Genomic DNA, 72,089 nt, shown 5'->3' on the forward strand with positions numbered 1-72,089 from the left:
TGGGGAATAGATACTAAGAAAGATGATCTAGTTGCTCTAGAGGGATAGGCTATACTGCTATCTACAGCTATGTAAATCTGAAGTATGAGATCTGAACTATTATTCTACACTATTAAGTACATTAGGTGCGACTATCTAGTAAGAACAAGATCAAAGGATTATTCTAATCTATATCTAAGTTTGTGAGAAAGCCTGATCAAATCATTAAATCTACATTATAGAACTCATATAGATTAACTAGCTAGGAGGTAGCTGCTAGGGTTTCCGATGAGCCTAAGAGTGCATGTGTGTCATCTTCCCTAGTTCATTAAATCTGAAATTTTAATCTAATTAACAAGTATTAATTGTTCTAATTAAGTCATTATTCATCTTAAAGAAAATTACCTTTAATTATTATCTACACAAATTAAACTAGTATAACCTAGTCACTAAGATTTCCTTTATAGCCTAAAACATGGCTATCTAAATTTATCTACATCTAAAACTACTCTTAAACTAGCTAAAGGGTTGAATCTAGGTCTATGACAAATAACAATCTAAATAAATTAATTAAATTACAAAAAATGAAACTGACATAGTTGGATAGATACTAAATTTAGATGAATATTGGTGAAAAAATCGTTGAAAACAAAGTTGAAACGAAGGAGAAAAGAGCTTCGGAATATTTGTCCGAAGGTTAATTAGGAAAAAGGAAAGGGGAAATATTTCCAGAATTTTCCTTGAAAAGAATTTTTGGATAATTATTTTGAAAATTCAGAAATTACAATGTACTTTGGATCGGATCAAAACTTAGCAACGAATGTGTTTGGTGTTGAGCACGCCATCCAACTTCTCGTGATCGAATCTAATGCCTCCTTGCGCATTTTGTCTGATCTACGTCCTGTTTTCCTGCTTATTCGTGTATGGAAAGAATCGATCACGTTCGCGTATAAAAATAATGATCATGTTCGTGTATGAGAATAATGATCCTATTCATATATGGAAATAATGGCCATGTTCACATATGGAAATAATGATCCTGTTCACATATGAAAATAATGATCATGTTGCATATGCAAATAATCAATCATGTTCATGTATGGAAATAATCGATCACATTAATCACAAAATGCTGATAGTGGTAGCATGCCCCTCGCCCATGTATCTGCGTATGGAAATAATCGATCTTGTTCGCGTATGGAAATAATTAATCATATTCACATATGAAAATAATAATCATGGTCGTGTGTGATCGTGTATGAAAATAATGATCATGTGTAATGATCATTTTCATGTGATCACGTAATCAATTTCATTTGAATTCACTCCATTATACATACTATCTCTTCCCAATCTTGTGATTGTCCATGAATCTATTCGTTTAAATCGATTCCCCATCGTGTGCTCACATAATCAATTTCATTTGGATTCACATAATTATTTCTTGCATGATAGCTGATGGCATCCATGGCAGCTCAGCAGCATCATTCTCCAAAATTATTGAGGCTAGCTAGAGCTCTGACCTCTCGTTGGAGCTCCTTGAGTCCATTAGGAAGCATCTCGCCTCCAACCATGATGTGGTGTCGTTTCGATCCATGCATTCCATATAGCAAGCCATTGTGCCGTTTAAGAGCTTTGCACCTCTCCTACTACTCTCATTTAGTCCTGGGTCAGAGAGCGTCACCTTTTACACTGTGTTGAAGGGAGGGCATTCTCCTTGCTACTCCCGAACACGTGCGACAAGGTGCCATGCAGTGCATTGTGTTGGTGGCTAGCACTGATGGACGAGGAGGCGTCCGTGATGTTGTTGAACCCCCTTCATCGGCATCCATGTCGCAACCCCGCTAGCCGATGACTACATTGCAGCAACGTCCTCCTTGACAAGCATGTCTAAGGGCGATGATCGGTGGGTGATGCACTGCTAGGAGAACGGCTATGGGCACGTGGATGCTACGGTTACCATCAATCTACACGAGATGAGAGACATGTTCTTCCATGAGATCGTGCTCTCCGCATTGCCCGACGCTAGCCACAAGTGCGTGGCCATGGCCGTGCTCGTGAACTCCACAGACATCACGTTCTGTCGGGTAAGGGTCGATAGTGATTGGACTCTGCTCGACACCAACCTAGAGTGCTCCATGGACCCCATCATCCACTACCAAGAGAGGTTCTTAGCAATCAACTGCATCGAAGAGATCTCCATCTGCAGTAGCATCGGCGTCGGCGCAACACCTATGGTGACGTCGATGCCATCATTTGCTACACCTACAAATGTATGCCACCAGCACAGTGAGCATCTACCTAGAGGCGAACAGTGAGCTGCACCTTGTCCATGTCGTGCTGGGCATGTGACATAGGACACTATGCTTTGCCTACTACAGTGTGGTCTACAAGTACAATCTCTTCAATAAGATGCTGGTGTGGCCTAAGGTGAAGGATGTCGGCGACTTGACATTATTAGTGTCAAGACATTCCATGAATAGCTTTAGTGGAGGAAGTGTCTCCATGTACAAGTGCAATAACATCTACTTCTTTGAGCCTTTATATGGTGATCAAAATTAATGGGACTAGAGTTTGGAGATCGCCGACATTGTCACCAGCACATCAAAAGTGGAAGCTTTCCTCCAAGAGATGTACTCAGAGGCTCTATGTTAGATTCAACCTAATCTTTGAAAGGGAGGTACATGACTGTTTATTTCAAGGTTTTTATATTCATACAAACAATGGAGGTGTTTGGTTCATACCATCAAGGAGAGACAAAAGAGGTTAGACACACTATATTTGGTTATGAATTAGCTCACGAACTGTTTTGCGATAATATCGTAACCAACATAGCTCACATGTTATAATGATAAATATGACTAATTCTATCTTTTATATCATTTTTTGACACGCTTTTTCATTGCCTACACGGTTCAATGGTTATAAACACTAATACAACCAATATCTCCTTTATTTTAATTTTTGGCGCACAATTCAATTGCCCACACTACTACGGTTTGGTCATCACGGTACAGTGAATAAACATTAGTAAAATTGTGACGGACACGATTCTAACGAATGTTGCTAGCCATTCTATATTTGTGTTTCCTAAAGTTTTCTGAGCCTTATGAACATCCGCACACCTATATTGGCAAAAAAAAAACATGCCACTGCTATTAGCATTTGATGATTAATACGATGGATTATTTCCCTATGCGACATAACCATTCATGTGTGAACCGTATATATAATTTTTTTTATATCTACAATTTCTTATATGATTTTTAGGCAAAATTGCATAGATGTAAAAAAATTATACATGTGTATCACACATGCATAGATGCTAATCTATAAAAACAGTCAATTTTACTGTGTAGGTCTATGATGGACCATGTTCACATAATAGTGCGTGGCTCGGCTCAGGTTCGTCTGAAGGCTCACGACTCTGGTCGTGTATGCCAGCGTGGAAGGATAAGGGGCAGTCGGTTCTGATCGTCTTGGGCCGGATCGAGAGAGGGCGAGGGACAGAGGGATGAGAGAGAGGAGGAAGATGGCGGCGGGAGGGGGCGAAGGAGAGCACCGACGGCCGGAGAACGGGGCGATGGGCCATATCAGGCGGCGGCTCGGCCAGGGAAGAAGCTCGGCGACATGGCCCAGGTATGTGGGGTTCGGAGCTAGGGTTAGGGGCTCGGTTGGAGAGGGAGAAGGAAGGAAGGGCGGAAGAGGAGGCGCTCACCGGTGGGGGAAGGCGCGGCAGTCGGCGCTAGGGAAGGTGACTGGGGCGGCGGCTGCCAGATTTGGTGAAGCAAGGGGAGGAAGAAGAGGAGGAGGTGGTGGTGAGAGAGAGAGGGCTGCTGGCTTTTATAGGCGGAGGAGGAGCGCGGCGAGGACACTGGCGGTATGGGCGCGGCATGGAGCTGATGGTGGCGACGGTGTGACCGCAGTGCACGGCGAGGACGCTGGGGGCGCTTGTGCGATGCAACGGGTACTGTACAGGCATTCGCGGCGGTACTGTGCGCGAGCAGGGCGACGCGACGGAGAGCGACGGAGAGGGCAGCGAGACGTGGGAGAGAGAAAGGGGAACAGTTGGGGAGAGAGGAGAATTTTTTTTCTTGTCTTTTTTTGTTTCGTGAATTCATGGTGTGACACAGTTAGACAGGTTGTCTAGCTAGGTTTGTTGCTTGCTTTTCTTACTTTTGCTTTCCAATACTATGCTCTTCTTCAAAATTACGTGTCAATGCTTTCTCTTTTCACTACTTTTTATGGAATTACTTTTCCTGGTTTTACACACACAAACCAAACTTGATGTCATACATGGAACAAGCCTGCTCATGGTAACACACCTTAGGAAACTGCAAATACAGAACCCTTACCTGGAAGTAACATAATCCTTGGGATACTCTTACCATAATATTAATACAATGTCGTGGAGGAGAGTCATGTACATGTTTGCTCTTTGTCCAATATTAAACTGAGATGTTCTTCAATTCACTTTAATGACAATGATCCTCTACCTGAGATTGCACGATATATGCGTCAAAAGAGTCTTAAATGCTAGGGAAAAATACCTACATACCACTATTTCACAACCAGTTTGTTTTAGCACTACTTAGTTACTGCAAGCTGCTCCGTCTAGCACTACACCGTCAGATCGTAAACTAACGGCCTAAATCAGTCTTGATGATCTCCCACCGTTAAAGCCGTTAGGCCTGCCTCATCCTCTTCTTCCCCCCAAAGGTCGCCACAGCACCCTCCTCTGACTGTGAAGGCGACCAACCCGTGGCCTTCCGTTCAATTTCGCTGCACTACCTCTAGCGCGGAGCCCCTGCACAAGGTCCTGCACGTGGCTCCCGTCCCATTAGCACCACAAGAGCTGCGGAGGTGGTCGGGCATCGAGGCGGGACATTTGCTGCGTTCTGGGACTTCCTCTCCAGCACCCAGATCTGGCCGTGCTGACTGACCCCATCCGCACCTCGAGGCTCCGTTGTTGCATAGCTCCGCTGCAGAGTCGCGCCTCCGTGCCACGTACACACAAGGCCCGGGTGTGTGGGACATCTTTGTGCAACCCCACCCAGCCTGGGATGGTCCATGTCCGAGAGGTACTGGAGCATGACCAGTGGGTCTATGTTGGATGGGTTGTTTGTTTCGTTCCATTGAAGCATGCCCCGCTGCATTTCTTTCCCGTCGATAAGATCTCCAATCGTTTCCTGTCATGATCCATAATTTTTTCACGAAGAAATTTTCATCCTTTTTAGCGCTTCAACGATTTTCCTTTATGGTTCCTGTTACAAAGGAATTCTCAAAGTCATTCCATTCAGGACGAGATTCTATCGTTTTTCCCTTCACGAATCCCTTTGAAGGGAAACTGTTGAAAATGAGATAAAATAAAGAGAATGGGAACGAGAAAAAAAATCGGGAAAGGAACGAAATGAAAATAATATGGTTGAAGATGGTCTAAGGAAGATCATTGCTTGCTTTGGATTGGATGGTTTTTATCGGTGTCGGTTCTTAACTTCTAAGTGGTTGATCACACGCAAGAGTTTAAGAACCTGCACTGATACGTCAACAGTACCGGTTACTGTTAAACCGGTACTGATGTACCGGTTCCAACAACGAACCAGTACTGATAGTGTTTGTCAGTGCTGGTTTCATATACCAACTAGCACTGATGGGTCACTACAATATAAAGTTCCACTTTCTTCCACAAGCGTGACCTGCGCGATCAGAGCTGCCGCAAGCCCACCAGAACAATGCCGATCTTGCAATGATTCTTTCATTATTGATGAGAATAATAAATTAAAATAATTGAAAAAGTAATCAAGGATCTAGCAAGATGCTATATTGAAGAATCCAAAATTAGACAAATTTTGGATAGTCAAAGGTTTTGCATAAAAAAAAAGGTTTTGGGTATATTCCTAAGAAGGGTAATAAAGCATTCATACATCCAAACCACTTTTACGAAGGATAGCGGTTATTGCATAAAATGTAAGAAAGCTAGGCATGTTGAAAACAATTACAAAAATATCAAGGATAATTTATATGCATATTTTGTTTCATACTATGTTTTTAAGAGATGTTCAAATGGTAGTGTTAAAGTTAAATTTGTTAGCACTTCTATAATTAATGCAAAAAAGAATATCATTTGAGTGTCTAAAGGTTTGATAACTAACATCTAAGGATATTTGTTTGGGTATTTAAAAGAATTTAACTTTGTTTTGTAGGTAAACTACAAGTCTAGTGAGGGTATTAGGTGCTAGATAGTGAGTGCAGTCAACATATGTCCGGAAATCAAATGATGTTTATATATATGAGCAATGTTAGATCGGAATATAACAAAATCATTTTTGGAGATAATAACAAATAAAAGGTAAAAGGTTTAGGTAAAATTACTATCTCAAATGATTTATCTATTTCAAATGTTGTACTAGTTAAATCTCTAAATTTTAATTTATTTTCTGTTACTCAATTATGTGATCTTGATCTTTCATGTATATTCTCTTTAAATGATATGATAATATCTAGCATGAAGGATAAAAGTATAGTTTTTAAATGCTTTAGACATGAAAATCTTTATCTAATTGATTTCTCTTCTAATGATGCAAGCCTAAGCACATGTTTGTTTACAAAGTTATCAAAATGTTGTCTTTTTCAGAGAATGCTCGGTCATATTGGTATGAATCAACTAAATCATTTATTGAAGCATGATCTAGTAGTAGGGTTAAAGGATGTAGAATTTGGAAAAAAAAAAGCTATATAGCGCTTGTCAAGTCAGAAAGCAAGTAGAGAATTCACATCTGTATGGAAGCTCAATGTCAACATCAAGACCATTCGAAGTATTACATATATATTTACTTTGTCCAGCCACATATGTAAGATTGAAGGTAATAGCTATTATCTTTTTATTGTTGATGATTTTTTTAGATATATTTGGGTATTCTTTTTACATGATAAGTCTACTGTATTTAACACTTCCAATTTTTTGCTGAAGGGGCTAAAAATGAATTTGAGTTCGAAGTCAAGAAAGTAAGAAGTGATCATAGTTTTGAATTCAAGAACACAAATGTTGAAGATTTTTGTGAAGAAAAGGGAATCAAGTATGAATTCTCAGTCAAATACACTTCGAAGAAAAATAGAGTAGTTGAAAGAAAGAATCAGACTCTAATTGATATGATAAGATCATGCTTTTGGAATATAATATTTTGGATAATTTTTGGGTCGACTTTCTTCAAATCGATTATATTGTTACCAATTGTTGAAGATGACTCTATATGAGCTTATTGAGAGGAAACCGAACATCTTATTTGTGGCATTTGGATGTAAATACTACATTTAAAAAAGGTACTTGTTTATCAAAATTTAAAAGAAAATACGATGATGGGTTGTTACTTCATTATTCTTCTAATAGTAAATGCTATCGTATCTGTAACTAAAATTCTAGTTTGGTTAAAGAGACATGATGTTAAATTTAATGAAACTAATAACTCTCTTTTTTTAGAGTTATTAGTTTTATCTCATAATATCAAGTTATATAAAATAGATGTGAAAAGTGCTTTCTTAATAGTAAAATTAGTAAATTCATTTTTGTTAAACAACCTCTCTGTTTTGAATATACTAAAAATCCTAATCATATATATAAACTCTCTAAAGCTCTTTATGGTCTTAAAAGCCCCATGTGTGTGTGGTATAAGAGACTTAGAGATTTTCTTGTTTTAAAAGGTTTTAAAGATGGAAAAATTAGTACTACCTTGTTTACTAAATCTATTGCAACTGATTTTGTTATATCAAATTTATGTTGGTGACATTATTTTTTATTCTACTAACCAAGATTTTTGTGAGGAATTTAAAGAAATAATGTCTAGTGAATTTCAATTGTCTATGATTGGATAATTGAGTATCTTCCTTGAACTTTAAATTAAGCAACTCAAAAATAGGACTTTAATTCGCCAAACCAAATATTGTAATGATTTATTGAAACAATTTGGTGCAAAATGCAAAGCCTATCAAGATTCTCAGGGCAACAAATAATCATCTTGATCTTGATGAGGGAGATAAATCAATTGATTTTTAAAACTTTAATGATCAATGATGGGTAGTTTACTTCATCTTACTACATCTAGATCCAATATCATGTTTAGTGTGTGCATATGTATAAGGTTTCAAGCATCACCTAAAGAATGTTGTTTAATGACTGTTAAGCATATTTTAAGATACTTGGAATACTCTTCTAATGTAGGACTTTGGTACTCAAAAGGTGTTAAGTTTGAGTTAATTGGATATTCGAATTTTGACTATGTGGGTTGCAATGTAGATAGAAAAAGCACATTCGAAAGTTACCAATTTCTAGAAAGATCGGTAGTTTCATAGTCATCCAAAAAAACAAAATTTCATAGCTCTATCTACCACCGAGGTGAAATATGTTTCCGCGGCTAATTATTATGCTCAATTGCAATGGATGAGGCAAATATTATTATATTATGACGTTAAGTTCAAAACTATGCCTCTACTATGTGATAATAAGAGTACCGTGAAAATAGCTATAAACTTGATCTAACACTCTAGAACCAAACATATTGATATTCATCATTATTTTTTTTAGAGTTCATATGACCAAAGATAGTATTCTAGTAGATAGTGTGAGGATCAAAGATCAATTGATAGATATTTCATCAAACCTCTAGATGTGAGTCATTTTTGCATATTTAGAAATAAACTTAATGTCATTTACTTCCCAAATATTGCTTCAAACAATGGGCATATGGTGTTTGTGCATTTTTGTGTTCTAGCATCATATAATGGATTACATGCTCATATTCCATATGCTACTCTTGAACATGCCAAATTGATGCATAATTTCGATTTCAGATACTCCATCTTTGGTTATAATTTATTTGTATTGCTAGTGAAGCTATAAAAAAATCATATGTTTATACATGTTATCTCAAAATCCTACTTCATAGCTCATTCCTAAAAATTTGGAGTTATCTGGTTCTAGCGGTCTAGTCGCTAGACTGCCGATATGACTGCTAAACCTATACAGAGAGGTTTGAACCTTTGCTGCTCCAGCAGTCTGACTTCCTTGATTCCCAGTTTGACCGCCAACGCTGACCGAATCTTTTCTTCTTTGTCTCCTTTCTTCGGTCCCCATCCACTCCAAAATTTCTTGTGATTTCTCTCTCACACACATGTGCGCTCGATGCCATCTCAAGGGAGCCCACTCCTTCGTCCCCAGTCATTTCCAGAGCATCCCCGGTCTCACCGTGGACTCCTCGATCATGGCTTCTCAGTATTTTCTCAATTCCTCTTCCTTTTCCATATGAATTTTAGGGCTATACATGCTTAGGATTTAAAAGATGGGATCTATCTTTTGTGGTATGGATTCGAGATGAAATTTGTTGGAATAGGTTGCTAGTATCCAAATTAAGATATCCTCAAAATTTGATCGGTTGAAACCTAAAATTTCTTTTAAATCCATCAATTTGGATCTGTGTGGTTTGACTGCTAGCATAGACAGCAGAAGTTGCCTTCACCGTTTCATCATATATCATCTATTTCCCTTTTCTAATACTTTGAAATATCTTATATGATTGGTGGCAGTGGAAGTCAAAGTGGACTTGAATGAAAATTGATTAGGAGGTTGGCTAGCTGCACTAAGCCAAAGAGGAGATTGGTGGAGTCAGACTGCGATGATGATCCTCAGGACTTTGAGTGGATTCCTCCTTAGGGCAACGTCGGTGTGGAGTCCTCATCTTTTGCTAGAAATGTCAGTGATCATAATATGCATGATGCTAGTGATGATGATGAATAAATCAATCATCAAGCTTATAGAGGTTATATAAAATCTTGGACCTAAGTATACTAGAGCTAAAAGTGTCTATGAATATGCTCTAGATAATGATGTCACTAACTCTCAATTCTATACTAGGGTACAATAAGATGTTATTTATGGTCACGTTCTGAAAAAAGACCATCTATAAGCAAAAATGGATTGATGGGAACTATGTGAGAGGATAGTGTAACATTAATGGTCTTGCTGAAAACTTTCAAGAATTAGGTCTTTATGAACTTAAGAATTTCGAGTGTGATTGAAATGCTATTATCATGAGACAATTCTATGAAATTGTTGAAATTGCACATAAGAGTCAGAAGATTGAATGGATGATCGGATCCCAAAAATATGAGGCTACATTTAGGGAGTATGCAACTGATGTGCGAATTTCCTATGCTGTTGTATATGGATCCATTAATGTGTTTGAGGACCCTCCTTGACCGAGGATGTATAGAGCACTTACTGTGAGCCACTGGGTGTAGTTTCAATAGTCACCATTAGAACAGTTACATATTTAAAGGTGTTACCTGCAACTATCAACAAGATCGAAGGTCAAAGAGTGAAGGTGATATGCCCTAGAGGCAATCATAAAGATGATTATATTACACGTTTATGTTACTGTACTTTTGAATAATATGTTATTCCAAAAATAACTACATTTTACATTGATTGGCAAGTATGTGGTTTGTTCATGAAACTCTTTGTTTATATCATGATGTTATTCTTAGTCGATCCCTAATCGTATATTATTGTGATGATACATAAGACCAGCACATGTATTGATTGATGATCATATTTAATGGATCATATGTATAGAGATACCAAGTCAATAATGTGGATATTTATGTTAGAGAATATGATGTTGGATAGACCTACCTTGAGATACTACTGAGATTGTTATTTATGATGTCCTATCAGTTGTTATCTCAAATAGTGTACCTACAGGATCCTTAAACCTAAGATCATCATTGATTCTCAGAATATGTAGTAGCATATTTTGATGCGGCCAAACGTTATTCCGTAACTGAGTAGTCATAAAGGTAGTTTTTGAGCTTATCATGAAATATATCGTGGGGTGTGAGCGATCAAGATGAAATTTTTCCCTCCTTGATAATGAGAGAGATATCTCTGGACCCCTCGAGGTAGTTGGATCGAGAAAGTGTATGGCCATACCAATATGATTAAAGAGTTAGTCATGATAAATCCACTACTTGATCGAGTGATGATCGATCTATCAAAAGGGTGATACGTATCTTTTCTTGAGCTTGGCTGGTATCGTGAGGCGAAAGGATCGGTGCATATGTATATCAAGGTTTAGCCAATATGATTTTTTGTGTATATTCAGGAGTCAACATGTCTTGCTAGGGACCACTATTGATTTCGGTTTAGAAAAGGTTTCTGAGTCATAGCCATTTGTATATGAACCTAACGGGTCACATACTTAATGGGTTGGAACAAAACATGTGAATTGGATTCGTATATGGCTTTTTGATTGGATTGTGATCCATGAAAAGTTAGAGTCCTAAAGGGCTTCCAACGTGTGAGCCTATTGGCGAGCTCTATATAAGGAGAGGCGTGTGTAGGGCATGCTAAGGGAGAGCCACTCCGAAACCCTAGCCGCAGCTTTCTACACGATCTCTCAAAATCCTAGCTGCGCGTGCGGTGCTAGCACATCGGTGCTGCTACTATTGCGGCGCTGATCTTCTCGACGAGTTGATCGCGACGTGTTCGAGGACTGGTCGTCTGTCGTGACAAACTGGTCAACGTACCTGCTCATCTGGTCGTGGAGCACAACATGATCACTCGGATCTAGTCGGATAGCATCACACAACCACTCAAAATTGGTCGAGGACGCGACAGACCTGATCGGGAATTGGTCGAGGAGCACGATAACCTGCTCAAAGTTGGTCGGGGAGCGTGACCACCTTCGGGGGGTTGGTCGCGAATCTGACTGAAAAGCTGCTCGTGGAGTTTGACGCGCACGACGTTAGATTGGTCTACTTCAACTCTTCTTCCACTGCACTGCGTGTCGAGCGGTAATGATCTATGATCTCCTACTAGCATCGTTTCCTGGGTGAATGCGGTAGAAATTTTTTATTTTAGGCTAGCGTAGGCTGCTCGTTATCCAACAAAGAGTAGGGGTGCAAGACACTGTCTAGCACACGTGATTGATGTTTAGCATCAATGACTGGATCAATCAGTTGAAGGATTGCCATGCCTTCAATCAAAGTTTAACAGAGTAAAAAAATGAGATATGCCGAAATGCAACAATACAAATTGAAAATCATTCATAGTTCAACACATAGTATTACAGTCCGATAGATAAGAGCATACATAGTCCAATAAATAATATTACACATAAAAGCATACATAGTCCAATAAATAATATTACAATATGACACATAAAAGCATACCTAGTCCAACAAATAATATTACAATCAGACACATAGATAGTCCAACACATATTATTACAATCTACACATAATATTACAACATAATCATTATTCCAAAGGTACAAATCAAGCGCTCAGGCCAGCTTGCCTATTCTTCATAGACTTACGCATCGGAACATGACACACAGTCTCCACCATGCTGTGATGTGTAAAGCTCACAATCCTTCCTCGAATGCTCCCCGCACATCAAACATTCCTTTTGGCGACCTCTGGCTAGCCTCCGATTCATCCATGGAATTTCTTATTTGACGAGTCTTACTCCATCCCTTGGTATCGACCTTGGTGTCTGGGTCAGGAATCCAGGGTATTGTATGCTCTAGAAGCTTAATGAAGTTAGTGACTCCCTACCATCCACACAGTTCACCATGCCCTTCATATAGTAAGGAGAAACAAAGTGGATGAGCTTGATCTTCCCTTTTGCGCAAGCTGCAAACACATGTGAGCACGGCAAGTGTAGGAGGGAAGGTTTGTTGCAAGTTCACTCACACCATCTAACTGCTAGCCATAACACACATTTCATTGTGATTTCGAACTGGCCAACTCCAAACCCACTCTTGTCACGCAAAAGCACCTCAAATATGAATATTCTCTGTGACCCATGAACCATACTCAATGCATCTGACCGTTCATGCTCTTGTCATACATGTATTTGGTGATCTTTTCCATGAACACCATCTACAAGTTTGCTAAGTGTAGTGATGCAATGGTGTACCTCTGCCTGAGATACTTATGTGTCCTGCGGGTTATACCCTCCACAATTGCTACTAATGGAAGAGAACGAGTTTCATTCATCACCCAATTGTAGACTTCTTCAAGATTTGTGGTCATAATACCATAACACAAGCCATCAATGTCAAAAATGAGGGCCCATTTCTCCTTAGGCTCATGCTTCATCCAATCTGAGAAACACTTCACCCTCCTTCCATCCTTCGTCCTCCTCTTCATGGTGCTTGGTTCGTGAGGAATGGGATCAAGCCCATGCGGCTTATCCTCCCTCAGCAAAATAGGTTTCTTCAGTACTTCTTTCATGTGGCTACTAGCTAGGTGTTCAAGCTCCTCTCATAGGACATTAAACTTCCTCATATGGTTCTATTTGCACAACTCCTTGAACAGTTCCATCAGGCGATTACTTTTGAACTGCTTATAAAAGTTTTGCCCTCAAGTGCCTCATGCACTAGTGACTATGCAAGTATAGCCAGAAGAACGTCTTAGTCGTGCTAGTCTGCAACATATTAATCGCTGAAAGCAAGCCTGTAAGCCAATCATAGAGGATGCAAACATTAGGCCTGTCACCGATAACCAGTCTCTTAATCTTCCTCAAGAACCAAAGCCAACTTTGCGTGTTCTCAGATTCAACAAAGGCAAATACCACATGTACTACTTGGTTCTCTCCATCCACCTCGACAGCAGTAAGAATCCGGCATTTGTATTTTCCTATCAAGAAAGTTCCATCGACACATAGCACTAGCCTGTAGTTCACGAATGCTTCGATCATACAACCAAAAGATCAAAAAGCCCATTGAAGCGCGGGCGGGTGAGAAGATCTCTAACGGGTGGGCAGCGATGCCTTGCGGCACAAGCTCTACCTATCGCCACATGGTTTGGCAACATGTATCCTATCGTAGCTGACACCAGAGTAAATGTCGTGGCGCACAACCTGTTGCAAGACGGAATGATTACAGGTACCTAATCGACAACTCGTCTAGCCACAGGGTGCTATTTTGACAATTCTCCTTAAACAAATATTCATTTTGCAATTTTCTTTTAAAATAATATTATTTTAAAAAAAATCTTCGAAGTACTATGATCGGTTGTACTCTCAGGTTGTAACACACTGAGGTGTGGCACATGGGGGTATAGTTCTAAAACACTGAGGTCGTACTTCTCAAATATCCATCTACCTGCTGAGTGTGGTACAGGTGTGTACCTGAGAGTACACGTTGATCCTGGAGGAGCAACGCGTGGGGTAATTAGGCCCACTTACCAATCTTCGTATTAATATACGTGCTGGCCATCAGGTAGAATATCATATCTCGGAATGTCAGCATCCCAATAGAAAAATATGCAAGACACAAGATATGAGCCCGTAGTGAGTTTTAAACTGCCGTCCAAAAAATTACATAAGCAAATGTAGAGTGCCATGGTACGGCACAATCCACTAGAATATTTGGATTACATCAAGTGTAATAACGTGTATCAATAGTTGGCTAAAGAACTTTTTTTTAGACGGTCAGAAAAAAATGCACCAACCATGTCAATTTGTAATTCCAAGTAGTAGTCGTTGTAGTAGCATGCAAGGTGCAGCATACAAACACCTTTGTCCTCACTGCAAAGGTAGATTACACATTGGTTAGGTATTTTTTGTTGGCGCTTGAACAAAGTAAGTGGATTAATACAGTTGACTTACAGCTGAAAATGATCCTCAAGTAGTTTTGGGAATACCAATTCTTATCCATGTGAAAGGAAATAATCTCTTCAGTTCTTACAAAGGACAACCTTTTTTTGGTGGATTACAAGAAGGTTTCCTCACAAAAAATCTTCACATATTATAAATGTTAAGCTCTCTTTTTCTCTCCTCCAAAACTTATCTCTCAAGGCTCAAATGGTTGTCTCACTCTTCTCCTACAACTCTACCCTTCTATTTATAGATCTAGAGATGTTGCTTAGCTCTTAAACTTTTTTGTTTCTAAAATACATCTATTGGTGTAAAGAATAATAGAGTCTCCTAATAGGACATCCACGACGGTCAAATATTAACTTTTTCTATACATCATGATTGGGCAGGACCATGGTCCCCTGGCGCATTCAGCCAGCAAACACATGATCAGTTTCTCCGACCAGTCTTCAGGTCTCACAGGGAAACCCTGCTATCAGTTTTCTCTCGTTACGGGGCAAATATGTGCCTAATCAGTCTAATTTAATTACATACTTTTCTACTCAAGTGTTATCTCTTACTCAGGTTGTCCTTTAGGGCAGATCTAGGCGTGACCGGTATAGCCTTGTCGTGTCCCGTTCCGTAGAATTAAACACTACAGCACGGCGTGACAAAGTGTGGCACTAGGTTTTGCAGGAGCACAGACAGATGGGACCTGACAGACTAGGCGATAAGGATGGCACGAGCGTGTGTGTTGTGCAGGGATGGGGTGAGATGTGAGGAGCGACCTCTAGTACCAGATCTTTTTAAAGAATATTCTTTTAATATGTTGGGTGAAACTATTACTCTAAAATAGTGGGTCGAAGCCATATACTTTTACTAATCATACTCATTAGTAAAATAATCAATGATATTAATATGTTATATTACTAATTAATATATATTACTACGAGATTAAAGTTTTTAAGTGTTAATGTGCTAATTAGTGGTAATTAATGAGTTAATTAAAGTATGATTAGTGTTCATTGGCATATTTTATTGTTAACCAGTAATGACTATAGCCAGAGTAATATTAATATGCGTTAATGCATATTAATTAGTGTATTATTAATGATTATTATTTAAAATTAAAAAATATAATTAATTAATAATTCTCGTCTTACCTATTATCCCTCCAACTGGATAAAAAAAGATTCATCCCATCTATCTAATTAAAAAATTATTCTATAAATAATGATATCTCATCCATCTTGGTATCCCAGGGTAAAAAAAAGCAATCCAGGCATTACTTCCCGTCAGCCGAACGCCCACCGGCGAACCTTTTTCCTGAGTTGTCCAATCCAAGAGGGAATCCCTCGTACCTCAGTGTCAGGGCATCGTACGGTTCATACTTGTTGGTTCTTGGTATGATCTCTAATAAATATATTTGATTATTATTTTTTAACTATTTTTTTTTATAAAAATTGATAAAAAATTAGATGATATTAAAGTATTTTTATCACAAATTTATTATTATTAGTTTATATGTTAAGTTTTAATAGTTTTATGTATATTAATGGTAAAAGTTTTTAAAGTTTGACTATACGTATTTTAGGATGGTATTTATTTAAGAATGGATATAGTATCTGACATTCACAGTAAACAGTAAAAAATTAAATACCTATCTCTGTCTTAAAATTGATGTCGTTTTAGCCTTTAAATACCTATCTCTATCTTAAAATAGATGATATTTTAGTCTCTTCTATAATGTTTAAAATATATGACGTGCTACGATTTTGAGTTAACTTTAGTCCTAGTTTTTTATGTTACCTTCTTCATTAAGTAACTTTATTCTTAATACAACTTTTATTTCTCATATAATAAATAGCATTAAAACGGTAGGATGATTATTTTATTTTTCATTTAATATTCATATTTAATTTTAAAATATTATCTATTTTAAGATAGATGGAGTACCAAACACACATGATCTCCCGGTGCTTTCCATAATCCCGATACAAAGTGGATGGCCCAGATGCCGAGAATGCGGATTGCTGAGAACAAAAACTATTTTTCACTTGACTAGACTAGGATAGGGTTATCTCTCAATTTATTCAACACAACGGAACATAATAAAAGGTGCGATTAAAAGTTCCTTTTGTGTTAAAGTAAAAGGCCATTTACTTACTGATGAACTCTCAAAAATATCAAGACATCAATTTCATCGCGCTAAGAGTTGTACCATGTAGTTAAAAAGTGTAAGTGTCATACCCTTATGAAAGAAATGACATTCCTCCGCTTCTATGTTCACCTAGGAGACATCTCTCTAGCCGATGTTGATAAAACTGAGGTGCTATCTCAAGCAGAGTTCCCCCTCTCTATAGTAAAAAGTGACTCTCAGGCAATCACATTCCTCCAGCACCGATCCCGCCAATCCCTCCCCTATGGGTGCCAGGAGGGGAGGGGGTCGACTCGTCGACGGCCGGTGTTGTCTTCTAGCTTCGAACTTCGGTGAGTTTGAGGGTGGCGATGCCAAGGTTGTCTCTGGGTAGCTTCTTTCAGAATTTGAATGGACGACGCCAGATTTCTTTCGTTGAGGTGGTAGCTGATATTCTTCGTAAGCGGCTTAGATGTGTCATGGGAGATGGTCCTGAATGCCGAACATTGCCGCATCTCCAAGACCTGGAGCCTTGGTTGGATGCAAGGATTTGGCTCCAACTCTAGCGCTCTTCGATGGCGCAGGTAGCCGAACAAGGAGAACAAGACCTTGATGAACTTGTTTATAATTTTCTATATTCTCAGGGTTCTTATGTAAATCAAGCACGTGTGCCGGAAGGCAGAAAAGGCTCCTTTGACATGCTTCACAAATTCGATAGATCCTCGAAAACCATCTGGATCTATAATCACGGTAATTGTACAGTAACTCAATGAAATTTGGTTAAAATCAGTCAAAATTTATCAATTTTTTGAAAAAATAATTTTAAATTTGAGTTTGATTAATAACCGCTCCATTTTAAATACGATACAGACAAAATTGGTCACTAACCGTGATAACCGAGTGATTATCATCGCATTTTCGAACCCTGCTCCTTGTGAACCAAGAGGGCAGAAAAATGAAAACTTATTTCGATCAAAGTTTTAACATTTCAAGAGGTATATAATATTATTATCCTTTGCATGGGAAATAGATATGAAAAACCCGCTAAGGTCCCGTAGATCGAGGCCTTAGATGTCAAAAGTCAAAATCTCAAAACCCTTCTCGCTGAATAACTGAAACCGACTCCATTTTCCAGTCGGACCTCGAATGCTCTCCGCAATCCAAACGGGTAAAATCAGCATGGTACAATTCCAATCCTCCACCCCCAACGCCGCGAGCCTAACACAACCATGATTTGGCTTACCGATCGGAGCTCGGTTACCGAGCTCCGACGATAACCAAAAAATTACGGTTACCGTGGTAACCAATCGAAAATTAAAAAAAATTAAACAAAAATTATTTAACAAAATTTGAAATTTGGGGAAAAAAATCGCGATTTTAGCCGTTCGGTAACCGGTCGGTTTGGACCGATTACCGAGAGGTTTTTGCGATTTATCGAGCGATTTTCTCGAATTTTCCGTATTATCGGTAACCGCTCGATTTATCGAGTAGTTTTCTCGATTTTAAGTGAAGTTCAATAAAAAATCCAAAATTTACCTTAATTTTGTAAAATAAATAACTAATTCATTAGAGCTTGAAATCAAGTGAAACAAATTTTGTTGGTTTCCTTGTAATATGATCTACATGATAAAAGTATTTATACTTATAAAAAAGTTTAAAATTTTCTGTGAGAAATTGTATTTGTTAAACCAAGTTAAATGCATAGTTTACTCTTTGCTAATCCAAAAATTATGAAACTAATTTTATTAGTCTTCTTACATGATACTATATCTTTTAAAAATATATGAACTCATGAATTAGTTATTGTAACATGTAGGATTGTGTAAATGTGCTGTGACTAGATTAATTCATAACTGACTCATCACACCTCAAAAATTAGTGAAACTACTTTTATTAGTTTATTTATACTATAATTTACATAGAAAAAATAATAGTAGACATGAAAAAGTTAATTACAGTGATGTTTCTTAACATATTCAGTTTATGCTTGTAAAGTTTTTAAAAATCATAGAGAAATTAATAAAATCCTAAATAAAGTGGAATCAATTTTCTCTTAAGATACGTTTTACACAAGAAAAATATGTGTTTACATGTTAAACTTTTTCTTAATATGAGTTAATAACTGAGCCGTACGTTTTAATTTTTTTTATTTTTTTAAACTTTCTCCCTATAGAATATGATGTAAACGATATTATTTTTGAAAAAAAATTTCACAGAAGGTCTTAGAATTGTGTCTAGTTTTTTTAAAGATTTTTTTAATGTTTTTATTTTTTTATTTTTCGGATTTTTTAATTTAAATTTAATTATTGTTCGATTTTTAAGATCGGACCGAGATGATCGGTTATCGCGATTTTTCTCGGTTACCGTTGGTTTTTTAACCCTAACACAACTCGGAACATATTCGAATCTCAAGCCGACCACCCCCACCAAACCCTAACTCCAGCCACCACCACCAGCCATGGCGCCGCCTTCGGCGGCGGGGCCCGGCGACGACGGGCTCCGGAAGCTGGAGTACCTCTCCCTGGTATCCAAGGTGTGCTCGGAGCTCGAGACCCACATCGGCGTCGGCGACAAGGTGCTGGCCGAGTTCATCACGGAACTAGGCCGCGATTCCGCCTCCGTCGCAGAGTTCGACGCCAGGCTCAAGGAGAAGGGTGCCGACTTCCCTGACTACTTCGTCCGCACGCTCCTCACCATCATTCACGCCATCCTCCCGCCGCCCTCCAACCTTAGCTCCGCCGCCGCTGGCGGGAAGCAGGGCGACGGTACCACCAAGTTCCCCGGACTCTCCCGCCCCGACGACCCCGACCACGCCCGCAACCTCCGCCTCGAGCTCGAGCGCGACGCCGATGCGTCCGCCGCTGTCGACCGCGCCCCCGCCAGGGATGACTGCGACCGCCGCCGCGACGGGCGAGGCCGGGACCGGGACCGCGACCGCAACCGCGGCAGCCGTGACCACGACAGTGACCGTGGTGGCCGGGACCGCGACCACGGCCGCGGCGGCCGTGACCACGACCGCGACGGCCGGGATTGGGATCGAGATCGCGACCGTCATTATGGCCGTGATAGGGATCGGGACCGGGGCCGAGATTGTGATGGTGACTGGCATCGTGATCGGGATAGAGACCAGGACAGGGGAAGGGACAGAGACACAGAGAGGGATAGAGATAGGGGCCAGAGGAGGAGCAGGAGGTATGAGGACGAGGAGGAAGAGGAGGAGAGGAATGTGGGGGGAAAGGGGTGGGAGGTTGCTGTGGTGAATCCCAGCGGGGAGCCGGAGCTGTACCAGGTGTACCAAGGGAGGGTGACCCGAGTGATGGACACTGGGTGCTTTGTCAGGCTGGAGGATGTCCGCGGAAGCCGCGAGGGCCTAGTGCATGTCTCGCAGATGGCGAGCAAGCGGGTGGCCAATGCAAAGGAGGTGGTGAAGCGTGACCAGGAGGTGTATGTGAAGGTAGTTTCAGTGAAGGGGCAAAAGTTAAGTTTGTCTATGCGGGATGTGGATCAGGATACAGGGAAGGACCTCCTGCCAATGCAGCGTGGCAGGGATGATGCACCAAGGGCAAACCCATCAGGTGGCAATGCTGGTCATGGGGGATCTGGCAGGAGGTTGGGACTATCAGGGATTATTATCACGGAGGAGGATGAGGCTGCGCCTGCATCACGGCGGCCGCTCAAGCGGATGAGCTCTCCAGAGAGATGGGAGGCAAAGCAGCTGATTGCTTCTGGTGTTCTGGATGTGAGGGATTACCCAATGTTTGATGAGGATGGGGATGGTATGATGTACCAGGAGGAAGCTGCAGAGGAGGAGCTTGAGATCGAGCTCAATGAGGATGAACCAGCATTCTTGCAGGGGCAGAGCAGGTTTTCAATTGACATGTCACCTGTTAAGATTTTTAAGAATCCCGAGGGTTCATTAAGCCGAGCAGCAGCCCTACAGTCTGCCCTCATAAAGGAGCGTCGTGAGGTTCGGGAACAGGAGCAGAGAGCAATGCTGGACTCGATCCCCAAGGATTTGAATCGACCATGGGAGGACCCGATGCCTGATACAGGTGAGCGACACCTTGCTCAGGAGCTGAGAGGTGTTGGTCTTTCAGCTTATGACATGCCAGAATGGAAGAAGGAGGCCTATGGAAAGGCTCTAACTTTTGGGCAAAGGTCGAAGCTTTCAATGCAGGAGCAGAGGCAATCTCTTCCCATATTCAAGTTGAAGAAAGAACTGATACAAGCTGTACATGACAATCAAGTTTTGGTTGTTATTGGAGAGACTGGTTCTGGGAAGACAACACAGGTGACACAATATTTGGCTGAGGCAGGTTACACCACAAGGGGTAAAATTGGGTGTACTCAGCCTCGCCGGGTTGCCGCAATGTCTGTTGCAAAGAGAGTGGCAGAAGAATTTGGATGTCGGCTGGGAGAGGAAGTTGGTTATGCCATCCGTTTTGAGGACTGTACTGGGCCAGACACAGTGATAAAGTACATGACTGATGGTATGCTTCTGCGTGAGATTCTAGTTGATGAAAATCTTTCCCAGTATTCAGTTATCATGCTTGATGAAGCCCATGAAAGGACCATCCACACAGATGTGCTCTTTGGTTTGCTGAAACAGCTTATTAAGCGTAGATCTGACATGAGGCTCATTGTTACTTCCGCCACCCTGGATGCTGAGAAATTCTCAGGATATTTCTTTAATTGTAATATCTTCACAATTCCTGGAAGAACATTCCCAGTGGAGATACTCTACACTAAACAACCAGAGAGTGATTACTTGGATGCGGCATTGATTACTGTGCTGCAGATTCACTTGACAGAGCCAGAAGGAGACATCCTCCTGTTCTTGACTGGACAAGAGGAAATTGACCATGCCTGCCAATGTCTATACGAGAGGATGAAGGGGCTAGGGAAGGATGTTCCAGACCTGATAATTTTGCCTGTCTATAGCGCCCTTCCTAGTGAGATGCAATCAAAGATCTTTGACCCAGCTCCACCTGGTAAGAGGAAAGTTGTTGTGGCCACCAATATTGCTGAAGCTTCTTTGACAATTGACGGCATATATTATGTTGTGGATCCTGGTTTTGCCAAAATTAATGTTTATAATTCAAAACAAGGGCTTGATTCATTGGTCATCACTCCAATTTCGCAAGCATCTGCGAAACAAAGAGCAGGGCGTGCTGGGCGTACTGGCCCTGGCAAGTGTTATCGCCTATACACTGAAAGTGCCTACCGGAATGAGATGTCCCCCACTACGATTCCAGAAATTCAGAGGATAAACTTGGGGTCTACAGTTCTTAATATGAAGGCGATGGGAATAAATGACCTATTGTCCTTTGATTTTATGGATCCACCAGCACCTCAAGCACTGATTTCTGCCATGGAACAGTTGTACAGCCTTGGTGCTCTTGATGAGGAGGGCCTTCTAACCAAACTGGGGAGAAAAATGGCAGAATTTCCACTGGATCCTCCACTTTCAAAGATGCTACTAGCTAGTGTTGACCTTGGATGCACTGATGAGATACTGACTATCATAGCAATGATTCAAACAGGGAATATATTCTACAGGCCTCGAGAAAAACAAGCTCAAGCTGATCAAAAGAAGGCTAAATTTTTCCAGCCAGAGGGGGATCATCTTACTCTACTTGCTGTATACGAGGCTTGGAAGGCAAAGAACTTTTCAGGGCCCTGGTGTTTTGAAAACTTTGTTCAATCAAGATCATTAAGGAGAGCGCAGGATGTAAGGAAGCAGCTTCTCACTATTATGGACAGGTAACAGTTAAATTTTCAATTGTTTGAACTAGAAGCATGAAGCATCTGTGTTAGCTATGCACATTCTTCCCTTTTTCTTGTATCTGTTTGCGTGTTTTATTATGCTCTTCCATATATTCCAAGCTTCTTTTTCCTTTAAGATGCTCTCAGGCAGCCCATGTTACTTCATATTTCCATAGCATACTTAGATTGGCAAGATTATTGTTGGAAATCGCTTGCTTAAATATGCCAGCATTAGATCTGCCTTAGTCCTTACCTCATGACTTCTTTTTTTTCTTCTCCAGACAGCTTGTAGTTCTTGTTCACACAGCTGATTTTTTATGACTTAGATCTGCTTAGCTCAAACAACTTTTTTAATGAGTTTCATCTATATGCTAACCTATGTTGCTGTTTTCTGTGCAGATATAAACTTGATGTCGTCTCTGCTGGGAAAAACTTCACAAAAATAAGGAAAGCGATCACTGCAGGCTTCTTTTTTCACGCTGCCAGGAAGGATCCCCAGGAGGGATACAGAACCTTGGTTGAAAACCAGCCAGTGTACATCCACCCTAGCAGCGCATTGTTCCAGCGGCAGCCAGATTGGGTCATTTATCATGAGCTTGTGATGACGACGAAGGAGTACATGAGGGAGGTGACTGTGATCGACCCAAAATGGTTAGTTGAACTAGCGCCAAGGTTTTACAAGGGGGCAGACCCTACCAAGATGAGCAAAAGGAAGAGGCAAGAGAGAATTGAACCTCTGTACGATAGATACCATGAGCCCAACTCATGGCGTCTTAGCAAGCGCCGAGCTTGATTGTGACTGTACGATGTACTGTATGTTTTTCTGCGCTGGTTGATCACATCCCAACTGACAATTTTGGTGAAACTGTAAATATTTATGCTATGCTGTGTACCCTGTTGATAGGGCGCATGTATTGTAGCCTCAGGAGTCATGGTGCTATTTTACATGAGACTCTACCATGATTCTTTTGTTCTCCTTACCGCTAACGGTCAACAGTGGTTCAGTAATTCAGTTTTGTCGTCTTGTTGAGATAAATATTAATATTAATCGGCTGCTATCGACATCTTGTTGGTTATTTGTGAAGTGAATTCATTTCTGATGCTGCGTATATGGAAGCCTCATAAACTGTAATCTAGCTCTTTCGTTATCTCCAAGTTGATTGATCTTTAATCTAGCCCTCCATGTTCCTGTAAATCATCAATATTAGGTAGGACTCCAGTTTCTGATCCACTTTGAAGTATTTTGTATTATTCTAAACAAAAATGTATAAGCATGTGTTCGTACTGGTGGTCAAATGTCAGAAAATATTCCTATCAAACTCACTCATCTCAACAGACAACGCGAGCTACTGCACTGCATCCACATCTGCCACCATCAATAGCTTCAGAAACTGCGTTCCTCTAGGCACAACAATAAAATAACACCACAAAATTTTCGTTGGGATGTAACAGATTACAACAACCGTTTATGTCATTGGTCTGTACCTAAAATAAAAAGGTGAACTCAGGGAGCCATAAAAAAGTAACAAACAGTAATGAACACTAGTCAGAGTCAGGGTCCCCGTCCTTAATATCTGGCATTGAGTCTTCTGACTCTGACTCAACGTCCGACTCCGAACCAAACAATTCCGCGAAGCTGGTTGAAGAGCCTCCTGGTGCTTGATGGCTGCTTGAAGCAACATCTGGAACAACTGAAGCTTCATCTGAAGTTCCCAGTTTTCTGAATGGGGCATCGATAACTGAGCTTTTGTTCTCAAGATGGCTAACGTGATCAATGCGCTTCTGCTCAGGAAATGATGCTATCATATGATTCTGTGAATCAGAATTTGTTGTGTGTCCCGGAGTTGAAACAGCATTGGAGCTGGAAGGATTATCCATTGTGTTTGGCATGACAAGTTCGTCTGCAGTTGCATCTACCATTTTTACATCACTCTTGCTGGACGCCACGACATATTGTACTGCATCTGCAATTCTGGATGGATCAATTTTTGGATCTTCTGTTATGGGGTTGAGTTGCCTTTCATCCTCCAACGTCATGACCGCTGTATCATTCACTGGAGCCTCTGCTGATTCATCATCCTTGTTGGATACCAACCAATCATCATACATGTCTTCAACCTCCATAGCTTGATAGTGGTCTCGCGATGGTGAAAACATGTATTTTCCAGCACCAAAAACTGCCTTTTCCGGTGCACCATAGTTGAGTCCAGGGCCTAAAGGAGCTGCTCTTTCTAGAGAAAGGGCTCGAGGGTGCATAAGGACGTCCAAAGCCAGCAAAGCACGCCAACAAAACTCTGCAAGCTTAGTGCCTATCTCTAGCTTCCCTGCAACGAACAAAAGATACAAATTATTACTTATTTATGTTGTTTTCGTATGAAAACTGTGTCATGTCAGGAAATTAGGGCACTGTTCATTCTTGTCAGCTAATATTCCATTGCATCCAAACCTTTCTTTCAATTAACTGAACATTAATTAGGAACCAAATTCAAATACCCCATCCATAAAATACTAACATGCTAAAAGATATTACCTCTTCTGAAGAGTTCGATTCCTTTGGCTAAGTAAGGAGTGCGGGCATGAGGAGAAGAAAGAAAAGATGCCAGCAGTGCCTTCAATGAAGCAAGTTGGAGGTCTGATATGCTTGGCTCCCCAACTGTGAATGGTTTTTGCTCGTAACTCCCTCCTGTGTCACAAACACTTGTAGCTACGTTAATTAGGAGCAAATCCACTTCTGACCTCCAGTGATCTGTCCGCAATGAACCCCCCTGCTCCGGGTGATAAATTGAATCATGAATATCACATCTAAATATTGTACTTAACAACATTAACATGAGAGACACTACTGTAAATGCCAACTGACATTGAAACAGCAATAAGTACAAATGCAATTGAAACAATATTTCTCCACTTGGCAGGATCTTCACGTTTCTCTGTACTATCTTTTATATTACACTTTCATATATGGCAGTAGGGCCCTCACCCACTGTTCCCCATAAAAACAAACTTCAAAAGCTAATTTCACTCACATGTTACAAAAATTTATAATTTAAATTCACTGACTTGATATAATGATTGAAATAACACCAGATATGCTGGTTGCATTACCGATTCATGCAGCATGAGCGTCATTTTCTTCCCATTCAAACCATGAAAGCGAAGTTAAGTCTCAATACTTTGGATATCGATCATGCTTTGGGCACTTTATATTATCGCACTTTCATCTTTCATAATATCTCTCTAGAATATAACTGTTCTAAATTGGTCGTAGCAACTATTTCAGCTATGGTCTGAAAATGAGCACCAAGAATTTTCTATGTTTTGGGAGCGTACAAAACCATACGATGTGATACCAATTTGCTTCAAGAAGAACTTTCCCTCATTTCATCATTTAAATTTACAAAATATCTTATAAGTCATGACAATTCAATTTGGTCCACTGCTCGAAACTTCCTCGAAATTTGATATCTGGACACCACATCATATATAAAGTTTTGTTTCTCTTGGACGTCTACATTTATACAGAACAAGGATTGCCAAGCAAATCAAAGATCTAGCAAAAGAAAAACGAAAGGCATGAACAAATAATAGGATGAATGGATGATGAAAAGAAGGTTAGATTTAAGCATACCACATTCAGAAGAATTTCCAATGTTTCTACTGCGGCTATTTTGACAGACAGTGGAGTTAACATTCTAACATCTCCAGTAGTTTCAGGAGTCATTTTCTTTGATGCAATTGGCATGGAAGAACTTTTCCTTTTCCATGGGCTGATTCCTGCCTTCTCTGAAGCTGAGACAACTGAATTTTGTATTTGTGGTTCTTGCTTCCTCTTCTTGGAATAACTTTTTGATGATGATTCACTTGTCACTTCTGATGGATTTGTGCAGACTATAGACATGCCATTTCCATCACCACCATTCAGATCAGCAACTACATTGCTGACTGTTGCATCAAGCAAGTGCAGAGACATCCCTGATAAAAAAATACATTTGTTCAGAACGGATGCAACTGGAAATTGACCAAAAAGAAAAAACCAAGGATATGTACTAAACATGCATATGGATACAACGCAAATTTCCAAAAGAAAAGCATAAAGTAAACCAATCCTGATGGAATGTCAATGTAAAGTTAAGCATTTACAGTTTTGAGGAATTGCATGAATGGTTAAACCCTATCAAACAATTCGGACATATCTCCAAGTTTTAAACTGTTCACTTGTTAGCAATGCTTGAGGAAACACCCTGGGCAGGTACATACATCGTTGTCAAAGGTTTATAATCAACTATAGTTCTCGGAAACCTTAACCAGTAAAAGTCATTACAAATTTGCTAACACAACATGCTGAAGATATTTAAATATTACTTGTCTTCGAAATTAAAAATCCTTTGAAGGAAGCTGCACTCAATTTGTTACTAATTCCGAAAAACAGCCATTCAAGTACAATTCTAGCCTGAGATGCTATCACAATATTACTACGACAGAGGCTTAACTACAGTGACAATAACTTATAATCAATTGTAGTAAGTTTAAAACAACAATTATACAACTGCAAAGGAATACGGAAGAAATAAAGAATCACCTACCAACACCCATGGAGGTCAGCAACAACTGCACAATGCTATAAACTTTTGTCCTCAAAGTAGGCAACTTTGCTATTTGCAAGTACTCTGTTATAAGCCGAATGATACTAGCACCATGTGGTAAAAGTTGGCTGCAGGATGATAGTCTAAATTAGTCCTTTTCTATCTTAGCTTAAATTCAAACATCAACTGAAAGAGAAGTTCTATAGAAGTCTCAATTTTCTTTCAAGAATTAGTCACAGTTAAATAGTCTAATTGCTTCCGTACATGATATTTTCTTCACACCTTCACTAGACCAAGAACAAAATGTAGATGATCTATGCCTTCAGAGAGACAATGTTAGTTGAGAGTTACCTTCTCATTCCTTTAATAGTTGCATTGAGCAAATCCAAGAAAGATAAATGCAATGACGGAAGCTCAAAGCAAATAAGCTCTTGATGCAAGGAAGTTGTTGAAGGGAACAACTTTTTATGCAATGATCCATCAACTAACAGCACTCTTCGTATCAAAGCTACCAAAGCACGCATTGGAATGTTGACCTTTTGGCCAAAAAAAAAGCACAACTTAGAATGAAATTGTATCTCACAATAGCAGGTTATGAGCGCCGCTAGGTAATATACAGAAATGTTCTGCTTTTGGTCAAACCTGAACTGCATAATAACTAGTCAGCATCACACTGCAGCAATGGATAAGAGCTGAAATGGTAGGAACAGTACAGACACGAAATTTCTTCGTGACATGTACATTGCCTCCAGACCTTGCTTGATCTCCCAATGTTGGTGGAGGATCAGTTCCAGGTGGAACTAGTAGCAACATAATATCATGGCCTTTCTTATCTGCAACAGTAAATGGTTAAAAATCACCCTGAAATGGTGGAACTAAAATAAGATTAGCAGCAAACTGTGATATCTTACCTTCTTCAAGCCCAATAAAAGCATCATTCAAAAGATTGTTTACCACAATCAATACCTTCCGAATCATCAGTGACCAACTGTCCTCAGATACTCGGACAGAAGGTAACAATGCTAAGGCTCTTGCAAATTTCTGGAGTGATGGAACAGCAGAGGTCAGGGGACTCCCGGAAATTTTATTACAAGGGACAAGAAAGTTAAGCAAAAAAAGAGAAATGTGTGCTCCATATTGAATTCAAATTACTCGGATAGAACATCAAGGGATACACCCCTCACCTCACATGGTTTTACACTGACTTCTGTACTCATAACCTTTGCTGCAATGGCAGATTCAACCTGAAATTTGTAAATGTAAGTACAAAAATTGTAAGAGTAGAACAGTTAGGGTGATTCAAATATTATTACACATATACGGTATCATGTCTACTTCTAGTGACACTAGCGATTAGCAAACTTCTGGAAACTCTGCATCACAATCAGTCTTCTAGCAATCATTACTAGAATAAAAACTTACAGGGAAACTACATTTCTTAGGCAGTGCATTATCTAAAACCAAAATAAGCAATGCAAAAGAAAACGACTAGGAACAATCACAGAACAGAGGAACTCTTGCATCCCCAGTCAGTCTGCATTTACAATATCAACAAAATAACGAGTAGCCCGTGAGAAATCTAGAACTCCAACAGCTGTTCAATTCTTTGATCCATATATACTGAGAAGATCATCAAGAAACAAAGTTGTATCAAGTTCCAACTTCTATGATCCTACTGGCTACATCTGTAACACTCCGTGTCCAAAATCCGCTTGGAGCCCAGCCCACCTGTGGGGCAGGCCCACGTATGCATAGCACCTCTCTTATACTTTTGTCCTTCGTATAAAAGGGTTAACCCGAAAATATTATGTTTAGACTGCTTAGACTTATAAGCTACCTAGACTACCAAGAACACTAATGGGCTGGGGTATTACAACATTTATCCAAGAGCAAAAACAACATGCTGTGAATAGGTAAAGTTTTTTTTAAGCTATTTGAGAAGAACTTCTCTTCTTCCTTTTTTTCCTTGGAGACTGAGCACTATGTATTTACTCAAAATATAACATGGATTAGAAAATAAAAATAAGATGTACTTTATTGTAGTGCCGATTCACAGATGATGGGTACAATTTAATAACTGTCCTCAGCAAATCAACTGCTTCGTCCTGCAAAAATATACATGATTAAACATATTCCTCTTGAGTGGTTTATGGGAAACAGAAAAGTCTTTAGATGAGAAGAGTCGATCATACAGCTACTGGACCAGTCTCATTTAAAAGCCGCAGCACCGGTTCAACAACCCTTCCAGCAAAGGATGACGCCTCTTTCTTTAGGCTCAAAAACTTCGCCAACCTAATCAGAAAACAAATTATGTTGCTTTTACGCAAACAAATGAGACCCATGCAGAATAAAACGCAATGAATAAAATCTCAAATTTTAGCATTTCAAGTAATCAAAATTGTAAATTCTGAAGCGACCAACCTACAAAGCTGCTATACTTTACAGTTGAGACAGATTGGCATAGCACATCAACTATTAGTCTATTACAAACATGGAATTTGAAGTTTGTAACTGTACTGAAGATAGAACATCCAGTTTACAACCTTTTCCATTATTGCAGGATAGTGGCAGGAGCCATGTCTACTTAACACCTAATTACATGGCCTACTAGAAAACTGCTAAACAGACCAATACAAGCCAAATTTCAATGGCAGTTCGACCTCTATTATGAAAGTAATAATGTAGTAGGATCTCACAAAGTAGCATTGGCATCAGTTTTGTAGATCAGATTTTCACAATATCATCAGGAAAAAAGGGGCGGACGAGAAGAAAAGGAGCAATTTTTCATCAAATATGAATTAGTTAGATGAATCTTTATTGCTCTTTGAAGTAAATCACAACTAATGGAATGAACATATTCATCCCTTTTTTTTCCTAGACCAAACCAAATATACATTTCAAAGAATGAAGAAGTTCCATTCAGACATTGGTGATTGGGTCCCACTTGCAAATTCCTTGCGAACACTAAGAATTTTTTGAGAGTGATTTTATCCGTGGTGGCTCACTTGATAAATACCACTGCGTAATTTAATCTGTTTAAACACATACCGATTAACAGCACAGAACAGTTCCAGAATACATACAATCAAAAAACATGCTCGGAAGCTTAAGCTAGTCAAAGGACGCTAATCCTACATTACTTACCTCACAAATAGATCAGACATGGAAGTACAAGAGACAGTAGTAACAAGTTGCAAGCTAGATGGTTCCTGCTAAAAGGAAAAGAGTATACATCAGTATAACAATAATCTATGATGATGCACATATACCTGAGGGAGTGATTATCTGAAGAAAGTGATTTTGTGACTGAAAGTGATTATCTAGAGTAAACTCTATGAAGGAAGTGATTCTGTGTGGAAAGTGAATCAGGGAAAACTACTTTTTTCAGCTCTCACCGTTTAGTTCATTTCAGTGAATCACTCCCACAGAATCACTCTGGGAGCTAAAAACTGAAAACTGTTGTTTGGTAGAGCTCCCCCTGATTCCACTCTAGGAGCTGTTCTAGGAGTTCTGCCAAATAGGCCCTAAGCAGTGCTAACATCTGGCCTAGCCAGCCTAACCAGTGATTAGGCTCTAGGAGCCACTCAATTGGCAGCCTGGCGCCTAATGCTTTTCGAAGCCACTGATTTTTTTTTTCATTAGCCGATCGTCAGCCCTCATGTGCATAGGTTATACTAAATCTTATTATTGCATTGTGTAAAACCAATGTTAGAACAGATAAAAGTAGCTGGTATTGTATAAAATTTACAGCTAAAATGCAAAACGGTCAAGGTAAAATAAAGAGAAATCGATGTAACCTGTACTGTCCGGTTAAAACTAACCAATTATGGGTCTACATACTGAACGAGATGGATAGCATTACATGATGAACCATAGTTCAAGACTGATTGGCTGTGGTTTATGGACATTAATTAGTTGTACCTTAACATGAATCAAGATTGAAACAGATCATCAATCTACAAAGAGGTGGCATAGTGAACACATGAAGTTTTTAATGGATTGATGCTTAGTCTGAGGATTCTAGAAAGACAAGGTCTAGATAGTTGTGGACTTGTACTTCTTGGATTTAGATCTAGAAGGAAGAAAATGTCGACTAGCATTTCATGTTTCAGTCAAGATTTTTCTTTAGTTGGTGCTTCAGCTTAAACTTGACTTCAAAACAAGCACAATGTATCAGAAAACAAACAAAGGCATAATAAAGTGTTCTGAACAACACAAAACCAGACTCTCTAAGAAAGTACCATCAATCAAGAAGAATCAAGTGAGCCTAAGTTATAATAAATTTAGAATGAGTATTACTCGCAAGAAGATACCACAGAGAATTTGCTCCATCTGCTTTTTCATAGGTACAGTCAATCTCAAGAATTTATGGCTATAATCCTATTCCTGAAGCACTTGTATATAACCTAGTACACATCAAATATAACTCCTGCCAGGGTAAACCATGTCAGGAATCTGCTAGTTCATTCAGTTTAAAGCTTTTCCATAGCACTAAAAGATGTCTGCTTTAGCAAAATACAATTAGAAAAATTGTGGTTCACTCCGATACCACTTAAAGATAGCAGTATCAGTTTCATGGTCTATATTCTTATTGAAATTTATTATCAAGCAATTGTAAGACGCTAAATACATCTTTGACTAAGTTAATAATGGGATTACCCTGAAATTGAAACGGTGACGAATGAAAAAAAATCAAACCAACTTCTAAGAATAATATAAGTTATAAATTTGTGCACATAACTTCTATATAAATTGCAAGAAATTATATGTATTACCTGCAAGTTACTCAGAATCTTCTCAAACCAATTGGAGTATGATTTTGCAAAGCGCTCATTGCTGCACTCTTGGAAAGTCACACCAAGAAAGCAAGTACCCAACCAACAACTGTATGTCTAAAAAATTGTCAAACAGAAAGGTAAGCATATTAGTAAAAGCTCTCTGATTCACTTTTTCATTTACAATAAATCATAAAAAATGTGAAGGCATCGATCCATGGTGTAAATTGAAGCAGAAAAACAAACAACCGGACAAAACACAAATAGATGAAGTAAAGCAATACAACTGTGCACTAGCTTAACATATGAAATTAAGTAAATCAAGCAAGGGAGGCCCTTGAATTGCTTAATATATACAGATATTTAAACTTGCCCACATTAACCCTGCAATTTATGAAATTGGAATATCTTAATTGCACCATATGGACGCTGCCACATCAATATATCTATCAATTAACTACATTATGGCCCGAAGTAACGTGATTAAGTAAGTTTGACTTCAGTTACTTACTTCACAGCTTTAACCTAAACCTTCAAAATTGAAGTGACCCCATGCCTGTGTGATAAAACCAAACGCATATGACCATCTACGGTTTATTTTACCCAATGTCCCTCCCATGAAATCCCACTAAAGTTTCTCACAGAGCTAGTTCATAATTAAATCGAGCAAACTTGCCATAAAAACACTACTCTCTAGCTTCAAATTGACACAGGCACACCTATATGGAGAACATCCTTATGGAATTTACACCAGCCAAAGTAATCCCTTCTCAAGCATTCTGCTGTGAAACATTTCCTTCACACCATCCTAGGGCCTTTTCTCTAAAAAGATAACCTTTTCTAAAGAAAATTACAGCACAGTAGCCTAAATCCCAGGAGAAAGCGTCAAAATTCGACCCAGACTGTACTAAATTATCAACGCAGAGAGCAGAGGGATCAGACGACAACATACCGAGTCGCTCTCCACAAGCGCGTCGACCCGCTCGACCCAGGCGTCGACGGCGGCACGCCACGCCTCGGCGAGCTTGGGGTCCGGCGGGTGGTCCGGGAGGACCTCCGTGAGGAGGCCGTGCGTGCGCACCGCCTCGAGGACGGATGCGACCTCCGCCGGCGGGAGCTCAGCGCCGCCCGGCTGCGGCAGCCGCTCGGCGACCACCGCGCGGAGCAGCCGCGGCTTCAACCAGGGGTCATTTACGTCGGCGAGGAAGCCGCCGGCGCTGGCCATCTCTGCTGCGGTCTGGTGGATTCGGGTGGGCGGCGCTTTGTAGGCAGCCGGAGAGACGGCCGTTACTGGTAGCCTGGGGGCGGAAAAGGGTTTTAGGGTTCAAAGGGCTCGTTACTGGGTTTGTTGGGCTTCTTTCGGGGGAGCAAGGAGAGGTATAGGATTTTTCAGCCGTCTGATCGTGAGATGAACGGTTCGGATGGACTTGAGTTGGTGAAGGCGCGCCGTGCGTGACCCCAGCAGGCACGGTAAACAGGAGTCACCGAATCTCATTCCACGACGGTACGATCCTAGGTGGATGGATGGTTCAGGACGTCCATGCTCCCGGTGCGCCATCACGATGCCGATAGGTCGTGATAGTAGGACTGTGGCATGAGGTGAGGAGATAGTGGAGGGTTTGGGCGTGGTCAAATGGAGCACGCTCCTGGTGCTCCGTGGAAAAATAAAGAGCAGGAGGGGGAGAATGGCGGTGGCAGCGACGGTGGCTGCTATGCGTGGTATTCCGTATGAGTCTAAGTAGAGGAGGGTATGGAACGTGATGAGTATGTGGGTTAGATGGGCCACTATATGGAAGCCCATTTCATTTCATTTTTTTTATTTCTTTTTCTCTCTTTTTATTTTATGACTAGCTAAGTGATCGTGTGTTGCAATAAAAATACAAGTATTAGAAATAGTAACATCAAACATAAACTCAAGTTATAGAGATGTGGATGTATCATATGAGCGTTACCGAATGAATACATCAGGAGCGATACCGTAGTTTGATTTCAGATGGAATCTGAAAAGGAGGAGAATATCAGCTAATTTCTTTTTTAATTTATTTATCTATTTTCATTAGTAAAATATGTCTCCTATTTATAGCTGATACGAGGTAGGGGAGCTAGGAGGAGAGTGTAGGTAGAAAAGGTGGGTAAATTATTTAAAATTTTAAAAAATTAGTAGATAGAAGAAAAATAAGAAAAAGATGATATAAAAATCAACTTGTATTTTATATACTAGATTGAGATGATGGATCGGTATTTCTTGCAACTTGATCTTCCGTGCATGATACTAGGATGTGATCCTTTGTGCATGTACCTAGTGGACAATACTAACTTATTTAAGAAATAGCTACTAGCTAGGTAATCGACCTGGATTAATTTGGTTCACGCCCCTCGTTCAAAATTATGGTACCAAACCTTCTGGTAGCGTCCTGTGTTCCTCGACACGATTGACCTAGGAACCTGGTGACTAGCCAACCTACTGCTAAGATTAAAAAAAAAAACTAGGATATAGAAATAAGACGTGGCAAATATGCGGCCAGCCATACAGTAACTATTGCCATTACAAGAAATAAGAGCATTAGTGATGAAAAGTAGTGATGGATTCTTTTTGTTGAGCGTTACAAGAAATTTGTTAAGTAATTAGGGATGTAATCGAATCGGATACAGAAGATATCGCTGATCATATATCTTATCTCATATTTTTTTTAATCGGAATCAGCGTCGAATACAAATACAGATGTGAATAGTCTCGATCACGAATACAGATCGAATATGTAACCAGTCAGATGCAGACAATGTCGGTCACAAACATTTTTTGACTATTGAGTAAATGCAACAACCATTTATATCATGTATATTATGATTGTTCGACTATTCCACGTATCCAAAACTCAGCTATATTAGAGGTCTAACTAGTAAATTAGCAATATAGTCCCATGGAAGGACTCATGTTAGGGCGAGAAGTTACAAGTACCCGATATGCTAGCTAAAGTTTCTATTAATTATTTTAACATATTAATGACTTTAAATGAAAAAAAAAATATCAACTACAAACTTGTAGATCTTGTTGATTTTGCATGCCGAAAGAATATTCTATGAGCCTATATTCAAGCAATGCCAGCAAAGACAAAGCAAGTAGTGCTCCTATCCCACTTAAATAATAAGCAAGACAGGGCCCAGAAATCAATGGAAAGTCTTTCTAGAAAACTCTAGTTGAATGATGACTTCTCTTGCCGGTTCAAATAGGAAGGATTTTAAGAGCGGTATAGCCGCGTGAAACAAGTCATACGTTTAGCTCTACATCACTAGTTCTGGTAGGGCTAGAATTTTCATATAAATATCATATCCATCTGACTCCGTATGAAAAAGGTACAAGCTCCGGAAGATATGCTCAGATAGTCATCATATAGTCTTTGGATATATCTGATTTTATTCTTGGATATCCAATATTCAACGGATACTTGACTCTCTACATTCGAATTTGATATCCGATATAACTATCTGAGATCCGATCCAGTATCCGAGATTTCTTTTAGATATCTGATTGTAACATCCCAAAATTCTTAATTGGGTAAATAAGCATTCATGAGTATCATTAGCATCATGATTGAAGTTTTGAGTAAGTAATAAATACAAATAAAATTAAACAGGAATTGTTAAATTTAATAAATACATCCGACCTAGAGAGGTGGAAGTCCTGTTCCTAGGGTTATGCCTCTCTGGGTTCGATGCATCTCGTGATGGAGGATTGCCTGGCCCACCCCGGTTAGTATTGTTTCCTGCCAGGGCCAGATGAGAGTTCTCAGCATGGAGCATAATCTCTTTTGTCAAGTTGACCGTTGAGTTTAACCAATCTTTCCTAGCTAGGGCAGTCATAATTGCGGTCAGAGGGCGCATGAGGGCTTTTCATAGAAGGAGGATCCTCTTTGCAGTCGTGGATTTAAATGGTTAGCCTCTTGTTGATGATCCGGAGACTATATGATTGGGGCCCCGATAAGGGCCGGAGGTGGTGTGTCCACGGAAGGCTGACCATTGCCTGCCACCGAGGCTGGAGGACCCCAAGCATTTACAGGGTTGTTGTCATGATGACCCAGACCATCACCCTTGTTTTCGATGATGAAAACTGCTCGAGGGTAACCTCCACTGGAGGAGGTGTATAGATCCATCATATATGCTTCATCGGATTGCTCCGGATTGATATCTTGAAATCCATGTTGTTAGAAGTCCTGAGGATTGATCTCGACTTGTTGTGAAATAGACATCTATAGTTTTCTTAGCAACCAAGTGGTTCAAACTAGATACCATAATCTTTGGTGCATTGATCCATAAATCGACTTATCTCGTCACTTGAATCGTCACTAGAAAGTTTATCGCCGAAATCTACCCGATTGATCACTAGTTCATCGGGAAGAGAGGTAAAGTTGCCATAGAATCCCTCATCTAAAAAATAGTTTTCGGTGAAGCTTTGGGCAATGTCAATAGCATATCATGTGTAGACTCTTCAACGCCTTTTGTCATGATCCCTATGAACGGCGCTAGCTATCGACGACTAGTAAATCGTCGATCTAACGAACTTATTGAAGGATATGAGATGCTTTGAGTAGACGAATCACAAGAGAAACACACCTGGATTTTTAAGCAAGTCTAGACCTTCCCGAGGATAATAATCCTATGTCATATTTGTCTTGTATTAATTTGAGCTTGTTATAAGGGGGTGTGGTAGATAGATCTAAACCTAGTTGGTAACTTCCTCCTTGGCTTTTGTTGGCCAGTGGAACTCGTATTGCTTGTGAAGAATTGTTCTGACTTGTCCTCCACAGGGCTCCTCGGTTTCGTATATATATGTGGCACCATCTCGGATCACCTGCTTAAGGTATAAGCAAGTGACGGTGAGTCGTGCTTTGAGAAGTGTGCAAATCAGTTTCACAGTTTGGCCTCAAAACCGTGGAAGGATGGAATACACGTGGTATCATCATGAAGCTTACGTCAAGACAAAGCTAAATCATGAAGGCACCACGACCGTTCGATAGATGGAGAAAAAATTGGACCAAAATATCTCTGGTGGTAGATAGGAGTGCATTGGAAGAGAGGGTTACTTTGGGAATAAGAAAACTTAAGCATCAAGGAACCTCCCTAGGCCTATAAATAGAGGAGGAGGGCTGTGTGAGATGGCGAGCCTACCATTTGAGAGTTGTAAGCTAGGGTTTTATAAGGGTGAGGGGAGTACTTAGCCTATGTATTAGGTGAGAGCTTTTTTGTATGTAAAATATTTTATAATCCGTCAAAAAAAATAGGGTTGTCCTTTACAAGTAATGCAAATCATGTTGCCTCTTATGCTTATGTTTATCTCCTTCTAATTTCCCTCTATTAGCTTCATTGCTTTGTCGCGAGTTTTTAGTTTTTCGTTGTGATTTTCATTTTGCTTGAGAGCTGAATTTTCCTTCACCTTGAAGTTATTCTTCTTGTTGGTAGAGCCATAAAATTCACATATAAATTGATCTTGAATCTCCCTTGCCTCTAGATCTATCAACTTGAAGAATTTCTTTACCCGGTATTCATTTCCTTGGATCTTAGTGTTCCACCTTCAAGTTGTTATCTTATTGTGGCTATGACTCTTGGAATGGTGTTCTATGGAACCTAGGGTTCAATTTTATACATGAGTGCCTTGTTTTCCTGGGAGATTTTTATTGTGACTTGTTTCTCTCCTTGTGTTGCTTCCGCTCTTGGTTTTGAGGTGCGTAGGGTGAAAGATTAGGAAGAGGCTATCTAATAATTTGGTAAGGTGCCTATTCACCATCTTCTAGTCGTCATTCTCGGTCATACAACCATTCTTTTCAATGTACAAGAATAGCTATATTCCTACCAATCATAGATAGATCCCTTACCTCCTTCATTCTCTCCTGCCTATTGAAGTACTGGCTGTTGCATTGAGGACATCAACACATCAACATTGATATTGATATTGACATGTGTGCAACTTGTTGAGTGAAATAGTAGGGTTTTCCCACTTATTATAATATATTTAAATAAAGAGTACAATGTTTACAAACAGAATGTTAAGCTAAGGTAGCGAATCTTGGCAATTACATATATGCGTGAAATATTTCTTCTTTGCATAATGGATAACATTGCAAGTTCTCTTCGAAACTTGGGTCTTCTAGATTTTAGCTTAAGTGATCATGGCATTAAGAGCATCACTTAGGAGAACTATAAAGAGTGGTTTTGGTTTATTAGCTTGACTTCATTTTTTGGCTAGTAGTGCAGTGGTGATGCACACTAGGTTGTCTAGTCCTAATATATGAAAACAAGACCCAATAAATCAAGGAAGTGAGGAAAAGTGAAGCCAAACAAAAGAAGCGAAGCTAGGACAAAGAGATAACTGAATTGGTCATATCCCACAAATTTGTTTTTTATCAAATGGGTTGAGCTCAAGATTTCAATGTGAATATGTAGAACTCTTCACAAGCTCTCCATATAGTTCATGATCATCAAAATCGTAGCCTGGAGAAAAATGTTACCATTGAAATATAGTTTTTGATTTTTGCACCACAGGAATGCAATTGGGAGAGGTCCACTGGACGAATTTTATTCAAGGTTCAATACTCATCAGACACTGGATCTTCTAGTGAGCCAAGTGAATTTCCTGTTACTACTACAGAAAAGGTTATCACTGTCGGTTTTGAAACCGGGAGTAATAGAGTTATCATTGCTGATTTATATTATGAACTGGCAGTGATAGTTGGTCCCAAATCCGATATTTTTTGGACCAAAAAAATTGCATTCGACGAACGAAACCCCACGGCTTTTCTAGCTTTTGATGACTCCCTGTGACTTTTGTGGGAGTCGGACCCGCGAATATAGCAAATTACATGCATGAGTAGTTTATTAGAGTCGAACCCGCGACCTTAGCCCTCGCGTGAAGCTTCCTTATCATCTCACCTCACAGTTTTAGTTGATGGCTATAGGGTAATTTATTCTTTTAAACTTTGGATGATTATTTATGCATTTATATTTCTTCAAATAAAAAATTATCATCTAAATTGGGAAAGATTTCGACATGCACTCACATGTAAGGTCCATAATTTTCATATAAAGTTTGTCTCCATCTGATTTCGTATGAAAAAGTTATGAATTTTCAAAGATAGGTTGCATTTTATTATCACTTCCGGTTAATATAACGAATCGGCAGTTATAATGCTTTAATTATCACTGTCGGTTTATAGCTAGAACTGAAGTAATATTTAAGTATCACTACCAGTTCATTACACTACTACAAAACAGCTATTCACCGCCGGTTCCAAACTGACTTTCACTGCCAGTTTTGGAACCGGCAGGATGAAACGGGCAGTGATAGTCCGATTGCTATCACTGCCGACTGTTGTCCAACGACAGTATTACCATGTTCTGAAAACAAAAAATAAAAATAAAAAACCCCGCTCGGCCCACGCCCACTCCGTCGTCGCTCGCCCACCTCGGGCGCCGCTCGACACAGTGCTACCGCCGCTGCTACCGCCGGGCACCACCGCTACGGTATTATTGCTCACAAACAATCATAGAACACATTCACATAACATATTCACAGAACATTCTCAAAAATCACTCAGAATATATTCACATAACATTCACAAAAATCACTTAGATTACTCAAAAAACATTCACAAAATTCACAGAACATATTCACATCGCCTCCTCCCCCGCCATGTACTTGGTCGGCACAGTCACCTTCGCATCGGCACCACCGCCATGTCCACTCATCGCTTCCTGAAGATGAACCGGGTGTCCATCCACGCTGGCACCACTACCAGCTCGGTGCCGGCGGCACATGTCAGCTAGCACAACGAGGGAGAGGATGGCCAAAATGGAGCTAGCTTTGTGGCGGATCTGGGTAGAGCTAGCTTGGGGCTGGGGAGGAGCTACAGCTGCTGCTTCGATCTGCTCGGCAGGGAGAAAGAGAAGGAGAGAGAGATGAGTGGACAGAGCCGTAGGCTGTTGCTTCGATCTCCTCGGCAGAGAGAGAGAGAGAGAGAGAGAGAGAGAGAGAGAGAGAGAGAGAGAGAGAGATGAGTGGACTGCAGCTGTTGCGGGCTTGTGCATGAGAGATGATCGATCGAGTGGATAAGGATGCGACCGAACGTGGATGTGAGAGAAAAACGGAATGAATAAACATTTTTGGTCTGAACACTAGCATCACTGCCGGTTCTAGCTATCGACCGGCAGTGATTCTCTTTATCACTACCGATTCGTAAGCCATGATAATATATTTTTTGCGCATGGCTTACGAACCGGTAGTGATGTACCATCACTTTTGGTTCATAAGCCACCAACAATGATGGGTTGGTATATAAAGATGATTCTGTAGTAGTGTTATATGAACCGATAGTGATAGTATCATTGCCGATTTTTAATTGAACCGATAATGATACTTAATTATCACTACCGGTTTTTGCCGAATGGGTTATTACTACCGGTTTTGGTAAGAATCGGTAGTGATACTTTATTACTGCTGGTTATTTCTGAATCGGTAGTAAAAGAGGGCCAAAGATAACCCTTTCTGTAGTAGTGTGTGTTCCAAAGTTGCATTTGTTGGAACTGAGAGTTATTGGAAGTATTGATGGGCTACAGAAACCCCTTGGTCAGCTATTTGAGATTGCTCACACTATTTGGAAGGCATAGACACATATTGGAGAGAGTGTAGAGCACATGGAGCATTTCATTGAAGATCAAGGAAATTGATTAGTGCTAGTTTAGATCTAGTGTGCATCATATCTAGGCAATGAGCCTATATTAGTTCAATTGAGTGACCTACACTTATTTTGTGCTTTCTATCACCTTAACAACTTGGAGGCATATTGTCTTGAGAGACCCTCCAATGATGGTTCAGGAGTGGCTTCAAGCCGGATTGTGAGCAATTGGAGTGCACCTACATCAACCTAGGAGCATTACCCGTGCAAGGGTGCTCCAATGAGGGCTAGCGGAGACTGGTAATCTCCGTTACCTTAGGAAAAATCATCGCACCAAGTTTACATTATCTCTACCTTTACATCCTGCACTTATTGCACTGATTAATTTCCACATTTACATTTAAAAAAATTGTCATATGTAGTTGATATGATTGGAACCTAGATGCAAAACTCTTTTTGCGGTAGACAGAGACATTATAAAAGTCTCTAGCACATTTAGATAGTGTTTAGGCTTTTGTTTTTAGAATTCCAAGGCAACATATGTTTGTTGTGCTATATTTTATGATTTATTTGTTTGTTTCACCATAATAAAGTGTCGGTAGCTGCAAAATTGTGCCGCGCAACTTCGAAAGTATTCCTTTGTAAAAGTCTACTTTGAGCTGAGCTGACTTTAAGCAAGAAAATCGGATATATATTTATGCACCCAACATTGACTAGATAGGTGGGATTCGGGTGATATACTAATATTGTTATACATGTTCACAATGCGAAAGATAAATAGATGTAGCCACATACGTGTAGTAGCTTTAGGATATATATTTATGCCCCCAACATTGACTAGATAGGTGGGATTCGGGTGACCCATCACTCTCCAAGTGCGAAGGCAGTGGCATCGAAGCTATCAGAGAGGCCAGTGCCAGTCTTGAAGGTGACCTTCTCCGGCGAGGACTCAGGAACGTACACCTCCACCACGCTGAGCCACAAGAATAGCTCTTTGGTCTTGACGCCGGTGATATTCTTCAGCTTGCCCTTCTCGGTGAACGCCGTCACCTCACTGGCATATGACACCGTCTGCTTGATCTTCTTGAAGGTGTGCTCCACCTTCTTCTTCTTCTGCACCAGCCACATGAACCCGCTTTCACGATTGTATCCAAACTCCTCGATGTCCTCCATTGGCAGAAGGCCCTTTGGAAGGCCTAGCTCCTCGAGAACCTCAATGGACTTCTTCCTGCAAATGGCGTCTCCATTACTGACGATCTCTGCGCCGGCACGGTGGCTCTCAATTTGTGATGCCATCGTATTGCGACTTCCCGCAAGCTAATTTTTTTATTTATTTGGGGAAGTAGTGTTTGCAGAATGAGTTGGGCTTGTTGTGATGGAAGATGAGATATGACCCCTACGGGGAGCACTTTATATAGATGGGTGCCTGGGCTCTGAAGGAATCTGCAAGCTAGAACGCCCGGAGGCAAAGGTAATAATGGACCTGCTGTCCAACTAGAACGAAGTTAAGAGTCGTGGCCCTATCAGCACAGCTGCACAGGTTGCCATACCTGACCATACATGCAAATTCACGCACGAAGTCGCTGACAAGGTCCACAGATATAGACATGCCAAGTTGATTCTCAACTCTCAAGGGTCTCAGCATGCAAATGAAACAAGAAGTGCCGTGTTTTCGCATGGTACAAACAGATAGCCGCATACCACGTACGACCGAGTTAACAATCTTATACGGCTCTGTCAGGCTACCAGCCAGCCAGAGATGACTAACTTTACCAGGCATCGCTGGTCTAGTCCAACACGTTCTTTGACTGGTCACTAGAAATTAGGCACTGCAAGTACAATTTTGTATATTGTCAACACGTTCCTGAAACCAAGTCAACGGTTTTACACTTCACATCTCATTTCAGTCTGACTACACTCACAATTCCATATATGTATGCCTGCCATTCTGTTCCAGCCAAAAGGCCCTGCTTGGAGAGGGCATATCTGCGAAAACTGCCAAAAAACTTGGAAATTCTGCAAATTCGATAGGAATCATGTGTGGAGGTTCTCAGAAATATGCAAAAAGTTCTCAGATATAGGTGAGGTCATAATCTACAACACGTGAGATTTCAAATGCTAATTCAACTTCTTTAGCAATTGTGTAAACAATACAGTTTTTGTCCTTTTGTACCAACACACCTAGAATTTGTTCTTTTCAAATCTAGCAAATGGATTGAATCAGCATTTGAAATTTTGCATGGCTGTAGAACATGACCTAAACAACATATGGGGATTTGCATAATTTCAAAGTTTTTGGCTGTTTTCAGCCGACACGCTCAAGCCTTGTAATCTTTTTCACTTGTAAATGGGTTTCACTTGTATTTCTAAGTGCACAAGAAAATAAGAAATAAATTCATTTTTCGTCCTCCAACTCTTCATGCGGTTTAAAAACGATCCCTAAACTCCGGTGCCAGATACCATTGTCCCCTAAATATCAAAACCATTCAAGAACTGTCCCTCCGTTACAAAACTGGTGATTTTGCACACGTGGCACCCCTGACTCAGATCCCACATGGACTTACTCGCTGATTCAGCCACTCTCTATTTCTCCCTTCATACTGGCCATCGTCACCATCTGCTTCATCCTCCTGTCAACGGCGCCGACGACGGTGTCCCTGTCCAAGGCCAAGGAGGAGTGCACCCAAACCGAGAGCCCAGAAGGTCAGAAGGAATGATCGCGTTAAAATGGAGAAGTAAGGTTGGAGCTTTATTCCGCGCGTGGCGCCGGCGATACCTCCGTGGTCATTGTGTTCATACTGGGCGTGGCATTCGCTGTCGGGCTGCACCCTGCAGCCAGTGCGGTGGCGTGGGAGCTGCGTGCGGCGGCTGTCGCTCGCGGCAAGTGTGGAAGCAGGGGTTCTTCGTGGCCGGTGCGGTGATGCAAATCCCACTGTCCGTGCTCAAATCCGTGGTGGTGTAAAGGGCGACGTGCTCAAATCCAGGAGCAGGACGTGTCGGCCACGTTGGTGTCGCTGACAATGGGCGCTAGACCGGTACAAGTTCGGCGACAGCAGCAGCTGGTACGTGTCAGCCTTGGACGCGATCAAGCTGGCGCTGGGTCTGGGGCTCGACGGTTGTTTGCTGCGGTTGCCCGTCCAGTTCCCCGTGGGGCTTGTCGGCGCGCTGCTGCTCTTTGCCGGCATTGAGCTTCGCAGCCAGGGAAATATACATTCTCCAAGGACGAGGTGTTCGTCATACTGCTCTGCATCGCGATGCTACTCATGGTCATGGGCACCAGCGCCGCGCTGGCCTTCCTGTGCGGCATGCTCATGTTCAGGGCATGCCGCATGCATCATGAAGGAGAGGCTAAGCTAGCGCGAGTTTGTCGAGCGCACACCTATCTGGACACACGCGAACACGTTGGAACTTCAGCTGAGATCGACTGAGCTGAAGACGAACAGAGGATGCTGCACTAAAACTTTCAGACTCACTGTTTATACTAGTCACCGCGCACCTGTACCACACACGTGTAAAACCAAAGTATGCATGTCATACCACTATAGACAAAACGCATTACTGTTATGTGAGCTCATACCAGCCAGCATCCGCTTTGCTTCTGTATTCTCATACTTCCTTTAATCCACCACACGGACGTCGAGGTCGCTTAGCTCGTTCTTCATCTTGGCGTATGTCAGATTCTTTCAAATTTGATTGGATTGAACGGGGAAAGGAGGATGAATATTTAGAAGCGAGTGAACTTGACACACCTTTTATTGGCGATGTCGTGCCATCTCTGATGTGAAAACTGAATGGTAGAAGTTCCAACAGACAATATACAAAATTGTACTTGCAGTGCCTAATTTTTTGCATTCTTTTTCTTCATATGACCCACAAAATGAACAGCCCGCATCTATTCTTGTCCCACAAAAATTCAATGGGCACAACAAGGAAGTCAGGATGAATAGATGATTTTGTTTCAGAGAAGGAAGACAAAACTATTTTTCTTACAATAAATTATTTAGCTTGTCTAACAATCTTGAATCTCTAATTTAAGAACTACAATTCTATGGCAAAGGCACATGAATATCCTAAATTGTTTTAGACAAAGCCAAGGTAAAATTTCTTGTAAATAATTTGGCTCCAGAAGAAAACAACAAAACATTTTTGTATCACTCAGGCAATTCCAAACACTGAGACACTTGCTACTCTCAAAAAATAATTTTGAACATGGAAATGAAAATACAGAGGAATGGAGTCAATCTGATACATTATGATCACCTATAGCAATTTTTTTCCTTTTTCATTCTCCTTTTTAGGCAAGAATGAATCAAACAGATGACAAACTTCGAACAGATTCCTAATAGCTCTTTGGTGTCAGCACCTTCTCTTTTCCTCTGTCGTCTCATAGAGATGCTCACATTGGTGTTTTCCAGCACAGCAAGAAGCAAAAGCAGCAGCATGACCTGGAACACTATCCTCGTAAGGATGCACAAATCTATGCAGAAATGTTGTTTCATTGCCCATGGTGGAAACAAAATAGAAGCTAAACTCGGCATTCAGCAACCCCTTTGCCTTGAGAAAATTCGTCAAGCAATGCCGTGGGGATGAAAAATCCGAGCCTAGTGCCACCCGACCCCTATCGTCCACCTCCGTAGATCACGTCGCCCGAAGCGCACCAAGACTCACGTGAATCCCACGCAGGAGGTGGACCAGAAGAATCTCCCCCGCGCGATTCCCGCACCACGTGTTTTTTTGGCACTGGTTCAGTTAATGGCAAAGAGGGTAATTATGATGAACTTTAGGATGGGACCGTATGATCATGTATAATATACGATGGAAATCATCTGATTTTATATTTTATAGGAATATAGATTACAATAATAAGGGACACATGTTCCCCCGCAGCGTTGAGGTGGACCAACTAACTAACACTACTTCTCCATGTGATCACAGCGATTCACTTCGGGGCTTCTAACAAAAAAAAAAAAACTAACAAACGAACCGACTAGTTATCTGACTGACGAAACTGACAAAACTAATATTCTCGGCTAAAGCACACATGATTATTCCTACAATTCACCCCTAATACTTTTAGGGTGTGTTTAGTTAGTAGGATGAGGTTGGATGGGAGATGACCATCTATATTTTTGAGGTGTTTGGTTGAAGGGCAGATGGATGAGACCATCCGACTTTTAGAAATATTTCTCAAATATGCTGGATAAAGCCATCCATTCATTTTGGTCGGATGAGTCATCCACCTTGGCTAATTATGATCATTAGTAAATAATTAGTGATGATTAGCATGTTGTATTGCTAATTTGTATTTATTACTATGAGATTAGGGTTGTTAAGTGTTACTGTACTATTAGTGCACTATTGGTGTGTCGATTAGAGTATAATTAGTGATAATTAGCATATTTTATTATTAATTTGTAATTACTATGATAATATTAGTATTGGTAGTGTTAGTGCGTATTGATTAGTGTATGGTTAACTATTATTATTTAAAATTAAGAGATTTAATTTAGTTAATTACTCTCATCCTATCCACCCTTATCTCTCCAATCAAATAGAAAATTACCTCATCCCATTCACCCAACCAAACGACAACTTAGATGGACATATAAAAAAACAAGGATGGTCATATCTCATCCATCCTTGCCCTCCAACTAAATGCACCCTTAGCGATTGACATCCATGACTCCAATCTTCTCTTGAAGCTCTAAGAAACTTGATTCTTTGAGAGACTTGGTGAGAATATCTGTCAGGTGTCCTCTAAATTGGTGTATTTAATGTCATTTTTTCCTCTTTGACACACTCGCGAATGAAATGAAACAAGTGTCTATGTGTTTGCTCCTATCATGACATACCGAATTTTTGCAAAGAGCAATTGCAGCTTTGTTATCCACCTTTAGTGTTAACACTTCGGGCTTGGTTCCCTTGAGATCTCCAATCAGTCTTCTAAGCCAAATTGATTGACAAGCTACAACACTAGCTGTGATGTACTACTTCACAAGGGGCCAATGAAGCCACCTTCTATTTTTGCAATTTGTAGGTGATTGGACTGCTTCGAAGGAAAAACATAGCCCCTGTGGTGCTCTTGAGATCATCTGAATCCTCAGCAAAATCATTGTCGTTGAAACCATGAAACTGCAACTTCCCTGGAGATTTTCTGGCAAAAACACACCCAAAATCACAGGTTCCAGCCACATACCTTAAGATGTGCTTTACTGCAGCCAAATGGTCCTCCTTTGATTCCTCCATGAACCAAGTCGGATAGCCAACTACAAAAGCCAAGTCTGGTCTTGTGTGAACCAGGTTGTGAAGGTTCCTGATCAAACCGCGATATTGAGTTGCATCCGACAACAACCTCTCACTATTTTTGCTCAATTTCATCCGAGGCTCCATTGGCATATGGCATGGATTGCATCTAGTCATACCTGCCTTCTTGAGTATGTTACGTGCATAAGCTGCGTGACTAATTATGATCACTTCCTTGCCTTGCTTGGCTGCAATCCCAAGGTAGTAGCCGAGCAAACCGATGTTGCTCATCTTGAAGACATTCTACATTTTAGACTTGAACTTCTCAATTTCGTCTAAATTAGTTCTTGTGATGATAAGGTCATCAACATACCCCTACCATCAATCAAGATTCACCTTCTCTTTTGGTATAAACCCATGCTCTGACATGCTTTGGCTAAACTTCAATGAGATCAGGCTTGCATCAGGCTTCTTGTACTAAGCCTGTGGTGCTTGCCGAAGCCCATACAGTGCCTTTTGTAGCTTGTACACCATGTGTTCCTGTCCTGCAATAGAGAACCCCAGAGGTTGCTGAATGTACACTGTTTCTTGGAGCTCACCATTTAGAAAGGCTGACTTGACATCCATGTTATTCAACTGCCAGTACTCTTCAGCTGCAATGGCAATTAGCATCATCATTGATTCTATGCGAGCTACTGGAGCCCCCTTCTTCAAAGTTGATCCCCCTCTTCTGAAGATATCCCTTGGCAACGAGTCTTACCTTATGCTTCACAATTTCCATAGTGTCATTGCGCTTCTTCACCTTGTAAACCCATTTTAGACCAATTGCACGATGACCACCTGCAGAAGCCACAAGCTCCCAGGTATCATTGTCTTCTATGGACTTGATCTCCTCGAGCATTGCTTGGCGCCATGGATGTTGTTGCTTTGCTTTGACAAAGAACGATGGTTCCTCGGCCGATGTGAAGTGTAGCTCACCAGCGTCCAGGATACGTTGAGTGAACCCTGGTGGTGATGCTAGCCTAATAATGTCATTCACCTTATGCATATGCACTAGCGCCTTGTTGCAGTCCGCATCAACGATGTCTAGGACATAAGGTGGAGGCGTTGTCGATTGATCACCCTCATTAGGGTGATATGTTAGGGAAGAGGATGCAATTGGCATGTCGCAGGATGTCTGTACATTTGTGATGTACTCAATGATGAACCCACCACTTGTCGCACATTCATTGTCGCTGAGATTGTTTGACCACTCCCATTTGGTTTCTTTGTTAAACACCATGTCATGGGTCACTATCACTCGTTGAGTGCTCGGATCGTAGCAGTATGCCTCTTATCTTGGCTTGTATCCGACAAAGATTGGCAGCTTGATGCGGTCCTCCAGCTTGCTCAAGTTCAAACGTGTCCCCTTGACATGAGCTACACATCCGAAGGTGCGGAAGAAACTCACATCAGGCTTGCGGCCATGCTAGACTTCAAATGGGGTTTTCCCGGTCACACTTCGTGTCGGTGATCTGTTCAGAATGAAAATGACCATGGTGAGCTCCTTCCCCAAGAACAAATTTGGCACATTCTTTGATTTGAGGAGGCTTCTCACCATAGCAACAATCATTTGGTTCTGCCACTCTATGACTCCATTTTGCTGCTAAGAGTAGGGAGCTGTTAGATGCCTCTACACACCCAACTTGGGCTGTCTGGCTTTGTGTCCACTGTCGAGGCTCGAGGCGCTCACTGTTGTTCCAGTGTCTCTGGGTTGCTTCGGGTCCACCATTTGCCTCTTCTCATGGCGCTTGTCCTCGTCCTAGCCTCTCCAGCGCTTTGTAGGCCCCTCCCCCAGATCTGACCCATGGGGAGCTATCTGGTTTGGTGATGGCTCTATAGACTGCGCCTGCTAGAGGGGCCGATGGCTGGGTTTTTTTAGGGCTACGATGTGCTTGTGGTACGACCGTGTTTGGCTCTCTTCTACATGGTTAGGTGCGGGGGCATCAAGTGAAAGCCCTTTTGTCCTTCTATCGATGCTAGGGTCGGTGACGCCCTCTGGCATCGTTCCTTCTTTGAAGACGGTGTTGTGGTGTTTCCTACCTTCTCTTAGATGTTCTTGGGTGAAAATCCAATTCTAGTTTTCTAGATGGGTGACACCGCCGCCTTTGGCATCATGCCCTCTTTGTAGGCATCGTCTAGGAGTTTCTTCCCCGTGTCTTTCGGGTTTCTACCAGCTTGGGTCCGACTTTCGGTTGTCTCTACGGTAATGTTGATCATTTCAAACTAGTTTAGTTAGGTAGATGGTCAGGTGATGCGATGCTCTAGGCCTAGTTTAGATAGGTACTTTACCCGCTGTGTTGTGGTTTTGAACTCAATTTTCCATAATTAACTGAGCGTTGTACAGTTTTTTAGCTTGTCAGACTCTTCTTATCAATATATGACCGATTTGGTAGGACTCCAGCTTCCAGCTTCACGTCAGATCTTAAATTTTTAGGTTAAAATAAAATGATTTAAGTCTCCATTTTTAGACTAAAATGAAAAGAAAATGACTCACCCAAACATCCTCGATGTATCATAACTCTAGCTTCACGAGTTTCTGAAACTAACTCTAAAAATTCATAAAACTAGAGTTCTACCAAATAAGACCATGATAGGCTAGGGAGGTGTGTTTTTTTTTTCAAGGGAGGAAAGGCCTAAAACCCATGTATTTGGCTACAAACAGTCGAAGCGGCATTTTCAGCCCAGCTTGGAAAATAATTGTGAGCCCAATAAGTAGCCTCCAAACTGGCCGTAATGAAACACTTTTTTTTTGCCGCAGGGATATTCATAATGGCCTTGCAAATATAAAAGCATATTCTTCTGTCCATATGAGCACCATGGTTTTGCGTGGGTCCAACCATAGAATGTTATAAATATATAATGTACTACTACACGTTCAACTACTTGCGTACAACTCTGGATCGGATAGTTCGAAGCACTTGGATTGTACATAAATGAATCAGACGAAACACATGGATATAACAGAGCTGTACGAACGGATTGTACATGAAGCATTTCTCAAGTACGAGCATTGAGCCAGCCAGATACAGAACAGATATGTACTAAAATTCTAACCATATACTGATCAGAGAGGGCTCTGCATAATTGAGAATACACACGACAAGCTTCCAGTTTTATTTCCCAGCATGCATTGTAGCTAGTAGAACCACTAGATGTGGAACTGAACATTATTGTACAGAAATAATAGTGAACCATAGCAGGTGAGTACAAATACTGCAAAATTTAGTCGTCCATCTCCATTTTCTGCCCTTGCTCGTTTTGGCAACTTTCAACCTCTGGGTTCATGTCAGCCTTGCGGTACTTCTGATTATAGCGCAGTATTACAAGTGAAACAAAGGCTGCACAAAAAGATATATCTCCAATTTAATTTATTTTTAATAGAAAAAGCAAACTATGCATGTGTTAAATTGAATTTTGAGAGCATGAGCTTCAGTTTCCCAAATTTATTAGCTCCTGTAGATATCAGTTCAATATCTACAGATTCCAAAATTTATTGAATTAACAACTTAATTTGGGAAATCTACAGATTATTGAACTGATATCAGTTGTATTAAAGACCAAATCCTATGACTGTGACATTAGCTCCAATTCAAACTATGCATGTGTAAAATTAAAACCACTTGCTGGCCTGAATTAAGAAGCAATTAGCTATGTACACAGTTAAAGTTTGATATTTTTTACGATACATATAAAAATTGCATAGAAAATTTTTCCATGACAAACTTATGGTTAAATCTTGTAATTCATAAAATGGTCTGCTGTTAATGAGACTGACAGCAGAAGCTATATCAATTCTATCAACCATATCAGCCAAAGGTACCTGCCATGACGCGTGTCTTTACACTGAACATGCTCCAGCACATTGTCACTGCTGTGGCTGCAACAAGTTTCTTGCGGGGGCAAGACTTCCATGCTTCTAGAACCCGATCTCCCAAAATCTCAACTAAAGCAAAAGAACAAGGAAATTCAGTCTTCAAAGGAAGGAACCACATACAACAAAGGAGGTAGTAGGGGCAATTGAATCACACCTCTTTTATGAATTTGACTTGAATAGTAGCTATAAAGCTTTGGGAGTGTAAAACTGGTGAAAAATCCTGCCGTTTTCATCAGACAGAACATGATATTAGAATGCAGTCATGGCATATATTGATCTGCTTGTTCTTTGTGCATTGAGGTGTACCTGTAGCTAGAAGCCTCCAGACCGTAACCAGACTCCCATATTTAGCACCAAACAGAAGAATAGGTAATACCTAACAATTAAGCAATCACATACTTCTAAATTATTCTGAGATAACAATGTCTTCTCCAGTACTGCCAAATCACGAACTGAATTTGAGGCCTACTTTGAGAGTCATCGACGGTTCACCGGAGAAGATCACTTGTGCTGTAGATATCATGGAGTTTGCAATCGGCAGCACAGCTCGGGAAGCACGAAGCACATCTTCTTCAGTTAATTGGAAGCTTGTCCCTCTGTCCAGCTGCGGCTTGCTACCCAATTGCAAATTCATATTAATTTTTCTGATTCAAGCATTCAAATGGACAAAAACAAATTCAAATTATTAGTCAATCATACCTCTGAGGATGGACAAAAAACATCAAATTATTAGTCAATCATACCTCTGAGGAACGGAATCTTTGAAGAAAGCTAAGCCCAATATCATAACACCAAGGTGACAGAGAGCTGTGATTGGGCTGCAAATCATTACCCAAAGCTCAGTACGAGGGTACAATGAAGATACGTACAGAAAATCAGGAATTTCAGGTAAAAGGGTATCGAATTCGCATGCCTGAAGGCGATCTCTCTTGAAAATGAGCACGAGAAGAAGAACATTGATCCAAACCCGAACCATAGTGCCGATTTTGCCACGTTCCTCCACATGACCAACTCAACGATCCTTTCCCAGAAACCTTCCCACCCAGAATGCTCCACGAGGTCTGTTCCTGTGTCTGAAAACAAGAACAATTACAGTGAAATGCTTAGCAGTTTTGAAATAGTTACCCCAAAAAATAAAAGCAAGAAAAGATTCAGAGCAATGATTTATTCGGGACAACGGGAACATTCAGAGCAACGATTTCTTCAAGACCAGCAATTCTACGAGCGAAGCAAAGGAATCGAGCGATCGTTCTGCTCACCGTGAGTAGCATCTGTACAAGCCGGGACCAAAGCCAAGCGTGTATCCTCCTCGTACACCGCAGCCGTCACCGCCTTGTCCACGGCCGTTGCAGTTTTCGGGGCCGCCATGGTGGACTTCCTCCTGCGCGCCCTCCTGGCGGCGTCCTCCTCGTTCTCCACCTCCTTCTCCAGCCTCCGCCTCGCCCGCCGCGCGTTCCTCGGGGACGCCAACGCAGGCGCCGCGCACTGCTCCCCGGCCCCGCGCCGCCTCCGCCTCGGCGGGGTCGGCGTCCCCGCCGCCGAGACCATCTCCAGGCTCTCGTCCACGCCCGCGACCGCGCCACGCTGCCTCGACCGGTGGCGGCGCGAGCTCGGGGGCGGCGGGGACAGCAGGAGCAGGTCGTGGAGCGAGTGCCCGGACACCTGCACTGACGGCGACGGCGAGGGGGTCCTCAGCCCCACCGCAGCCGCTTTCGGCTTTGGCGGCGGCGTCACGGCCTCATCAGCCGGGGGGTGGTGGTACGGGGGCGCGGGGAGCTTCCCGGATGCCGCCTCTGGTGGTACGGGAGCTTCCGTGGCCGTCTCCATGTGTTCGACGATTTGCTTCGCTCGGCTTTTTGGTGGGTTTGGGTTTCCCTGCCGTTTGGGGATGCTCCGGCTCACGCTGGGGGGGGGGGGGGGGGCTAGACGACAGCGCCGATTTTTAAGGCCCACGTGTCAGTGGGCGTACGTGCGGAATATAGCCGTTGTAGACGGAGTCGAGGTGGTGGTGGTGGGGGCTTTTCTGGTTCGTACTACGTGGTCGAGTGGTTGCTGCGGGGAGTTTATCGTATGACTTGTGGGGTCGGGGTGTCAGTGCGTTAAAACTTGAATTTCGTTGGAGGGTGCGGGGCAGCTGAACTTCGTTAATTGTGTTGATGGCGGAAGAGGTTTGAATGCCACAGGAGTACAGGACGCCGGCCCATGGGGCTGGACGGCGTGAAACCCAACGCCAAGCAAGAACAAGAAAGAAATAGCAACGCCATTTTTAGACCGTACCTAATCTTTCAAATTTCAATCTCATGACAGGCTTGTGACCGTAACATCTCAGTTTTTAGTCGAAAATTAAATTTTAAAAATCTTTGCAAGAAAAATCAATTTGAAAACTAATTTCAAAATCGTTTAGAATTAGTTCAAAACCATTTTAAATATATTCTAAATTAAAAGTTAAGCCTTTTTCTCTCTATAAACTCAATTCAATCCAAAACCGCAGTACAACCCATTTTTTTTCTTCACTCCTTCTATTTTTCTTCTCCCCAATCCGCTCTCTCCTCCTGTCCTTTCTCCCCACGACCCAACCCAATCCACCGATCGGCCCAGCCGGCCTGTCCTTTCTCCTTCTTCCTCCTCTCGTCCGCGCTCACGCGCATGCCTACCCGAGCTCGCCTGGCCACTGGACCCCGCTGCTGAGCTACGACACAGCCACCCACCACCTACCAACCACCCGCTTAACTCTACCGCCCGGTACCTAAGCCGAAGTCACCGTTCACACCACCGTTCGTCGCTCCCCTCTCGCTACCCCCGCGCATGGTGACCATGACAGAAGCACACTGCTGGTCGAGCACGTGCGAATTTAAGATGCCGCGGCCTCGACTACCAAGCCCAACCTTCCCACGCTGCGCAAAGTCCAAACATCTACACTGTCAGCCCTCGGTCACCATTGACAATCACGTACGCCATACCGCATGAGCTCCATCATAGACCCCTACTGCCGACCGATGTGGCTCCACCACTTGCCTATAAAAGCCCTACCAACCGCTCCTCCACTCCTCACCGCCGCTCACCGTGCCAACCGAGGTAAGCACCACTTCACTCCATCTCTCCCCCCCCACTGAGCTTTTCCCCTCCGCCCATGGCACCGTCGTCAATCCACCTCTAGGAGCTACTATCGGTTAAATTTACACCACAGTAAGCTCCACCACACCACACTCCACCTTCCCGACCCTTCTCCCTGGTCTTACCCCCTCTTCCCTGAGCTACTACCGTACCACCATGGCCACCCGTCTCCACTATCGCTGGCCACTGTGAATGCCCCTCCAGCCAAACCGAGCCTAGAAACACCTTCCCCACACCCCATACGTGCTCCCAGTATCCAAAAACTAGACTCCGAGTCACTCTCCATGAGTTTGCCTCGTCGGCCACCGCCTTACCCATCTCTAGCGAGAAATCGCCTCTGTTCCAACCATCACCATCGACAACACGCCCCACCTCCACCTTGGTCGTGTAGTAAGGGTCACAGTGGGCCATTTCTCGGCCCAATGCAAGGCCAGGAGCCACCGTCAGTGAGCTTTCTAGCGAGCTCCCACAGCGGGCAGCCCGAGCCGCCATCCTCACGCCGCCCGATGCCGTTCCGGTCCATGGTCCATCCACCGCTGTCCCCCCCCCCTCTCTCTCTCTCTCTCTCTCTCTATATATATATATATATATATATATATATATATGCATAACCCCGACTTGCGGGCCCGACCGCTAACGACATTGCTCGCTGTTACTTCTCCCGCCTATGCCGGAATAGGCTGCCTCGGCACGTAGGCTAGCCCAGTAGCCATAAAGCCCAACCCCACCTATGGTGCTGCCCATATGCACAGTAAACCTAGCACAGTAGTCCTTCATCTTTTTTTGAAAATCCAATTTCTGAGGAATATTCCCCCTTTTTTCTCGAATTAAACTCCCGACCAACTTTCGAAGCCCGTTTCTTCTCTGTTTCAACTCTGATTTCAACGGTTCTTCCACCAATATTCATCTAAATTCAAATCCTATCTATTCATACTAGTTTCTATTTATTTCAAATTTATTTATATTTATTTGTGTGTTGTGTTGTTGTGTATGCCGCGTTTTAGAAATCGGAGAGTTCGAGGAGGGGGAGGAGGAGCCGGGAACACAAGATTTGGAGCAAAACCCTCTCGAGGACTTCAGCAAAGGTAATTCTCAATATGTTTCCCTTTGATCATATTGAACCCAGTTTTATCACTAAAACCCGTAGCAGCCGTTTTTCACAAATTAATTGTATGAAGTACTACTTGTTGGCATAATTTAAACTGTTGAGATAGTTATGACCTATTGCAGATTAGTCAGCTTATTTGTGATCATCCTGAATATAATCTTTGTAACCCTAGGACAATCGTCACATCTGCTTTATTTACACTAAGACGATTACCTTGATAATAGTATGCTTAGGATGGTAATCTCCATTGTTATTTCATGTTTAACCAAATATAGCTTTGCAAACTATGGAAAACTTGCTTGGTGTTGCGTGAGTTATGGGATGGGAAAACTTGTTGGATATCAATAATAACCAAAAACTGGTTAGAGCTGGGGCGAATCAGGGTTCCGCTGGGAACTTCTTGGGAGTTGAAGTGCTGCCTATGTAGCAGGCTTCATGAGGAGTGCTGCCTGTATGGCAGGCTCCATGTGGAGATGTTTGCCTTGGCTCATTTAAGGATCAAGTTGATGTGACATCATGCCTAGTCTTCACAGTACAACTACTCGACCTTCTATGACGGTGGTATGTTCCCAAACTCAGCTTGTGGGTAAAATGTACCACTCTGTAGGGGTAAAACTATTTGAATAGTCGGGTCCACAGTCATAGACAAGCTATGGTTCGGTCACAACAACTAGCTTGGGTTGCGTGTGTTTCCTTGTTGAGTGTTTGGGCAAGGTGGGCCCATTTTTGGAGAACAGGTCCGGCTGTGTACCGTGGGCTGTCGTGGACGGAGTGTTCGGCAACATTAAAACTTGTGCCCTGGTAACTTTCCACCACGGTCGACCCCCCTTCATTTAAGAATATAGATATGACGCTTTCACAAAACCGCTCTATGGAAAATACATCATTGCATGTGTAAACTTTGCATTTCCGCAAATATTAACCTTACAGCTTATTCCTTGCCGATATCATATGCATGTATTTATACCCCTACAGTAAGGAAAGGGTTGGGACTTACTGAGTACGTTTGTACTCACTCTTGCTTGTGCTTTTAGGATGATTCGGACTTCATTGAGACAGACGGTTAGGCTGATGAGTAGGTCTCGGTCGCATCCGCACCTAGGTTGCCTGTGGAGTGACGTGTTTTCATGTTGTTCCCATTGTGCTCTATGATAGCGTGGATTCTGTTGTACACATGAATCTTTTATGTACTTTTGGGATGGTGGATCCTTCTCAGCACTTTCCGTGTTGTATGATTGTGGTATCATCTTTTGTAAGACTCTTATTTATCAGTGACTGATCCAGGAACTGGTATAATAATGATTTTAAGCATTGAGGGTAACCTAGGGTGCTTTAGGTGGTATCAAAGGCATACTTGGCTGTAGGACGAGACCATGGACCTGGACGTGATATTTTCTTTAAAAACTATGTTACAAAACTTCTTACTCTCCTTATTTCTTTTGGAAAACCCCTTTTTATAAGTGTTGTTCTCCTGTTTCCGCAGATGGAGGAACAAGGATGGGTAACTGAGTATTGTCTAGACATCCTTGGCTTCCCAAAGGTGTTATACGCTGCCATGACTAGGCTAGGTATTATGGAACATCCAGAGTATGTGGGCAAGGAGTTTGAAGAATACGGCACTGAGTGAGGTCACCATCCATGTTGGAGCTAGTGAAGACCACCCCAACAAGAAGCCCTGGAGCATGACCACCATAGGGTTTAGTTTGGTAGAAACCTACCAAGCTGTTGCTCGCAAAGCCATGCATCACCTCTGCCAAATCTACGAGAAGCCTACCAGTCGTATGTCCATAAGGTTATTTCCCCCAATGGATAGACATCGCCCTACTTGGATGGCATAGGTGAAGACTTTGGAAGGCCTGGGGATGCGAGAAAGCAACCCTACCATTGTGGACATGACACACTACCAGCTAGACCTGGATGAGCTGTATGACCAGCAGGCGATGTAGTTAAGAGGATGCATCCGCCGAGTCAAACAAGAAGAAACACGTGGGAGGTCCCTACGTGTCTAACTCGCCGAAGCTCGAGCCCAAGCTACAGAAGCTAAAAGCCACATCGTAGTAGCCGAAGAAGTAGTGAAGGCAGTAGAAGAGAACCACAACAATTTGATTAGTGAGGCCTACCTCACTGGTCGTGCCAGCAGGAGAATCCTCCACCTCCATGGCATGGAAGGAGACCTAGTGCTTGAAGGAGTCCCCCTCTGTCCCATGGGGCGCATCAAGAGGAAGTTCTCAGAGGTTGTTCCTGCTCCACCACCACCCACCCCTTGTTAAGCCACTGACGAAGAAGAACCCCTCCCCCTAACCTAGAAGTCTTCAAGCATGGAAGAAGACAAGGAGTACACTCCCCTCACCCCGTCGGAGAACCCTCGCCCCAAGGAGAGCAAAGATCTCACCGGTCCCTCAAAAGTGGGATGAAGCACCCTTGTTCGATCCTAGTACAAGTAGACGTATGTACCCCTCCCCCCTATGTATCATAGTAGCACGTGGTACCTGCCAGTGTTGTACCCCCTTTTTTCCTTAAGTAATCGAGCTTGTGGTGTGCTTGTTTGCCCTTGGGCATGTGTTCCCCTTGTGTGCTAGCAAGGCCTGAGGCCTTGTGAACTTTCTTTAAAAAGAGTTTTAAACAAAAAAACCCTAGTCTATTTGCCCTTAGCTTATGCTTCCCCTCCCCCCTCTTGAGAAGATGGCACCCAAGAAGTCCACCAGAATCCAACAACGTCAAGAGAACCGCAGGGCAGAAGAGGAAAATCATGGTGAAAGCGAAGAAGAGAACTAAGAAGGAAATGGGAATGATCAAAGACTGCTAGATCCTTCTGTCAATGACTTGGTGGCAGTTATGGCACAACATACCCGTCTGTTAGCCGCTCTGGATGAAGGAATCAGTCAACCACGATAGAAAGCACAAGGACTTCCCAACAAGATGGTTGACTTCGTCAGGATCAAGCCATCCACCTTTGAAGGATCTGATAATCCCATGGATGCAGATGACTAGCTAAGGAACATACAAAGGAAGCTAGATGCTATCAACTGTGTAGGAAGAGACATAATTCTCCTGGCATCCCATCAGCTAGCTGGTACAGCCTTGGCATGGTGGGAGAACTACTGTGAAGCCACAGATAACGCCGCAGCTATCACTTGGGAGGAGTTTGTTGAAAAGTTCCGTTGGTACCATGTTCCGGAAGGAACTATGGAACTCAAGGTAGATGACTTTAGGAGGTTGAGGCAAGGAAACACGAGTGTTAATGAGTACATCTGCAAGTTTTTTGAGCTATCTCGTTATGCACCAGAAGAAGTCTCCATTAACAAGAAGAAGCAAAACAGGTTCAAGAAAGGGTTGGAAAGCAACCTAAAGGCACAGCTGACTCCCCATATCTATCCAAACTTCAACACCTTGATGAACAGGACCATTCTGCTGGAAGAAGCTAGACCAGAACTGTACAAAGACAAGAAACGCAAGTTCGCCGCTCACAGGGCTCAGCAATAGGAAAGGTCCCAAAGGTTCAAGCGTCTTGCTTACTCCAGCCAGAAGGCTCAGTCCACCATGCAGTACAAGACTCCAGCCTCTACTTCACATCAAACCCAACCCTTCCTACCACAGTCAGAGCAATGCCAGATCTCAGCAGAACAACAGTGGCCAAGTGGCCAACACAAGCAAGGTATATTTCAACTATGGCGAGATTAGGCACTTCATCACCAACTGCCCCCGCAAGGCCAATCAAACAGTGTCTGTTCAGTCTAACACTGTGAATAGACCTCAACCAACAATGTCTGGGGCCAGCCGTTCAGCCTCTCATGCCCCCAAGCAACTAGCAAGGTCACAACAGTCCTTTGGAAGAGCACGCGTCAACCACATCCATGCGCATGAATCTTAGGATGCACCTAGAGTTATGCTTGGTGAGTTTTTAGTTGAATTTGTACTTGCAATAGTACTGTTTGATTCTAGAGCATTGCACCTTTGATATCATCTAGTTTTGTGGCAAAGTATAATATACATACAGTGCTATTTAGAAACTCCCTAGTAAAAGATCGCCCAGAGTAGGCATTAAGTGTCAGTTGGGATGCTCTCGGTTAAGAATCACTCTAAGTGGGGTAGTATTCCTAGTAGACCTAGTGGTGCTTAAATCCAAAGGGATAGATGTAATCCTTGGAATAGACTGGTTAATCCAGCATGGTGGCACCATAGCCTGTGCAGCTAGAATAGTGACCCTGACCAATCATGAAGGGACACGAGTAACTTGTCATACACTTGGGTGTAAGCCAGACCCCATAGTATATAACTTAGAGGCTAAGACCCTAGAAGATGTACCAGTGGTAAATGAATATCTGGATATCTTTCTAGAGGAATTACCTGGCATGCCATCAGACCAGGATATTGAGTTCATCATTGATCTCATCCCTGGAACAGCCCCCATAGCCAAGAGGCCCTATCATATGGCAGTCGGAGAGCTAGCCGAGCTGAAAGAACAGCTGAGAGAACTTCAGTAGAAGGGATACATCAGACCCAATTCATCATCCTGGGGATCACCAGTTCTTTTTGTCAACAAGAAATATGGAAGTATGAGGATGTTTGTGGACTACAGATCCTTAAATGAAGTGACCATTAAGAACAAGTACCCTCTGTCGAGAATAGATGATCTCTTTGATCAGCTGAAAGGAGCCAAATTTTTCTCCAATATAGGCTTCGGATCAAGTTACTACCAGCTGAAGATAATGGAATCAGATGTCCCAAAAATAGCTTTTGTGACCGGTTATGAGCAATATGAGTTCACAGTGATGTCTTTTAGTTTAACCAATGCACCAGCATACTTCATAAACCTCATGAATAAGATCTTCATGGAAGAGTTGGATCGGTTTGCCGTAGTCTATATTGACGACATACTGATCTACTCTAAAAGTTCCCAAGAGCATGAACAACATCTAAGAGTAATTTTGGAAAAGCTCAGAGACCATAAGTTGTATGGCAAGTTCAGTAAATGTGAATTTTGGCTAGAAAAGGTCGCCTACCTTGGTCATATCCTAACAACAGAAGCAGTTGCCAACTGGCCGCAACTAACCAATGTGTCTGAGATTAAAAGCTTCCTTAGATTAGTGGGATGTTACCGTCGATTCATTGAAGGTTTCTCCAAGATAGCCAGACCTATGATTGAGCTTATCAAGAAAGAAAAGAAGTTTGAATAGACACAGTCATGTGAGAAGAGTTTTAGGGAGTTAAAGGATAAGCTGACAAGTGCCCCAGTGCTTGTATTACCCAACATCCATCAGGACTTTGTGGTGTATAGTGATGCATTAAGGCGAGGTCTGGGATGTGTCCTAATGCAGGATGGTAGGGTAGTAGCATATGCCTCTCGGTAGCTCAAACCCCATGAGTAGAACTACCTGACCATGACCTGTAGCTAGCAGCAGTAGTGCATGCCCTCAAGATTTGGAGGCACTTCCTGATTGGGAACAAGTGTGAAATCTATATGGACCATAATAGTCTAAAATATATTTTCACACAACCAGATTTGAACCTATGGCAAATAATATGGTTAGAGTTGATTAAGGATTATGAACTGGAAATTCACTATCATCTAGGCAAAGCCAATGTGGTGGCAGATGCATTAAGTCGAAATGCTTACTGTCATCACTTAGAGGCTTAGAGTGCCCCACTGCAGTCGGAAATGCAAAGGCTGAACCTGCAGATAGTACCTCAAGATTACCTCCATAACTTGAGTGTACAACCTACCCTTGATGAGCAAGTCAAACATACCTAGCACAAGGATCAAGAGTTGATTAAAACCCATAAACACACCGGTGAAGACAAAGCTCCAAACTTCAGAGTAGATGAGAAAGGAATCTTATAGTATAAAGACAGATTTTGTGTGCCCCAGGAAGGGAAATTCTGGGAAGTAATCCTAGATGGAGCCCATAACTCAGCTTACTCCATCCACCCAGGTGCCACAAAGATGTACATGAACCTGAGAGGAAAATATTGGTGGAATGGGATGAAGGCAAATATAGCCAAGTTTGTTGCCCAGTGCGACACCTGGTAGAGAGTCAAGACAAAGCAGTAGAAACCTGCTGGATTACTTCAACCCCTACCAATTCTTGTGTGGAAATGGGATGAAGTAGGCATGGACTTCATAGTCAGACTCCCCAAGACAAAGAAGGGAAATACCTCAGTGTGGGTAATAGTGGACCGCCTCACCAAGGTTGCTCACTTCATACCCATACGAACAAACTATGGTGGTAAGCTAGCTCAACTGTACATTGACAACATAGTGAAGACGCATGGAGTCCCCAGCAGGATTGTCTCAGACAGAGGTACTCAGTTCACCTCAAGGTTTTAGAAGAGTCTACCTACAACCTTGAGAACCAAGCTAGACTTCAGCACTGCCTATCACCCACAAACTGATGGTTAGACTAAAAGAGTTAACCAGATCCTAGAAGACATGTCGAAAGCTTGTGACCTAACCTATGAAAAGGATTGGGAAAAGAGCATGACCTATGCAGAGTTCTCATATAATAATAGATACCAAGTCAGCTTAAAGGTGTCCCTTTTTGAAGCTCTTTATGGCAGAAAGTTTAGAACACCTTTAATGCGATTTGAAATTGGAGAATGTACCTTGCTTGGACCTGCCCTCATCAAGAAGCAGAAGATCGTGTTGCAGAAATAAGAGAAAACTAAAGGCAGCTCAATCCTGTCAAAAGAGCTATGCAGACAAAAGAAGAAGAGATATGGACTTCAAGGTTCGAGAATATGTGTACCATAAAGTCTCACCAATATAGGGAGCCTGGAGGTTCCAAATCCGTGGAAAGTTGGCTCCCCGGTATATTGGACCTTACTAAGTTCTGAGAAAAGTTAGTGCAGTAGCCTACCAGATACAATTACCACAAGGACTGACCGACGTACACAATGTCTTCTATGTCTCCCAGCTAAAGAAGTGTTTGAGGATACCAGAAGAACATGTCCCTATGGAACCATTGGATCTACAGGATGATCTTTGGTACCAGGAAGTACCAGAAAAAAATCTTGGATGTAGTCACCTGTTAGACCAAAGGATCAACAGTACGTTTGTGTCGCGTACAATTGAGCAGGCATATCGAAGCAGAAGCCACGTGAGAATGAGAGGATGCCCTGAGAAAAGAGTTCCCCTTTCTATTTGAGGAAGTTTTTGAATCTCGAGGGTGAGATTCTTTTTAGGTGGGGTAGGCTTGTAACATCCCAGTTTTTAGCTAAAAATCAAAATTAAAAAATCTTTGCAAAAGAAATCAATTTCAAAATTGTTTCAAAAGAATTAGTTCAAATCCATTTTAAATATATTCCAAATCAAAATTTAAGCATTTTTCCCTCTCTAGGCTAAATTCAATACAAAACCCTCGCGTCCTGGCCCATTCTTTTCTTCACTCCTTCTTTTTTCCTTCTTCCCGACCTGCTCTCTCTTCCTTTCCTTTCTCCCCGTGGCCCAACCCACCGATCAGCCTAGCCGACCTGTCCTCTCTCATTCTTCCTCCTCTCACTTGCACTCACGAGTGCGCCTGCCCGAGCTTGCCCGGCCACTAGACCCTGCCACTGAGCCATGACACTGCCACCCGCCACCTGCCAACCAACCGCTTAACTCCGCCACCCCATACCTAAGCCAAAGTCACTGTTCACACCACCATTTGTTGCTCCCCTCTCACTGCCAACCACGCATGGCGACCACAACAGAAGCACACCGCCAACCGAGCATGCACGAATTTAAGTTGCCACGGCCTCAATTGCCAAGCCCAACCTTCTCGCACCACGTGAAGTCCAAACCTCTACATCACCGGCCCTCGGTCACCGTTGACAATCACACATGCCGTACCGCACGAGCTCCACCGTGGACCCCCATTGTTGGTCGATGTGGTTCCTCCGCTCGCCTATAAAAGCCCTGCCAACCACTCCTTCGCTCCTCATCGCTGATCACCACGCCAACCGAGGCAAGCACCACTTCACTCCATCTCTCTCTCTCTCTCTCTCCCCCACTAAGCTTTTCCCCTCCACCCATGGCGCCACCATCGATCCACCGCTAGGAGCTACCACCGGCCAAATTGACACCATGGCAAACTCCACCGCACCACACTCCACCTTCCCAGCCCTTCTCCCTGGCCTTACCCCCTCTTCCACGAGCTACCATTGTACCACCATGGCCGCCCGTCTACATCACTGTTGCCGACCATTGTGAATGTCCCTCCAGCCAAACCGAGCCTAAAAACACCTTCCCCACACCCCATACATGCGCCAGTATCCAAAAACCTGACTCTGAGTCAATCTCCACGAGTTTGCCTCGTCGACCACCGCCTTACCCATCTCCAGCGAGAAATCACCTCTATTTCGGCCATCACCATCGATAACATGCCCCACCTCCACCTTCGTCATGTTATATATATATATATATATATATATATATATATATATATATATATATATATATATATATATATATATATATATATATATATATATATATATATATATATATGCATAACCCAACTTGCAGGCTTGGCCGCTAACGGCGTTGCTCACCGTTACCTCCCCCGCCTGGGCCGGAATGGGTCGCCTCTTCCCGTAGGCCAGCCCAGTAGCCATAAAGAGCAAGCCCACCTATGATGTAGCCCATATGCATAGTAACCCACACAACAGTCCTTGACTTTTTCCGAAAATCCAATTTTTGAGGAATATTCCGTGGAATAATCCCCCTTTTTCTTTTTCTTGAATTAAACTCCCGACCAACTTTCGAAGCCCGTTTCTCCTCTGTTTCAACTCTGATTTCAATGATTCTTCCACCAATATTCATCTAAACTCAAATCCTATCTATTCATACTAGTTTTTTTATTTATTTAAAATTTATTTATATTTTATTTGTATTTAGTTATATGTTATGATGTTGTTGTGTATACCGCATTTTAGAAACCGGAGAGTTTGCGGAGGAGGAGGAGGAGTGTCACACCCAGTTTCAATGGAAAAAACCAGACGTGGCTTATGTGTGCCCAAGATATTCAACACACATGAGACGTCACAAGTGAAGTAACAAAAGCAATACTCTTATTAAATAAATGATTAACTCTTACAGTAATTGAAATATTTTGTCTTCTAAGAAGATATCTGCAGTGGAACAGAAACACTAGTGCCTAATAACACCACAGGCAACCGATCGGGAGACACGCACCTAGAACGTCACAACCTCGTCTTGATAGTCTTCAACATCTTCTCTCACTGAGCAGCACCACACATGTCGCATGACATGGGGAAAATAGCAAGTGTGAGCATATGACGCACTCTACAAGTATACATGGTAAATAATGATATGCAGGCTTATAACAACAACAGGCTAACTCCAGGGTTTATTTGCATAAATTAATGCGAGTAAAGAAATAGTAGTGTAACTGAAAAGCATTAAACAACTGTTTAAGTGAATATAACCCAAATGACCCAACAACTAGCACACAAGGTTCCCTACCTTGTACCCCCTGACCATCTAGTACGCCTTGTACTATAACAAAAACCATAACTATTCCACTACCAACTAATCATGTGAGGGTCCAAGTCTCCCATAACCGCGGGCAAGACTGTTATAACAGTTTTACACTCTGCAGAGATTGTCCAACTTTTAGCCACGAGTCGTGATATAAATGTTGCCGTGTTTGCAAGACACTTAATACACGCCAGTGGTGTGTCACCAGGAGATCAATACGAAGCATGGTCCATGAATTAGGTCCTGGTACCCCAATGAATGCTAGTCAGATGTCTAATTGATATGCTAAACCTTACTCATATCGACCTTGTATTTGAACGGTATTTCTTGGGTTGTCGCTCCTCAAACCGGTCCTTATATGTGATACTTGGGCAAAAACTATCCAACAGGGAAATAACCAACCAACAAAACCTAACACCACTGCTTGGAACATATCCACAAGCCCACCACATAAACCACCATAATCAAACCACCATTATCAAACCAGCTCCTTCCCCAAGTCCTAGGGTTCCATGTTACTAAATCAAGTTCATCATCACCATTGCATAATTTCATTAATCATGTATATGACCTTACCAAAATCTCAAAAGCATGCCTAAGCAACTCTACCTATAAAGGACACATAACCATAACCCACCTAGTTTTGAAGGGATGATAAGGGAAAATCTAGCAAAAATCCTAACATAGGTGACTACCCATCATATTGACAGACACTGCATGCAACTTTGTAAAATAAAATATTTAAAAACATAGGAGAAATATGATCAAGGAGTATACTTACCTTTTACCCAATGCTATTTAGTGTTTTTGAAATCTTGGTCTTGAAATCCCTCGAACAGATCAGAAGCATTGTTGACTAATCGCAAATTCTATCGACAAACAAAAGGAACATCGAATAAACACCAAACAAACTCCAAATTGTAAATAAAAGGAGAAGAACAATACACTAGGATCTTTGAGTGAGTTGGACAAGGAGAATAGAATTGATTGGACTTATTTCCAAGAAAGATGAAAAGATAGGAACTAGAGTTTCACATGGGATGATAAGAAAGGATTCACATAAAATGATAGAAATGATTGAATTATTAACATGAGTGACTTATAAAATAAATATATTATTTTAATATCATAAACTCATGTTTGTAATACAATGACATATAGGTTTGATCAGAACCTATATGTCATTGCAACACCTTAAATTTATAAATCAAAATAATATCTTCACACTGCAGAGACTAAAATGTTAATAAGGAAAAACTACTATATAGATATGATAACTGATACTTGAAATTGGCATGGTTGGATAGATCATGACTTTAGAAAAAATTGAGCACAAGAATCACTCAAATCGAAGCTAAAACGAAGAAGTTATGGCTAAAACAATTTTAGGATTAAATCTAATAAGAAAAGGGCTTAATTTGAATAAAACGGAAAGTCTAAGGGCCTTTTTGTAAAATAGAGAGACCTATTTGTAAATATGGAAAAGTTTAGGGATTGATCTGTAAGAAGACAAGGGCTTTAAGATAAAGTAAAGGTTAATTACATCCATAACTCCAGGCCATGGAATACCTTTGATTATGCTATGTTGATAGTTGTCGTTTTACAATTCCCAGATATACATGAGTTAACCGTGTGTTTAAGATGTACACAGGAATTGTCAAGATCTACCTTCACCATCCATTGTACTGCTTTGTTTGATGACTAGACATCTGGGCACTTCTAGAGGTAACAATATATTGTTATTAGTTATAAGATCATAACCATAGTAATGTACACTGAAATTGGAATCTAGTGGTACCACATTTGTGTCACTAAACTCATATATAATTAGCCTAATTGCTAGTCAAAAGTCATGAAGTTTAAATTTTGGAATACTTGCACGCCTTATAATTATGGATGGAGGAAGTACTATATGTATAAGCAATTTATAGCCAAAATTACCCATGGAATACTGTATTCTGGTCCTAAACCACAAGTAAACCAGACCATGTAATATATTTACTTTTTTGTGGATGACCTACAACTGAAATTTTCTTTACAGTAAAGGTTTGTTTTTGTGAATTAGGAGCTCATAATTCATTCATGAGTTACAATCCTGGAGAAGGTCCAAGGCGTTTAGTTTTCAAGAAAGCTTTTGCAACAGTAAATTTCAACACCTCTTGCTATTGTGCGCAGGCTTTTAACTGATTTTTATCCCAGAAAATAGATATGTGATTCTTAAACATGAAAAACAAATCTTAATGGATTTGTCATGAATTTTTTGGGAAATTAAGTTTCTTTTAATGTGCCAATTTGGTCAACAGAGGTGGTTGTACCCTCTACCTACTAGGATCAAACATCAGGCCGGTTTGTTTTGTGTGTTTTATCAAAGTGAAAATTTTCTTTTAGTGGTAGATGACGTATCCGTCGATAGCGAGGCACCTATGTGACTTTGTCAATCTTAAAGCTTTACATCTCTACTCTTCAGTAGGTGTTGTGTAAGTATATGCATGTGGTGGTATGAGTGTGTGCGTGTATTTTTGTATTGGTATTTCTAAAAAGATACCAACAATATAAAAAAAAGATATATTGTATAGGTATATTTAAAAGATATACTGTAATGGTGCCCTTGATAACTCTTAAACAACTCTACATTCTTGATAGTGGTCCCTTTGATAACTTAAACAAATCAATCTTGGACCCTCCTAGTATAATCATTAGCTCTAATAAGTATAGGTGTATTGTCACAATAAAAAGGGATAAATTTATGGAAGAATTGGCTATATGACACCCAAAAATGTTGTTGTTTGCTTAAGAGTACTCCAAAATCGTGGTTTGGCCAGAAGAAACTCTGAAGTGGCAGCCATTTGCTGCAACACACTGGACCAATAAAAGGTTATATTGCTGTATTTTGGAGAGAGAATGTTTTCCACCATGCATGAAAACTAGTTTCTGTCGTCCAGTCGATGATTTGTCTCAGAATACAAGATTTAGCACTAAGACTTATATTAAAAGTAGCGTACAAATATTATTTCAAGTGCAGGGTACATTACCCTATAAGAACACGGCAGGCAAAATAGCACAAAAGCTGCAAGGTAAATACTATTTTCTTTTTTCAGTTACACTAATTCAATGTAACTACAAGTTCCTATTTGTGTCTGACATCCTGTTTTAGAGATCTGACATGTTCCATGTGCTGGGCTCCACATTGTCATCGATTAGCTCTTCAACAGCTATCCGGGTGGTTTTATTTCGTTGTCAAATATCAGGTGTTCACCTAAGCCCAAAATATTTGGGTCCAAACAAAATAGAATATTTTAAAACACCTGGTCGTTAATATCTTCTTGCTTTCTCAGCCAGTTAACTTTATTAATCCAGACTCACATTGACAAATACTTGCCCAAAGAATCTACATAAATATTCCCTGTATGATACCTGCTTCTTAAGAATCTGCATAATTTCCATAATTGATTATCCATGGGTTTCTCTTTGGTCTGGCGTTACTTAAAAACAATCAAGGACGCGGCTATTTTCGGTGGAAATATATATTTATATTTAATACAAGCTTTAGAGAATTACAATGTGTGCTATTGGTGTAACACAGTACTTTTCTGGCACGATGTGTAGAACATTCATTTGTCTGCGCAGAATTTTCTTGTAACATTGGAACTGTTATTGGAAATCTTACCCATACAAATAGATGACTTGCAAAAATTTGCTGGATTCATATCTGGGGTACAGGAAATTTATCATTCACAGAAAGCCTATGCTCTCTCCAGTCGCCTTCAACTGGATATGGTTTAGCAAATGTATTGCACTCCACAAGATCGTTGCTTGGCTGCGTCCAAGTGATCGTCTAAACATAAGAAATTTACCGATTCTTGAATTTCGAGACTTCTTATCATGTGAATTTCTAAGAGAGATGTTGAGAAGACGTCACTTTGACATTGAAGCACGACACATTCCTAGGCTCCTGACCCCGGACAAAGGAGGTGAATACTGAATCCCAACTGTCTGCGTAACACCTGCTACAGCCTACACAGTGACTGCACGGTCCAGGTGCGTCAAGAGCGTTCTTCATGTGGAGCAAGGGAGAAAGAGGGACTCGAGGACAGCAATGTGTTCCACCGTAGCTTGCTGAGGCTAGGTTATGTCATAAAATTTTGTCACCCTCCACAATGTGTTCAAATGGGCGTTAGACCGTCAAATTTCCAAACCCAATTCCACTCAACTCCCATGACCACCAACCAATCAATCCTTAGCCCCAAAATTCGCATGAATTCCTCCAACAAACTACCCCAGCCAAACATACCGTCGGATGGAAGCGTGCGAGAATTGCAAGCTCTCGCCTCTATATACGAGACGGCCAACATGTCTTACGGCAGAACAGATGTGTGCTCTGCGGAGAAGCCGTGGCAAATATACAAACATATGGTACACAGGCTGAATAAATTGCGTTATGTTCCCAACATGTATTGTTTTAAAATCGATATAATAGAGAATGATGTACAAACAGGAGCAGTTTCTGCATTTTTGCATAATACGTTGTACACAAAGTGTCTATTTGGTAGAGCTTCAACTCCAAAATTTTCTAAAGTTAGGGATGATCAACTCCCTAGTATAATTATTATGGAGCTAGGAATACCCTACTTTAAAAAAATTTAGAATTGGAACTCTACCGAACAAGCCACGAGGGTCTTTAGTTGATGTATCTTATTTTTATTTTTATCTGAAAATAGATATTTAAACTAATTTATTTTATCCTATAGACTCTAAATCTTACATAGATATCAGAGCTAAAGCTCTAACAAACGTGATCAAATAGTACGAGCCAAGACAGTACAGTACGCCCACATAAATGTCTAACAAGGTAAAATATTTTCATCATATTGACAAGAATATCGCCAATTAACCAACAACATTTGGGTGACCCAACTCGTAGTTGCCGATTCACCACAGCAGTGCAAAAGCTCTACCATCCTTGCACTTATGCTTCCAGTTTACCTTTACCATGCCTCCGTTAAAATGACTCGATCCTTTGAAGGGCATCCTCAGGAGTTGGTTGATCAATAGCGAAAGTGATGCGAACCCAGTCCTTCATTCCCAGCGCACTTCCTGCAAAAATTTTCATGTATGTCAGGGCGAATATGGCAGCATGGTACTCGAATAGTTATGTCGTTCTCAAAACTATTTGTTACGTTTGTTAATTCTTGAGGTCTTTTCTTTCCATTTGAATTGTAGCTGCAGACAGCACCTTGCAAACTGGTGAAATGTGAAATAGCCTTTAGGGAACACTTCAGTAAGTGTTTTTTGTGCAAATGGTACTTATTTACATTTTACCATCTGTAAGATAAATTAACATAAGTGGAAGAGCTATAAATAGGAAAAGCTACAAAAGTAGCAAGAATATATCCTGGACATAGTTGAGACTTGAGATTATAAGGTTGGTTTAGAAAATTCTACGTTACAGCGTTTATGCCTCTTGCAATTTAGTAAGAAGTTTGTTTGTGACTGAAGAAAGAGGAAACCTACTAGTCGTGCTTCCTTTGAGCAACAAAAGGAAGTTCCATGTACCTAGCAACAGTATCACAGACTCCTGTTTTTCGCCAACCCGCAGCAGAAGTCCAAGTCGTCATGGATGCCATCCAAGCAAGAGAGATCCAACTTTACCTGTAGAACAAACATCACCCCGAAAATTATATTCAGATTTGAGTTAGAATAGTATGAGCATCTTTATCTAGAACATATTAATTATTGCATTTCGTTACCATGACAAACATTGACCCCTCAGGTTTGTGAGGGCATATAACGCCCCTAATCTCCTTTATTTTACCATAACATTTGAGTCATGTCTCACAGGGTGCGGTCCCTCAAATAATAGTCAACCTCGTTGCAGAGTTTTGAGCTGTTGCTTCACCTCGCAATTTTGAATTTAGCACGTAACAAAGTCTACCAACTTGTATTGACTAATCGAATAACAAAGGCCACTTCGCTTGTATCCTATTTTTTAGTGGCTAAACCGTCCAAAGGGAAAACCTAATAATAATCAAAGTCTTCGAAGGTAAAAATAGGGATATATGTAGATCACATAAGAGTATTACAAAAGAGACATAATTATACAGTTTCAAGCTTTTTGGAGGATAACAACACTACATTCTATCTTACCTTGATTAACTCAGGAAAGATGTAACAAACAATACAGGGGTGTATATCTAATCCTAAGAATCTAGACGGCTTGTTCCATGTTCTTGTTTTATGCCCTAGTCAGATGATGATGGTTTATATCATGGATATTCGATGGGTATATGGTTTCTACTAAACTAGAACTAATCTAGGGTTTTGGGACTTCATAGATCTTAAAGGCGCAAGTTACTCTGTTGTTGAAAGGCTTGCATGCTTGGGTTGGCGTGATCTAGATGTACACCCTCAATGCCTTTTATAGTAAGGGTAAAGTGGACGTAAGTTACTCGGACTCCACCAAACGTATCTACCTTAAATCGTAGATCCTCTGAATATCTAGAAAAGACTTACCAAATATGAGGATATCTTCCTTATCGGGTATGATTGAGTACCTGATGTGTATCTACTTGCCTTAGATATTCTATAATGGTTACAAACCGTACTGAAATAAGTAAGGGACACGTACAATGTGAGTATCCCTTGTAGGTACACCATATTTATAGAATATATAATAAATAATTATATACCCTCATTAATTCCCTATAATATTCTCTAGAATTTAGTAAAAAGGATTTTTGGATTTTTATTTAATAATTTTAAAAAAATCATAAAATGTATGAGAAACTGAAAGGTGGGACCAGGACCCACTGTCAACGCCCAACGTGCGTCAAACGTTTTCATGAGCTAGGTTTGCGTGGACTGTGGACTGAGATGTGTGCAGTGCATGGTCTACGGTGGACCAGTTCTATCGACTAGTGCTGATGCAGCAGGTGATTAGGAAAAATGCGCTGCCATGTCAGATAAGTCATCCGACATGCTGGCCACATTAGCGCGCCAGACTACAAGGCAACATAGTGCTGCTCTGCGTGTCCCGATAGCGGAGACTTATCGGATTCCTTGCCGAACTGCGATTCCAGTAGCGTATGGGGCAACATGCTACATAGGGATGTTCTACACTGCAAGGGGGGCTTGTGGTAGGACACTCATCGTCGCACTCTGGCTAGAGCGATGGCGGAAGCTCGCTAGAAATGGTCAGTGCAAAGAGGAAAATGCCTGGGTAGTATTCTCACTAGGCTTCTTGCTACTGGGGAGCTACTATGTGCATCACTAAAGGTTGCAAGAGGGTTGGCTCGGCTAGTGCAGCACTGTCGGTGGCCAATGGTGGAGAAGACAGGCGACAGAGGTAGTGCTATGGTGCAGTGCGCGTGTTGCCTCAGGGGAGGTGAGCTGAGGGTCGTGGATGCATCGGAGAAGTAGTAGATCGACAGTAGCAGACAAATGTGGGCAAAAGATAGGGGAGCTCAATCATGTTTTGGAGTGTGGAGGAGTGGGGGATGAGGACGATGATGGTGCCGCGGAGTGCGGAGGAGAGATTGTCTACCCTTATATAGGCACACCAGGTTGGTTTGTGGGGAAAATATCTCCTCGCCAGAGATGATGGGACAAGACGACAAGAGGCATACAACAAAGGTTGCGTGCAACAGTGGGACATTGAGCAGAGAGCGTGGCATGCTGGGCTTCATGATGGCG

At 41.5% G+C, this 72,089-nt stretch overlaps 4 protein-coding genes and 1 long non-coding RNA gene across 7 annotated transcripts; 2 read left to right on the top strand and 3 right to left on the bottom strand.

The window, feature by feature from the left end:
* Positions 1-3,427: 3,427 nt before the first annotated feature.
* Positions 3,428-16,124, top strand: LOC133918826 (uncharacterized). The gene is made up of 3 exons (XR_009909844.1): positions 3,428-6,842; positions 6,950-7,299; positions 9,556-16,124. It is a non-coding gene; the product is annotated as an uncharacterized LOC133918826 (long non-coding RNA).
* Positions 16,125-19,004: 2,880 nt separating this feature from the next.
* Positions 19,005-23,579, top strand: LOC133918827 (probable pre-mRNA-splicing factor ATP-dependent RNA helicase DEAH5). The gene is made up of 2 exons (XM_062362901.1): positions 19,005-22,514; positions 22,917-23,579. Exons 1-2 carry the CDS (start codon positions 19,210-19,212, stop codon positions 23,308-23,310), a joined length of 3,699 nt encoding a protein of 1,232 aa, XP_062218885.1. The 5' UTR covers positions 19,005-19,209; the 3' UTR covers positions 23,311-23,579.
* A 317-nt stretch (positions 23,580-23,896) lies between these two features.
* LOC133918828 (uncharacterized) lies at positions 23,897-33,228 on the bottom strand. Of its 3 annotated transcripts, none has more exons than XM_062362903.1 (13): positions 32,828-33,228; positions 31,876-31,992; positions 30,245-30,309; positions 29,293-29,392; positions 29,134-29,205; positions 28,285-28,344; positions 28,012-28,141; positions 27,743-27,933; positions 27,452-27,636; positions 27,101-27,228; positions 26,146-26,489; positions 25,048-25,282; positions 23,897-24,841 (listed from the first exon to the last, which is right to left on the bottom strand). In XM_062362903.1, the coding sequence occupies exons 1-13, from the start codon at positions 33,098-33,100 to the stop codon at positions 24,060-24,062; spliced, it is 2,682 nt and encodes an 893-aa protein (XP_062218887.1). In that variant the 5' UTR covers positions 33,101-33,228; the 3' UTR covers positions 23,897-24,059. The 3 variants fall into 3 exon arrangements, with proteins under 3 accessions (XP_062218887.1, XP_062218886.1, XP_062218888.1); XM_062362902.1 differs by having other exon boundaries at positions 30,245-30,312; XM_062362904.1 differs by lacking the exon at positions 27,452-27,636 and having other exon boundaries at positions 27,855-27,933; positions 30,245-30,312.
* A 7,980-nt stretch (positions 33,229-41,208) lies between these two features.
* On the bottom strand, positions 41,209-41,937 carry LOC133918829 (uncharacterized). The gene has a single exon (XM_062362905.1). The coding sequence runs from the start codon at positions 41,835-41,837 to the stop codon at positions 41,406-41,408; it is 432 nt and encodes a 143-aa protein (XP_062218889.1). The 5' UTR covers positions 41,838-41,937; the 3' UTR covers positions 41,209-41,405.
* Positions 41,938-49,865: 7,928 nt separating this feature from the next.
* On the bottom strand, positions 49,866-52,604 carry LOC133917477 (reticulon-like protein B17). Its single transcript, XM_062361373.1, has 8 exons — positions 51,960-52,604; positions 51,614-51,773; positions 51,444-51,518; positions 51,170-51,344; positions 51,007-51,076; positions 50,855-50,920; positions 50,647-50,769; positions 49,866-50,164 (listed from the first exon to the last, which is right to left on the bottom strand). The coding sequence occupies exons 1-8, from the start codon at positions 52,525-52,527 to the stop codon at positions 50,049-50,051; spliced, it is 1,353 nt and encodes a 450-aa protein (XP_062217357.1). The 5' UTR covers positions 52,528-52,604; the 3' UTR covers positions 49,866-50,048.
* Between the last annotated feature and the right edge of the window lie 19,485 nt (positions 52,605-72,089).

The sequence above is a fragment of the Phragmites australis genome, chromosome 5, assembly GCF_958298935.1.
Source record: "Phragmites australis chromosome 5, lpPhrAust1.1, whole genome shotgun sequence".
Classification (NCBI taxonomy): domain Eukaryota; kingdom Viridiplantae; phylum Streptophyta; class Magnoliopsida; order Poales; family Poaceae; genus Phragmites; species Phragmites australis.

Bases quoted from the DNA above. Each gene is read 5' to 3' on its own strand.
- LOC133918829 (XM_062362905.1), bottom strand. From the start codon at position 41,837: ATGGCATCACAAATTGAGAGCCACCGTGCCGGCGCAGAGATCGTCAGT.
- LOC133918828 (XM_062362902.1), bottom strand. From the start codon at position 33,100: ATGGCCAGCGCCGGCGGCTTCCTCGCCGACGTAAATGACCCCTGGTTG. The intron at 29,393-30,244 runs GTAAGTAATGTA...TTTTCTGATTAG, and splicing joins ATGTCTGATCTATTTGTGAG to GTTGGCGAAGTTTTTGAGCC. The intron at 28,142-28,284 runs GTGAGGGGTGTA...CCATCACTCCAG, and splicing joins TCAGTGTAAAACCATGTGAG to AAATTTGCAAGAGCCTTAGC.
- LOC133917477 (XM_062361373.1), bottom strand. From the start codon at position 52,527: ATGGAGACGGCCACGGAAGCTCCCGTACCACCAGAGGCGGCATCCGGG. The intron at 50,921-51,006 runs GTACACCTCAAT...TGAAAACGGCAG, and splicing joins CTGGAGGCTTCTAGCTACAG to GATTTTTCACCAGTTTTACA. The intron at 50,165-50,646 runs GTACCTTTGGCT...CTTTTTGTGCAG, and splicing joins AAAGACACGCGTCATGGCAG to CCTTTGTTTCACTTGTAATA.
- LOC133918827 (XM_062362901.1), top strand. From the start codon at position 19,210: ATGGCGCCGCCTTCGGCGGCGGGGCCCGGCGACGACGGGCTCCGGAAG. The intron at 22,515-22,916 runs GTAACAGTTAAA...TTTTCTGTGCAG, and splicing joins CTTCTCACTATTATGGACAG to ATATAAACTTGATGTCGTCT.